Genomic DNA, 72,089 nt, shown 5'->3' with positions numbered 1-72,089 from the left:
ATTCCCATAAAAAATAAAAAAAAATAAAAAAGTATACATACACCATAGGAAGGAATGCCTGGCAAAGGCCAATGCAACAGCGTCCCAATATCAGACCAGCAATAATAAAGATCATCCCACCCCGAAGATGGCAGCAAAGGGCTTCCACGAGTTGTTGAAGACAGCTAGGCGGTGGTGCCGAACAGCTGTCAAATGGGCCAAGTGATAAAATGAAAAGAACTTAGCCTTAACCTCTGAAAGCGAGGGAATATTCCCTGATTTCCAATTAGTGGCTATCAGGCTACGAGAGGCAATAAACAATTGAACACAAACCCTGTGATATTTTTTGGGCACCTGGTCGGGGTAATCATGTAGCAACGCCATTCGAGCACTAGGGTCAATATGTAAATCCAGTATGTTGCTAAGCCAGTCAAATACCTCCTTCCACAAGGGGGCTATTATAGGGCATTCCCACCAGATATGGAAGTAGGTGCCCACTGCTCCACAGTTGCGCCAACATGTATCGTCGAGGTGGGGATAGAATCTGTGTAATTTATCAGGGGTGTGATACCACCGATACACCATTTTATAACAGTTTTCCTGGAGCTTAGCTGATATCGAGCATTGCCTAGCCAACTTCAAAATATTAGCCCATGCTTGTTGCCCCAGCTGAATTTCCAAATCGGCCTCCCTGCAATTATATTTTTATTAGCTTTTAAAACATTTTACAGTTTTAAAGCAAAAAAATGGTGAATCATACACATAATAATACAAACTCATTATTAACAATAACAATACAAAGAGAATCCCAAAATATCAAAGTATCTACAGCAAAAGTCCTCATATCAATGGATGGAAGCAGAAATTGCAAAAGAAAAACGGATAAATCATAATTACATTACAGTGGCACCAATTTACAATTAAATTCTAGTGAGGTTTGCTCAGTCCTGTCAGTCTTATCAATCAAGAAAGATTCCTAATGAGCAGGATGAACAAAGATGATCTTGTTCCTCTGATGAACAACAATACATTGGCATGGGAATTTTAAATGAAAAAAAAAAAAAGCACCTAAAGCAGTTACAGGTTGTTTAACTATAAAAACAGTTTCCTTCTCATCTGTGTCTCTTTTGCTATATCTGGGAATATTTGTACAAGTTGACCACAAAAAAAGGTCATTTTTAAATTTAAAATATTGCCTGAGTACCAGATCTCAATCAGAATCCAGGGAAAACGTTACTAGCAAAGTGGCTCTCATGGAAATAACATCTTGAGAATCCTGAAAAAGTAAAGAAAGATAGGTTGCAGCACATTTATCTTCTCTTAATCAACATTAGAGGAAATCTTTTTCTCAGGTAAATAACATTTTGAGATCATAAATTCTTTCTGAGGAGAAAATTGAAGTGTTTCAACAAATATTGCTTATGAAGTTCAATAGCAGAAATCCACCTTGCCTTTGGAAAATTTAATATATGTAGGTTGAAAGCAGGTAGCAGATTTTCCAGGGATTCATTCTTTCAGTATAGAAGCAGACTGTCCTTAATAGAGATGTGTATCGTACTGGTAATCATATTGGGCTTCGTTATCGTGGAACTGTGGGAAATTTTGTATGTCCCGTGGTTCATAAATTTTTTCGGTGATTTTTCCACGAAGTGCATTAGTGCGCACTATCGGGCCTTACTGCACACTTCCAACGAGTTAGTGTGCACTCCCTCGGTGGTACTGCGCACTACTGCGATTGCCAGTGCCTGGTAACAAAATAGGAAACAAACATGACTGACATTACTTTTTGTCAAGCTACCACCCATTCCCATTTCGCATCCCGCATATAAAAAAACACCATCTCAGTGGGCACCTTGGTAACATGAATAAATAACAAGAAGACAGCCAATAGGAATACATATTCATTCCTAAATTGACCAAATAGTGTCAAATTAGTATCATTTTCTCTTAGAGGCAGATTTTATAAATTAGCGCAAGCGCGTACGTTTGTTCGCGCACCAGGCGCGACAAAAGTACGCTGGATTTTATAAGATACGCGCATAGCCGCGCGTATCTTATAAAATCCAGGGTCGGTGCGCGCAAGGGGGTGCACATTTGTGCAACCTGCGCGTGCTGAACCCGGCGCGCGCTGCCTGTTCCCTCTGAGGCCGCTCCGAAATCAGAGCGGCCTCGGAGGGAACTTTCTTTCCACCCCCCGCACCTGCCCCTCCCTTCCCAAACCTAACCCACCCCCCCGGCCCTATATAAACCCCCCCTACCTTTTGTTGGCAGATTTACGCCTGCTGAAAGCAGATGTAAATCTGCGCGCGCCAGCATGCTGCTGGTGCGCCATCATCCAACCCGGGGGCTGGTCTGGAGGCCTCGACCATGCCCCCGGGCTGGTGCCATGCCCCCGGTCCCGCCCCAAACTGCCCCTGACCCCGGACACGCCCCGAACACGCCCCCTCCCCACCCCTTTTACGAAGCCCCGGGACTTACGCGCGTCCCGGGGCTGTGCGCGCGTAAATCCGGCCGGATTTACGTGTGCAGGGCATTTAAAATCCGGCCCTAACAGCGGTATAGTTCCCAAGCAGACTGCGCACTAATCACTGTTAGTGCGCAGTAAGGTTTGCGTCAGTACGCACTACGGGACATTACTGCGCACTGTGAAGGCACAAAACAGCGAGAACTAATCGGTGTTACTGTGCACTACGAGCTATATAGCATGCAGTAACTCCTGTTAGTGCGCACTAACATGAAAAATGATTTTTCCCGAAAATTCGGGGAGAATGCAATCATTTTTCGGTTCCCAAATTCATGAAAAATGATTGCACATCCCTAGTCCTTAATCCCAGCTGCAAAAGTTGACTGCAGTGAAGACAGAGCTGAAGACAGTCCGAACAATTGTTGTTCAGTCTCAACCAATCTAATCTCTAAATCTGTAAGTTTGACTGATACTCTGACTGAAAAGGCACACAATGACTCAACAGTACTAGCTAGTGAGGATTCCGCATGCATTACCATCTTCCAAATATCCTTTAAAGTTACCTCCAGAGGCTCTACACCTGCGGTACACGCTCCAAGGGCATCTAATGGAGGGCAGACAGGCTTCAGTATCCCAATTCCTGTTATACCAGGACAGATTCCACTAGCTGATACAGACTGAGTAAATTCTTGCTCTTTATTTCCCACAGTCACAGGGTATGGAATATTATTAACTAGGAAGTGATTTGTTGGCCCCTTAGCTGATATAGGAGCCCCAACTATACCTAAAACCCTTCCAGATATCTCCTCCCTGGCTGGGGATACAATCGGCAGAGGAGGTGGTAATCAAACACTGAGAGTCAACATTGTTCAAAGTCTTCCCTAGAAGGTTCGGACATAATAGATCTTATTAAATGAGTGTCCATGGGACCTCTTACTGGTGTTGAAGTGACGGGGAAGTTGCTGATGTTCCTTTTCTCTTTCTGCCCATATTTGAGAAAGGCACAGAGGGGCACCCCTTTGGAGCACAGATTTGTTGACACATACTGGTGGCTGCAAGCTTCTGGATGCAGATTTAAATAGCCCTGGTGCTTTGATGACATTAGCACTCTTCACCACAGGAAGCAAGTGATCCTGCTGGCATAGAACAGGGCTATCTCAGGAGGGTAGAATGGCAGCACCTTCCTCCAAAGCCTTCCCTCCCATACCACTTTTTAAAAAGTAAATAACAATTTGTTTCATTTGAAGGTAACATGTGCAGAGAACTCCACAAGGATATTAAGAACCAGGAAATTCCCTTCCTGCCAATCAGTATTATTTAGTCATTTATACAGAAAATACAATTGAAGTAGACTCATGTTTCTTCATTTAACTCATATGAGAGATAGCCTCAACTTTGGTTAAAATGATTCTTTTTCCAAAAAACCAAAACAAAAAACAAAAAAACAAAACAAAATAAATAAATAAATAAATAAAAAAGCAAAAACAATGGAAAAAACCCTCTGCTCGGAGTGCTGATAAAAATTACCCATTTAGAAAAATGTTGTTTGCTTTCATGATTTCCATTTTAGAAGCTAGGAAATTAAATGCCTCCAGATTTTTAGTTCTGGAATTGTATTTCCACTATCAGTTTTCAGAAGTCCTGGATACAGTATAGTAATTGCCATGGTAACAGTTTTGCAAGTTGCTTCCTTATTACAATTACTTAAAGAGAGCTTCACTCATGACTGTTCCTCTGGGATCACACTGACGATAATCAGTTCTTGTAAGATTAAATAACATTTAGGGAATAAAAAAAAACTCCTAAGAAATCATGTGAACAAGCAACATCATTTCCTCCTCCATTTATTACCTATAATGCTTTTTCTGCAACCTGAAAACACAAGCTCTGCTCTGTTAAGCAAGGGTTTGTATAGTTTGGGTAGGGCACATAAACTCCCAATAGAACAATAGCCAGAGGGCCAACAGAATCTCCTAACGCAATATAAAACATGTTCCCATTGTGTGTAGTAGTTCAGACCTGTGGGTATGTATTTGAGATCAATGGGGAAAGCATTTCCCTATAATGAATACCACAGTAGACTTGGATTATCCTGGTAGTTGTATGCTTTAGGTGAAGCAAAGTGCTTTTAACCCACCAGGATATAAACAATAGAAATAACAGAATTTAAGATATGCCATGCTGGGTCAGACCAAGGTCTACTGAACCTAGCTTCCTGTCTCCACCAATGGCTTTTCTGGGTCACAAGTACCTGGCAGATCTCAAAAGTAGGTCTATTGCTTGTTACTCATTCTCAGGGATAAATGATAGCTTTCTCTAGTCTACTTGGTTCATAATGTTTTATGGAATTTTCCTACTATATTAAATTAACCACTCAAGATAGAACCATTTAATCACCCATAGAAATTATCCACCTATGTTAAATGACCATTATATTAAAAATAAATAAATAAATAAAAAGATAACTTTGGGGGACATCATACATGGCTTCCATGCACACAGCATACAAACTGATATAAGGGCCTTCATATAATCATTGGTTACCCCAAGTCCATTTTTGTCCAATACTTATTATTTTTTATACATTTTTGTTTAAATGCAAATAAAATACCCTATGCTTATCATGCATGTCTTGACATAGATCCATGTTTCGAAAGAATCTGCCTCAGGGGTTTCATTCTGCCCCTAAAGAAGATTCTTTCGAAACGTGGATCCATGTCGAGACATGCATGGACTTTGTATGAATCATGAATTACACTTCTCAGAGTTATATCAAGCCATGATAAGTATTGAGTACTTTATCTGTATTTAAACAAAATTTATAAAAAAAATAAGTATTGGACAAAAATGGAGTTAGGATGACAAATGATGACAAATGATTAAATGAAGGCACATTTAAATGAAGGCACCATACAATCACATTGTATGGTATGTGGTAGCTATGTATAAAAATCCCCCAAATTATTATTTTTTGAACTACAAGGGTCACTTAACATAGATCATTTCTTTGATTTATGGGCTTTGCTTTCCTGAACTTGTTCAAACCTCTTTTAAACTACAGTATGCTAGTTGACTTGACCATGTCCTCTAGCAACAAATTCCTCAGCTTGATTATGAGTTGAGTGAAAAAGTACTTTCTATGATTTGTATTAAATTTGCTGATTGTTAGTTTTGTGGAGTATACCCTTGTTTTAGTATTGTTTAAAAGGGTAAAATAAATGTTCTTTACTATCCCGTTGCACGTCATTCATGATTTTATAAAGCTCTATTATGTCCCTCTGAGCTATTTCTTCTACAAGCAGAAGAGCCCTAACCTATGTGGCCACTCATCATAGTGGAGCTGTTCAATTTTCTTAATCATTTTTGCTGCCTTTCTCTGTTATCAGTCTTCCTCCTTGAATTACCTTTTATAGTAAAATAAAGCTAAACAATTTATTATTTGAATTGGAACATATGTTAAAATATTACTATGATATTAGTTGTATTTCTGAGAATCTTAACAATAAGATTATGATCACTGAAGTAAATTGCATGTCCAAATCAAACAGAAAATAGGAATCTCATCTGATCATTGCTTGGCATTTGTATTTCTAAGATCCAAGTGTAGAATTTAAACTATGATCTGAGGTGAATTTTCACAGGAGTTATGATTATAAATGTAGCATACTATTTTAGCAATTTTCAAAAGCCATTTACCCATGTTAAGTGCACAAAACACAGTTAAAACCTATTGCCAATTCAATGGCACATATTGTAACAATTTTCAAAAGCCCACTTAATGTAAAACCTAGTTTTAAGTGTGTAAATGCTTTTGAAAATCAGGACCTTTTGGCTGAGATTGAAAATCAGGACCTTTTGGCTGAGATTGAGAATATAGGGCTCAGGGCTGGGCTGAAGGTGGTGGTGGTGGTGGTGGTGGGTCTGAGGCATTAATTCCTTCCACCATTCCCCATGATAAAAGATACCACTATTGTCAAAGCAGGAGATTTAAACCTTCTAAAAAAATGAAACTTAAAATAATCATAATATTCTAAATCATTTCCATAGTCGTGGGCCTCCTAGGGTTTATTAGTTGTTATATCAAATATGTCCAAGAACAAGTATAGCAGTCTTATCACAATGCGGCCAAGGAAGATTATAATTCATGTGTTACAGAAAAAGCATATGGAGAAAAGCAATAACGGGATATCAGATGTGTAGTGGGCTTGCCCATAATGGGGCAGATTTTATAAATCTACGCGCGCGTGTACTTTTGTTCGCGCACCAGGTGCAAACAAAAGTACGCCGGATTTTATAAGATACGCGCGTAGCCGCACATATCTTATAAAATCCGGGGTCGGCGCGTGCAAGGGGGTGCACATTTGTGCAACTTGCACATGCCATCACCCGACCCGGGGGCTGGTCTGGAGGCCTCAACCATGCCCCTTGGTCGGCGCCACATCCCCCAACAAGCCCCCGGAATGCCCCGAAATTCACGCCGCCCACCCGACACGCCCCCGACACACCCCCTTGCGACGCCCTGGGACTTACGTGCGTCCCGGGGCTTGCGCGTGCCACCGAGCCTATGCAAAATAGGCTCGGCATGCTCAGGGGGGTTTTAAAAGGGTTATGCACGTACCTTATGCGCGTAACCCTTTTAAAATCCGGCCCAATGTGTTAGCATATCCTCTGTTGATCAATCATTTACCCTCGTTAATAGCTAGTGTTAAATCCATGTGCAGACAATCTTCTAAAGTCTTATAAGTGAATCAATCCCAGTGTTAGATGCATGTATAAAAAATAAACATACTAAATCCCAATCATCTACAAAGTCGCATATTCTACTGCCTAAGTCCCAGCATCGGCTGATGTTTCGGCAGAATGCCTGCATCAAGGGAATAAAGTAATGAAGTATACTTAGCTGGTTCTGGAAGTTACATGCTGTTCTGGCCATCCAGGTCATAAAGGTATAAAGCTTACAATCTGAAACATGGAAACTAGCATTTGTTCCTTGCAGCAATGCCAGTAACTTAAAGAATAAAGTATGAAATAGTTTAGCTGTAGGGGAAGAAAATAGATAAATCAACTAGAAGTGCTTTATGTTAAAAAAAAAAAAAAATCTTAACTAGCACAGCTGACCCAGTTACACATGCTGCTATGAGTAATTCTGGAAATGGTTGCAAAATGAATTATAGCTTCTAAATTCATACAGGATGCATAAAGGAGGTAATTTTGAAAGCCATTTATGTGGATAAAACATGGGTTTATAGTCATAAGTGGCCTAACATAGGTTTGTACACATATATGGCTTCTTAAAAATTGTGTGGGTGTCTATGTGCCTAAAAGTATGCACATAATGAGATTTTAGGGTTACTTTTAGATTCACAAAGAATAGGCATTTCAGGGGGTACAGTTGGGGTGAAGTTGGGATCTATATGAATAATATTGATTTTAAAAAGAATGTGCATAAATTAACTCAAACAAGTTATGTGCTGTATAAAGCAGTTGAAACTTTGGGTGGGTTAGTTTGTGAATGCTATTTTGGATAATTTTCAAAGCAAATTAAAGCATAACTTATGCTTTTTGGCAAAGCATAAGTTAAGTGTGCAAAATCATCCAGCCAGGTATTGGAAAACGGGAGCGTGAATGCGTTCAAAGACATTCAAAGATAAGTTGTGTAGAGATTATATGATTCAGATTCAAGTGCCAGGCCACATTTTTTTGCAGGGATGGGATATTATACACTAGATAAGACTGATCTGACTAATTAAATGGGTGATTCGGCCTTCTAAGAACATAAAGGGGTAGATTTTTAAAGTTATGCGCGGGCATAGATTTGCTCGCGCAACCCAGCGCGAGCAAATCTACACCCGATTTTATAACATGCGCACGCTGCCGTGCGCATGTTATAAAATCCAGGGTCGGCGTGCGCAGGGGAGTGCACAATTGTGCAACCTGCGTGCGCCGAGCCGAGCAGCCTGCCTCCGTTCCCTCCGAGGCCGCTCTGAAATCGGAGTGGCCTCGGAGGGAACTTTTTTTTCGCCCCCCCCCACCTTTCCTCCCTTCCCCTACCTAACCCACCCCAGCCCTAACTAAATCCCCCCCTACCTTTGTTAAGAAAGTTACACCTGCCCGAGGCAGGCGTAACTTGTGCGTGCCAGCGAGCTGCTGGCTCGCCATTCCCCAGCCCAGGGGCTGGTTCGGAGGCCTCGGCCACGCCCCCGGAATGCCCTCGGGCTGGCACCATGCCCTCGGCCCCGCCCCTGGAATGCCCCTGACACCCCCGCAAGCAAAGCCCTGGGACTTATGCGTGTCCCGGGGCTTTGTGCGCACCGGCGCACAAGTCCCCTGCGCGCGTAAATCCAGCTGGATTTATGTGCACAGGGCTTTTAAAATCTGCCCCAAAATGTGCCATTTTAGATGAGACCAAAGTTTCATTGGGTCCAGCATCCTATCACCGACAGTGGCCAATCTGGGCTACTAGCAAATATTTGGCATATCCCAAAGAGTAGATCTATTTTTTGTTGCTTTTCCTGGGGTAGACAGTGGCTTTCTCAAGTCTACCTTGCTAATTATTATTTTTAGAATTTTCCTCTAGAAACTTGTCCAAACCATTTTTATACCCAGTTATGCCAGATACTTTGATTACATTCTTTGAAGCAAATTCCATAACTTGATTGTGCATTCAATGAAAATTATACTTTCTCCATTTTTTTTAATGCTACTTATTAGTTTTATAGACTATTCCCTAATCTTAATACTATTTGAATAAAATAATAAGCATACTCTATTAAGAAAAAAAGTGTAGAAAAAAAAATCAATTCATTCTGTTAATTCATTTCATGGGCACCTAAATTTGCTTCATTAGTTTAAAAATGAAAAAAAAATATTGGTTTTATTCATTCATTTGTTTGCAATTAAAGTCAAAGGGGAGCCTATTTTTGGGTTCCAGAGTTAGCATTTTCTCATTATTTCTAATGAAACTTATAGGAAAACACCATCTGTTAGGGGAAAGAAAACCAAGGCACCTAGACTGTGGCAAAGTGGTACTAAAAGTGGCATGAATAGCCTAAGGCACCATAAAGGGGCAAAGGAGTACCAGCAGAGGCAAGCGTTCTCCAAGGCATCTTCAGAGCAGAAAAAAAACAGTAAGAGGAGGAAGAATACTTCAAGGCTTCAGATGAGGGCACCAACAGTGGCACGAACCCTCAAAGGCAGCATGAGAAAAAAAGTGGCACCAAGAGTGGCATCAACATCCTAAGGCACCATGAAAGGGGAACAATGCAGAAAAGGTGGCAGAAAAAACCCAAGGCACTGATAAAGGAACAAAACAGTGCAAAGAGGAGCATCAAAACGCCAAAGTACCATGAAAGGTGCAAAGCAATTCCCCGTAATCACAAGAACACCCCCAGGTGCAGAGTCTGGGCTATGACAGCAAGGCAGAGTGACAACAAGACCCTTAGGGGTAGATTTTCAGACGAGCGCGAATAGCCTACTTTTGTTTGCGCTCCAGGCGCAAACAAAAGTACGCTGGATTTTAGTAGATACGCGCGTAGTCGCGCGTATCGGCTAAAATCCTGGATCGGCGCGCGCAAGGCTATCGATTTCGTATAGCCTGCGCGCGCCGAGCAGCTTCTCTTAGCTTTTCCAGATATTACCTGAATTCTATTTTCTGTGATCTCTTTTAGTTAATGAATGCTAGAAGAAGTTAAAGAAGACTAGTAGACAAAACTAGAAGGAGATATTAGAATGGTAACTAACCTAACAAAAAGGTTAGTTACCATTCTAATATCTCCTTCTAGTTTTGTCTACTAGTCTTCTTCTTTCTCTTGATTTTCCCAACCAGCTAACGACTAAGGATGTGCATTCCTATTTCATTGCGTTTCGGGGGGGCCAATGAAACGATAGGAAAACCCATGAAATTTCGTGTGGTTTCCTTATCATTTTTTTTTGTGGGGGAGAAAGGGCACATTAAAAAAAACAAACAAACCCACTCCAACCCTTCAATTTTAATTAATTGCAACCCCCCCCTCCCGACCCCCTGCCCCCTCCCAAGACTTGCCGAAAGTCCCTGGTGGTCCAGCAGGGTCCCGGGAGCAATCTCACCCTCTCGGGCCATCGGCTGCTACTAATCAAAATGGTGCCGGTGGCTCTTTGCTCTTACCATGTGACAGGGGCCCACCAATGGCACCTGTAGTCATTGGTGGGCCCCTGTCACATGGTAGCAGCAATGGATGGCCCGCACCATTTTTTAAGAATTCCCCTCCTGTGCAGAATTTTAAAATCTTGTGAAGAATTTTCAGCAGCATTTGGCACTACAGGTGGGTAACAAAGGAAGAACAGTAGCTGAATGATAAGCTTGTTGGAGTCGAACAAAGTATCAGTATCACCTTATTGATCCCAATGACAAAAAGGAGGCAGTGAATGATTTGAGCTGAGCAGGCCGGAAGGAGTTGGCAGTGGCAGCCTTCTATAAGGAAGAGGAGGCAATTTTGACATTGGCCTATATGAACTGGGATATAGCCCATGGAAGCTTCTGCCCACTTTGGCAGTAAAGAGGTTGTTGAGGTGGAAGTGGGGAGAGAAAGGAGAGGTCTGAAATTGGGTAGAAAAGAAGGAGAGACAGTGGAGGACCTGGGGTGTAAGAAAGAGTGCAGGGGGTTGGGCCTGGCTGAGTTCAAGTCTAGAGGAGTGGCATAGGAGAGAGTAGAGGGGACCAGGCTTGGGGAGTGGGGAAGAGAGACAGAGCCAAGGGAGTCAGGCCTGGGTAGATGTGAAAAGTAAGAACAGAAGGGTCAGTGATTGGAGGAAGAGTAGAGGGCTTGGCGTGGGAGGAGAGGTTCAGGCCAGGGGAGTTGAGAGAGGGCATGGAAGGTCTGACCTTATGATGTATTGTTGCAGTATTGTATTCCTGGAGAAAATCTGCACAAATATATTACATATTCTGCATCTTTGAGTAATAACTTTCTTCTGTATAGAACTTTTAATTAACTGCTCAAAGACAGTGATTTATATGGTTATTTTGGTAAATTTAAAGTATGCATAATTTTGAAGAATTTAAAATGGGGTAAACAAATGTATTTTTTTTTTTAAATATAATTACCCCATAAGCATTCACCCTTGGAACTGCAAAGGTCACCCAAGTCACTGGGGTATGCAGTCTAGTGATGGGTACCATTTATAATTAAGGAATTTCTTGACACCAATCTAATTATGTTTTGGTCACATTAGTGATGAGTACTGGCAGAGACTGTAAGAAAAGGAAAAGGTAGAAAAGAGCAATCAGCAAGAAACAACCTCTGTATACTACCAAATGGAATTTTTTTTCTGGATCTGCAGCTGCCGTTGATGGAAAAGTTACGGAATCATTGTACAGATCAACAAAACCCTCCACGTGACAGCCCCCTATTTTAGCGAATAGGTTCTTGCGATGCTTGAAGCAGACATTTTTATTGTGCGCCAGCGAAGTTTCTGCGAGTATTTACATTGCACCCCTTTCTTAAAGAACATCACGCAACACAAGCTTTAGAAAACAGAGCCCTAGGTGCTTCTAAAATTACAACCGAAGGTGTGAGGATGAAATTATTGCCACAATGCTGATAATCAGGTTACATGAAAAAACTCTCTCGTTTCCTCAAGCATTTGCTGCCATAGATTTCATTGTCCTGAACACATCTGGTAGAAGGGAAGAGGGCTGTCAGAATAAGCAGAGCAACTTCAGCTGCAGCATAAGATTATCTTTTGCATGCCAGAATTCTCCATGTAAAACTCCCTTGAAAACCTTTGAGGAGAAAAGTTCAGCACAGATACCTTGGCTACAAGTAAAAGGAAGATGACATTCATTCAGTGCACAGATTTTGTGCGGCAGCTTAGGGTGTCAGCCATAATTCTAGGCTGTTAGTTTGTAAAGGGAAGATTCCATTTTGTACTGTTTATAAAATGTTACTCTGCAGTTTCCTGCTCCAAGACTAACAAAGTCCATCCAAGTATAGTTAAGCGTTTCAGTTTAACCTATTGCATTCATTAAACCAGGCTTAGATTGTCCTAATTATATGTTATCGACAATTAAGAAATGTATCACATGCCGCAGACTGGCTTAAACATTCTCATGTTCTTGGATGAACGCCAGCCGAGGTGTCAAGTTCCATACTCCCTTGTCATCAGCCGGAGCTCTCGAGCTCTCGTTTTGCAGTACAAGCTGCAGCTGTGCTAGACAAAATAATCTGAATTCTCACATGTATTTTTCCTTTAGGAAACAACTTACACTGAATTTAATTTATAGTGGTGAAGAGAGCTTCACCTGAATGGATTTTGTGCTGAAAATGTATTTTCTATAATTACAATATTCGCTCACATAAACTTGTGTGATATTTATCTTTTCACTTAGGGAAATTATAGCCCTGTTCCATGCTGAAATGAGCATTTTCTAAAGAGATTTGCAGGCGATAGAATACTATGGCCTTAATCAAGTAGCTCGCCATCTCTTGGTCCATATTTTATATTACATAGTTCTGGTAGAGGTTTGGTTTGTTTAAAGGAAAAATGTGTTGCTGATTGAACAAGATGTGTAATCTGAGTTGAGTAGAGACATCTGTTTTTTCTCCTGTATCCAGTAAAATCTGTTACAGTATGTTGCATTCATAGTTATGAGCAAACATTTTTCAACCAAAGTGAAACACAGTACACTGGTGACTGTTTTGTATGCACGTGGGGCCAAAATTATGTGGCACTTACTGTGAGGTATAGTATGTAATTGCTAGACAGGAACCCAGTTTGTTAGCACTCTACTGCACTAATAACATCGAGCGGAGGTCACTTACGTGGGAAGATTGTTAGTATCGTTGAAAAATAAAAGTGGGTGCTGTAGTCCTTCTTTATAGCAAGCACTTTTTTTTTTTTATAAGACACTAGTTATAAAATCTGGAAGTGATTCTTGCACAATACTGGTTACAACATTCAAGTACTGCGATAAAAATTCCCCAAACTAGCTCACTTCTATTCCATTTCTTCCCTTATTATAACAGGGGAATCATTGTAATTTTAAATAAAAGTATGTTCAAGTCTGTTTTCCTATTGTGCTCTTGGAAAAGAAAATGGTTGAAGACATTCTTGGAGAGCCTGCATGAAGACAGAGCGAATGCTCTGTAATATGAGTGAAAAAGACATTTTGAAAGGAGAATTTCTAACACTACAGAAACCTGTGTACTCAGATTAAGACCTGGGCAAAAAACATTGGGGTCTATTCATCTCTGGTGTTTTGTGGTTTCCCAGAGGTAAACAACAGCTGAATATCAGATTTTCCTGAATATCTAGAATCATAAAAAGGGATTTTTAGCCACAGTTTGGTATGTTTTCAAATTCCCTAAAACTTATTCTCAAATGTGCAAATGAATATATTTGGAATGAGCTGGAGGCAGAGCACACATATACTTTCTAGCATCAGGCTGCTGTCCATTTCCATCCCACCCCAAAAGACTTTTTCAATCACCTGGCTAAGTGGCTTTTATTTGTTTTCCACTCAGAATGGGAATAAGTCCAGGTAACCTTCCTTTTTACACAAATAGCTCCCATTATTTCCTGCGGGAGGAAAAATTCATATTTTATTTTTTTTCCAAGCCATACTTTTACCTTTTACTCTATCCAAGTCCATTGGAATATAAACAGGAAAAACTTTCAGGAAAGAGTTGCTTCTCATTGCTTTCAAAGATACATTACTTTAGCAACCATCCATTCAACTACATAATGAATTCAGATTCTGTTGCACTGATATTGCAACTTTATTGAGATAATTACAGCATAACACACAAAGCTATTCTACGATGAAAGTGCCACATTTTGAACTGGGCAAGCACAAACCTCAGCACCCCCAGCTGCCTGGCGACTTTTTCAGGAGCCCCAAAAAGTTTGTTCTACTCATATATGCACTTACTGGCGAGCTCTCTCTAGTCCATCACCAGTGTCTAACAATGCCTGGAGTTTCATAGAAACATGGAACATAAAAACATAATGGCAGAAAAAGAGCATATGTCCTATTTAGTCTGCCCATTCACAGCAATAAATTAGCTTTACAATCCCTACTCACAGATTTGCCTCATGACCTCTACTACCCAGAGACTGGTGTGAACCCTCACCATTATCTAGAAGTCCTTAGCCCCAGGTTCCACTATGTGGCTGTCACTTTCCAGAGCCAACTGCTTGTGTGGTCCTTATCACCTGTGCACTACTCTCTAGCCTGGTTTGAACCCTTGGGCAAGATGAATAAGCTACATTTGTTGCAACCGTCGCTGCCCGATGGCTTCACTCCACCTACCTTTCCTTTTCTGCGACTCCTCCTGCTCCTTGTGGACGTCTGGCTGCCACGGCGTCTGCCTGCTGTACTCTCCGGCGTCCCTGGACCGGCTTGGGCGCTGCCTCCCGCCATGCTCCTCAGGTACCTTAGGGTGCGCGCGCCGCATGGCCCTCATTCTTATTTCCTATTTGGCTCGAACCTCAGGGGCGTCCCTCTGTGATGACGTCATGCTGCCCGGATATTTAAGCCTATTGTTTATTGCTAGCCGTTGAGTTAGCAAGGGATTTCCTACGGATGGGATTCGCTTCCCGTATCCAGCTACTCTGCCTCCAACTTCTATTGGACTCTTTTCTTCTAACGGGGTACCTGCTCCTCGGGGGCCTCTCTGCTTCTTTCAAGTCGCTATCAGGAACCGGTACTCGCTCCTCGAGGGCCCATGTTCCCTGACTCGCTGCCTGTGTCAATCTCCTCTTCTACTTGGAAGAATTCGCTACAGACACCATCTATGAGTACTACTACCATCTACTCCTCACAGCCGTTTCCCTGGAACCAGGTACTCGTTTCTCGATGGCCTGCCTCCGTTCCAGCACCAGTGCCATCTCCTACGTGGAACTACTGCGAGAGTACTTGCCAATGATGTTCTGCTCCCAGGGATCTGGTACTTGCTCCTTGAGGGCCAGCTCTCCCTATTTCGGGGCTTCTCCATACTGGGGACTCTGTGAATGTCTTATTGTACTCATTCTCTCAGTTCTTTTCACTACAGTACTGCTACCGGAGGAACCACTGTTCCAGCGCCCTGAGGAATACTAGCCCAGCCGGGCTCCATCTTCTAACTACCGCCATCTCTGGTGGCTTCGCAAACTGTCTAAATAAAGATATAATCTGTGTTTGTGTGTCCAGAGCTGAGCCTGACCTGTAACCCCTCGCGGGACTTCCCCCCATGGGCGTGGTCAGCTGCCACAGTGTCCAAGAGTCCACCCAAATCTTACAAAACATAACAACATTTTATTATTCAACTAGATTGGATAATCTACTCAACATCAGTGGCAAGGAGTAGTGACTTCCACTTGTCTCTTGCTCCCAATTTGCCTACCTGCTTCTAAAGCCACTTTGAAAGTCCCTTGCAATGTATTATTAAATATGTCATTTGCAATATTGGACTAATGGAACCTGTCCACTCTGTAAGGCCTGAACAACTGTGACAAATTGCTATGCCTATGACGTGCCTCATAAAGTTACTTATCTCTTTGTTAATAAGCCTTCTACTTCTATTCAGGAGTCTGGCTAGAATCTGGAATATAATGTTAGGCCTCAGTATTGCATGCTAGGGTTAGACATAGACAGGAAGATGAGGTCTGTTTTGACACTCCTAATCAGATGAATTCTTGTGATCTTGTCCAGGTCATTGCCCCAAGGGGTATCAGCACCAACATGTTGGAAGGATTTTGTGATTAAAGTTGCTGGAGAAAGATTTTGTGACTAATCAGATGGTCCCACCACATCTCATGCCTTCTGTTTTACATCATCAGATGGAAAATCAAGATATTATAGTGATACCAACTCATGGGACAGGCCCGTAAGTGGCTCACTCACCTCCTGGTGCAGCCTTCTACCACCACTTTCTGCAGGAGAGGTGCCACCATGCCCTGCAGCAGGATAGATGCTGCCGATGCTGCTGTGATTTTCGTGACCTGTGGAATGCCAATGTCTGTATCTGCTTCTACATGCCGGTCTCTCCTTAGGTGCTTCTGTGCACCATAGCCCTGGATATAAAAGGCCCATGGTGAAAAATTCCACGGCATTTCCACTGATGTCATCTCCTGGCTGCCCTATAAAAGGGCTTGTCAGTCTTTGCTCCTGGCCTTCACAAGGTTTTAAGATCCTGTGGTCTCCTGCTTCCTGCAAGGTCCTTCATGGCCTCTCGTCTTGTTCCTGTTCTCCTGTTCTCCTGTCTCATGTGATCATTGATGGTCTTCCTATTCCTGGTCCTCATCTGATTCCTGTATATTTCTGGTTTCCTGAGTCCAAGTCTTCAATTCTGCTTCCAAGCCTGTTTCCAAGTCTTCAGTTCCTGCTCCTAGTCTGTGTCCTCCCTGAGTCTTCTGCTAGTGTTGCGACCGTCGCTGTCCGACGTCTCCACTCCACCCTCCTTACCTCTTTGGTGACTCCCTCCCGGGTTGATGGAAGTTTGGCTGCCGCGGCGTCATCTTTCCAACCTCCTCCGGCGTTTCTGGACCGGCTAGACGTTGCCTTCCGCCATGTTCTCCTGAGGCCTAAGGGCATGCACGCGGCGCGGCCCCGACTCAAGTACCAGCAGTGGCGCGAACCTCAGGGGTGTCCCCCTGAGATGACATCATCATCTTCGTATATTTAAAGGTCTTTCATTTCACTAACTAATCGAGTTAGCAAAGGGTTTCCTACCTAGCTGCCTCCAGGTATCACTGCGGATGAGATTCGCTCTCTGCATACCTTGCTACTCTGCCTCCTTGGACTTTACCAGGGGTACCAACTCCTCGGGGGCCTCGCTCTCTCTTTTACTTTTCAGGTCGCAGTCTGGAACCGGTACTCGCTCCTCGAGGGCCCATGTTCCCGGACCTGCTACTGAATATAACTTCTGCCAGGAAGTCAACACTGCCTACAACACCAGTGAGTTACCATCTCTCTCTCAGAGCTTTCCCTGGAACCAGGTACTCGCTCCTCAAGGGCCTACTTCATTCCAGCTCCTGGGCTATTCTAAGAGACTACAGTGTGAGTGTTACCATCAAGGTTCTGTTCCTGAACTCTGCATAATCTGCCTACCTACTATCTCAGTTTCTCTACAGCTCAGCCTTCCTGGGATCGCTGTTCCAGTGCCTGAGGGACTACAGCCCAGCCGAGCTCTTCCAGCTCACTACTGCCACCTCTGGTGGTTCTCAAAAACTATTTAATAAATGAACTTGTGTGTGTCTGTCTCCCAACTCTGAGCCTGACCGGTGGTCCCTCTCGGGATCATCCCCCGAGGGTGTGGTCAGCTGCCAGTGGCCCAAGGATCCACCCACAACTATCACAAATAATAACAGCTGGTTCTAGCCTTCTGAGTCCGAGTTCCTGAATCCTGTCCCTGGTCTTTGGAGTTCTTGTTCCAGCTTCCATTTTGTTCCAAGTCTTTGAGTCCAGTGCCTGTGCTGCTATTGCCAAGGTCCATGGTTGTGTAGGGTGCACAGCTGCGCCGACTCTCTCAGAGCCTTTATCATGTCCAAGTCTTCAGCATCTTTTCCACATCTCCAGAATCATCTTCAGAGTCCTCAGCCTTTAATTGTCCTCACGCACAAATTGCTTTGCAGCAGCAGTCAAAAAGGGCTTTTGAATGGGTGGAGGGGTATCCCAGAGACCAGCATTGCATTGCTGGGTCTCACTTCCTAGTGCATGTTGGACATCCACATGTTCCTTTGCCAAGCCAAGTGTGTTCTTGTTTTCAAGCCAAGAGAGTTCCTGTTTTAGCCAGCCCGGGGCCCAGATGTGTTTGCCAGCCTTGCGGTTGTGCAGGTTGCATCGTGGCACAGAGGCTTACACTTTTGAGCTCGCATCTGTGCTCACAACAGATGTTGTCTGTAGGGCCTGTTTATTGTTCTTTTCCAGGTCTAAAAAAAATGAAGGCATGTTCAATAATTGAAACTTCTCATACCTGAGCTGCTCCTGTTAATGAATATATACATTTTTACAGGAAGTCTGGCCTGACATATGAGTGAAAGTGAGATCACCACTATCTCCTGAGCCATCTAATTGTGTCATCAAGAAGATCAATCATTGTGGCGCTGGTTACCACATATATGTGAAAAGAATGAGAACGAATCCTCAAGGGAAACACAACCAACTCTACCTCAGCAGCAATGTGGTCAATTGAACTGGTGAGAGTTGAAGCATCAGCATGAATAAGAAGATAAGAACATAAAATATGCCATGCTAGGTCAGACCAAGGTACATTGAGCCCAGCATTCTGTATCCAGGTTAAAAGTACCTGGCAGATCCTAAATAGCAGATCTATTTCTTGTTACTTACTCCCAGGGATAGCGACGTCTTTGTCTAGTCTATCTAGCTAATAATGTTTTATGGTCTTTTCCTCCAGGAACTTGTCTAAACCCCCTTTAAACTCCACTATACTGGATGTCCTGACCATGTGCTCTGGCAACAGATTCCACAGCATTGCATGAAAAAGCACTTTCAATGATTTTTTAATAAAATCTAGTTGCTAGTTTATAAATAAATTTCTATCATGTCCCATCTCAGCTATCTCTTTTGCAAGATGAAGAGCCTTAACCAGTGCAACTTCTTTACATAGAGGGGCTGTTCCATCCCCTTTAATATTTTTGTTGACCAACTCTGCACCTTTTCGAGTTCCACAATGTCTTTGTTGAAATTGGGCAACCAGAATTGCACATAATACTCAAGGTGCGGTTGCACCATGGAAAAATAAAGAGGCACTATGATGTTTTATTCTCCATTCTTTTTTTTTTTGGACCACCCTAACAAGTTATTTGCTACTTTTACCACTGCCACACACTGAGCTGAAGATTTCAATGTATTGTTCACATCCTTTTCTTGGGTGGTGACTCCCAATACAGAGCCCAGCATCTCTGCATTTTTCCACATTAAATTTCTGCATTCAGATGCTCTGTTTCCTAATATACAAGGTCCTTCTGCAGTTCCTCACAATCCACTACTATTTTAGACAACTCTGAATACATTTTTTCCATCTGAAAATTCGATCTCCTCACTTAAAGGTGAATTTTAAAAGCCTTGACGTGTGCATCAATAGGGGGATGCGCGAATAAGTTGGGGCAGAGCATGTGCATTTTGGGATGTGAACTTGAGATGTGTGCATAAATACTTATGCGACCTGGCACGCACTGAGGCCTCCTGCAGCTTAACATTACTTCTACTATGGATTCTGTTAAGTTAAAATTTAATGAAAACTAGGCAGATCGGGGTTTTAAAGAATGGGTCTAACTGGGGGGGGGGGAGTGGGGGCTATTAAACTAGGGGTTTTGGAGATTTCTCTCTTAACTGAATGAACTGTGGATGAATTGGCAAAACTGGGAATAGCATCAGTGTGCACCCCTTTTAAAATCCCACGATTTATGCAGTAGAAGCGGGATTAGTGTGCTCGCTTAAAATTTGGCACATGGGCGCACAGCCAGGCTATTTTATAACATGTGCACATATATGTGCGCAAGTTATAAAATAGCCGTGTCCCTGAGCACATGTGCGCCCACATGCCGGTTTGAAAGTTGCTGTCTAATTGTTCCCTTTTTCAGCTCAGTTATGAATATGTTAAACAGCCCAAGTCCCAGTACTGATCCCTGTGGTACTCCATTAATAACCTTTCTCCATTTGGAAAACTGACCATTTAGTCCTACTCTAGATTTCCGGGCTTTTAACCAGCTGCAAATCCATAGTAGCACACTGCTTCCTATCCCATGACTTTTTAATTTCCTGAGGCATCTATCATGGGGATTTTATTTATTTATTTTATCTATTTAACACTTTTATATACCGAAGTTCATATGGACATCACATCGATTTACATAAAATGGATAGAGAGGAGGAAATGGAAGAAATCAGGGAAGAAAGTTACATCATAACAAAATAACTGTTTAAACTAGTAAGGCAAAGAGAAGCGGTTAAGGATAGAGGAGAACGGAAAGGCAAAGAGAGGGTGAGGCTATAGAAACAAGGTAACTGAATTAAGAATAAATAGTGTTAACTCAGAAGGGGAATATCTACAGGGGAGATGGGTCGTATGTTGGCAACAGGGAGTGGCGGGGAGTTACATGAAGGCCTGCTTAAAGAGCCACGTCTTTAATTTCTTTTTGAAGGTCTGGGTGCAGGGCTCAAGTCGTATATCCGGGGGCATTGAGGGCCAGTGATAGGGGCCAGCAATAGAGATAATGCTCGGTCTTTGGTGGAGCTGAGGTGTGTGAGTTTGGCAGGGGGGATGAATAGTGTGCCGATGTAAGTTGATCTGGTGAGTCTGGTGGGGGTATGGAAGTACAAGGAGTTGTTTAGCCATTGCATGTTTGGGTTGTGGAGGGGTTTATGAATATCTTATGAAAATCCAAATAGACTATATCAATAGCTTCACTTTTCTCTGAACGTTTATTTATATCTTCAACACAATGAAATACATTTATATGGTAAAACTTCCCTTTGCTAAAACAATGTTGTCTACTCCATTAAACCATGTCTATTTATGTTACCAGTAATTTTGTTTTTAGGAATGACTTTTACCATTTTGCTGGCACTGACATTATGCTCACCAGTCTATAATTTCCCACATTATTCCTAGTTCTCTTTTTAAAAATTAGTGATACATTGGCTACCCTCCATTCTTCAGGTATTGTGGCTGTTTTGACTGATAGGTTACAGATGAATTCTAACAGGTTTGCAGTTTCATGTTTGAGTTCTTTCAGGATTCTTGGGATACAAATCTGGTTCTGGTGATTTGTTACCCTTTAGTTTATCAGTTTGATATATTACATCTTTTGTTATTATGGAGATTCCCATATTTCCCATATTAGTTAAATTCTTGTATTTTATTTGAATTATTTTATTATGTAGCAAATAATTTGTGTTTTAATGTGATTAACTTTTAGAAATTTGCTTTATTGTATTATTATATAGGTTTTCTATATAATTGAGTGTACACCGTTGAGATTGTTTCAGATTGAAGGTATATAAAATAAATAAATAAATAAATAGATTTATTTTTGTTGCTTAGTCATTAAGAATGTTTCTAACCTTCCATTTGGAGATCCAAGACAGTGACCTGAGGGGAGGATGTGCCATTAGCCTTTCTGTACTATCAGCTATCTTTTCTTTTTTCATTTTTCCCTAGAATTCTATGCCAGTAGATAAAAGAAAAAGGAAGATCCAGGGAAGTCCTCCAGTCTTTCCAAGAGCGAATCTTACCTGACAGCTGAGGATTGAAGGCTTTTTGGAACAAGCGGTAGTTTCAGCATCTGATGGAGGCTCCTTGACTGCGAAGTGCGAACTATGCCTTATTTGGAATTGGAGAAATCTTTAGGCAATGCAGGGAGTAATTTCTAAAGAGAGCTTCTTGTCTCTAGTGCAGGAACTCAAAGTGAAGAACATTCAAGTGGAAAAAGCAAAATGGAGGAGCAGTGGCAGGAGAGTCTGATGAACCAAGCAGAGTTGGAGAGCAAGGCAGGTTTGAGTGCTCTTTAGGGAGAAGTTTTGTTGGTTGTGCTTTTGGGCTTTACAAGTAACCCTCCCCTGGTTAAACCTACTACTATCGCAATGGAGCCCATGTGAAATATGATGCATTCAATAGAACATGTTATGTTGGGGCGGATTTTCAAAGGGTTACGCGCATATACTCATAACCACCTCCAACTCCTGTAAGAATGTTACTGTAAATATTCATTAAGTTATTTATCTTATCCCCATACAACCCTTTTACTCCCCACTGTTCCTCTTCTTTCTCTCTCCCAGTTATTCTACCCCTGGTTTTTTGTAACTGCTTCCCCTTTGCACCAGTTTAGTTCTACTGTTCTTTGCACCCCTTGTTTTTATGTAAACCAGCATGATGTGACTTGTTCATGAATGCCGGTATATAAAAAACATAAATAAATAAATAAATAAATATATTATGCACGTAACCTCGAAAACCCACACTGCATGTGCCGAGCCTATTCTGCATAGGCTCGGCGACGCGCACAAGCCCCGGGACGCTCGTATCCCGGGTCTTTGAAAAAGGGGTGGGAAGGGGGCGGGTCGGAATCTCCAGGCACAGTGGCCATTTGCCTCTGTGCCCAGGATCGCACGCCAGCCGTTGGCCAGCATGCGCTATCTATGCCTGCCCGGAGGCAGGCGCAACTTATAGGACAAAGGTAAGGGGGGGGGGGCTAGGTAGGGCTGGGGGGCGGGTTAGGTAGGGGAAGGAAGGGGAAGGTGGGGGTGCCTTGGAGGGAACGGAGGAAGGCTGCGTGGCTCGGCACACACAAGTTGCACAATTGTGCACTCCCTTGTGCGCCGACCCTGGATTTTATAACATGCGCACGGCTGCGCTTGCATGTTATAAAATTGGGCATAGATTTATGCACGCCGGGTTGCGCGCACAAATCTACACCCACGCGTAGTTTTTAAAATCTGGCAATTTCAGACCAGTGAGCAATCTCTAAATTCTCAAATGAATAGATTTGTGCAGCTTCAGTAATGAGTGGCGCAGGTCCTCAATGTCCAGGCTGTGATGGTGCAAGCCAATTCAGTGATCACCCAGAAGGCTGAGAATCTGGAAAGCTTCTTTAGATATTTAAATATACAAGCCTTAAATTTTCCTAAACTGGTTCTTAACACCACCATTAGTATCTTTAAGTAAATAACTGATGGAAATTTGACATATTCCTCCTGAGGCAGTACCACCAATAAGTAGGACTATTTTTAACATTTGGTGGGAAATCTGATGGTCAGGCTCAAGGTAATTCCAGAGATGAATGCCATCTCACTGCTGATAGTTTGAACATCATGGACATTTTGAAAGATCTAATAATGAAGAGAGACACACAGAGGGACATTTCTAATTACATTTGTTTTTTCTCATGACAAAGATTCTATAATGTAACTTTGCTTCCACAATAGGTCTGCACTATTTCAAGACCAAAAATTCTGGTTATTTCCAGTCATTTCCAAATTTACTGTTTTGTAGAAAGAAATTTCTAGCAATGAGTCAGGAAGCTAAGGCTTTAGGTGAATTATCTATGGTTAGATTTCCTTTCAAATGTATATTACAGTTGAATAATATGAAGCATATTATTTTAGACTTCTCAACTTCACTTTTTTTAGATTCTAAAAAAGCACAGGGATCTTAAAGTGATAATTAAGTGGCTCCGTTGTAAATTGATTATGACACTGCTACCTATCCTCATGTTAGACTTGCCTTTATTATTTCTTACTGGTTTAAACGTAGAACTTGTTTGGATTTCTTTTGTATTTGTGGACTTTTGGGGCAAGTTAAATATTAGGGATGTGAATCGTTTTTCAACGATTAAAATTATCGTCCGATAATGTTTATATCGTCTTAAATCGTTATAGAACACGATACAATAGAAATTCTAACGATTTATCGTTAAAAATCGTTAAATCGTGTTAGTGCGCACTAACTCGAGTTAGTGCGCACTAACTCCCCGTTAGTGCGCACTAACTCGATTTAGTGCGCACTAACTGAAAATGATACAAATAAACACTTTCCAGGTCACTGAAGGTCAGTTAGGAATGAATATGTGTTCCTATTGGCTGGCTGCCCTCTTATCTATTGATGTTACCAAGGTTACCACTGAGGTGATGGTTGGGGGGATGGGAAATGGAACTGGAAACTAACGAACACCAACAGAAAATGAAACAAAGTGTTCACACTTCCCAGGTCAGTAAAGGTCACTTAGGAATGAATATGTATGTATGTATTCCTATTGGCTGGCTGTGCTCTTATCTATTGATGTTACCAAGGCTAATACTGAGGTAATGGTTGGGGGGATGTGAAATGGAAACAGTTGGAAGCTTGAGAAAAAAAGTAATGTAATGATCAGCACTCACGTGACTAGAACTTGTTTGTTTATTATTTTTGTTAGCAGGCACCTGAAATGCTAGTGCATGTTGAATTTGCCAATCACTGTGCATTTTAGAAAGGTGGTCCTGGCTGGAACTGTACACAGTTCAAATATATGTAATTGATTGTTGGTAAGTGTTTTTTTTAAGTAGCCACACTGGCACAAGTATGTTTACTTTTCCTCCTACTTAACTCACTAGCTCAGCTTTGTAAGAAGGGCTTCTCTGCTTGTGTGTTGTTTTTGTTTGGTGTGAGGAGAGCAGAAACATCAGATCTTTATTCAATCTACTACAGTCATCTCTTACAGTGCCCTATCCCTATTAATACCAGGAGTGTTGTGATCTTCCTGCACACAGTGCCCTAACCCTGATACCAGTCTGAGACAGCTCCCTCCCTGCATTACTAGTGAGAGGCTGGCTTCACAGACAGGGGTGAGCTGCCTGACCCTCACTCCTGACTTCCCCCATGTCCCAGCTAGTGAATGGTGTGTGGGTGAGGGGGGGGGGGGGGAGGAGGGTGAAGTCTGAGACAGCTCCCTCCCTGCATTACTAGTGAGAGGCTGGCTTCACAGACAGGGGGGAGCTGCCTGACCCTCACTCCTGACTTCCCCCATGTCCCAGCTAGTGAATGGTGTGTGGGTGGGGGGGGGGGGAGGATGGTGAAGTCTGAGACAGCTCCCTCCCTGCATTACTAGTGAGAGGCTGGCTTCACAGACAGGGGGGAGCTGCCTGACCCTCACTCCTGACTTCCCCCATGTCCCAGCAAGTGAATGGTGTGTGGGTGAGGGGGGGGGGAGGATGGTGAAGTCTGAGACAGCTCCCTCCCTGCATTACTAGTGAGAGGCTGGCTTCACAGACAGGGGGGAGCTGCCTGACCCTCACTCCTGACTTCCCCCATGTCCCAGCTAGTGAATGGTGTGTGGGTGAGGGGGGGGGGGGAGGATGGTGAAGTCTGAGACAGCTCCCTCCCTGCATTACTAGTGAGAGGCTGGCTTCACAGACAGGGGGGAGCTGCCTGACCCTCACTCCTGACTTCCCCCATGTCCCAGCTAGTGAATGGTGTGTGGGTGAGGGGGGGGGGGAGGATGGTGAAGTCTGAGACAGCCCCCTCCCTGCATTACTAGTGAGAGGCTGGCTTCACAGACAGGGGGGAGCTGCCTGACCCTCACTCCTGACTTCCCCCATGTCCCAGCTAGTGAATGGTGTGTGGGTGAGGGGGGGGGGGGGAGGATGGTGAAGTCTGGGACAGCTCCCTCCCTGCATTACTAGTGAGAGGCTGGCTTCACAGACAGGGGGGAGCTGCCTGACCCTCACTCCTCCGGGGTATTGTGATCTTCCTGCACACAGTGCCCTATCCCTGATACCAGGGGTGTTGTGATCTTCCTGCATGCAGTGCCCTATCCCTATTAATACCAGGAGTGTTGTGATCTTCCGGCATGCAGTGCCCTATCCCTATTAATACCAGGAGTGTTGTGATCTTCCTGCATGCAGTGCCCTATCCCTGATACCGGGATGTGTGCAAGAAGATCACAACACCCCCGGTATCAGGAATAGGGCACTGTGTGCAGGAAGATCACAACACCCCCAGCATCAGGAATAGGGCACTGTGTGCAGGAAGATCACAACACCCCTGGTATTAGGGATAGGGCACTGTGTGCAGGAAGATCACAACACTCCTGGTATTAATAGGGATAGGGCACTGTGTGCAGGAAGATCACAATACCCCTGGTATCAGGGTTAGGGCACAAGTTCTAGTCACATTGACTGATCACATTACTTGTTTTGTCAAGCTACCAACTGTTTCCATTTCCCATCCCCCATATACTGTCAGTAGGAAGCTTGGTAACATGAATAAATAAGAGGGCAGCCAATAGGAATACATATTCATTCCTAAACTGACCTTAACTGACCTGAAAAGTGTCAAATTGTATCATTTTCAGTTAGTGCGCACTAATCGGAAAAAACGATTTTTAACGATTTTTTAACTAAAAAATCGTGCCTAAGACGATTTTCTTGCCCTGCCACACGATTTCTATCGTTAAGACGATATGGAAAACGATTCACATCCCTATTAAATATTCTTTTCTTTTTTCTTCTTTCTTTGAATTGTGATACAATCACAATGTCCATTTTCTAAACAAATTTGTATTTGTGCTAAAATTTAAATTAAAAGAAGGGGAAGGATGAATTAGTTGTGGGTTGAGATCAAATATGTACTGCTATAGTTTTTAAAATTGTTCTTTTAATTTAATTTTATAATGATTATGTTATTTAAATATTTGGATCTTGTATTTTGTTTTGTTTGCTGATTTTGTTCTTTGCTTTGGTCAATTGTTTCAATCTGTAAAATGACTCACAATTCTGTCAAATAAATAAATAAATACATAGATAACTTTATTGGGGTAAAAAAAAGAAGTGTTTCCAGTGTGTGAGTATGTTCTCAATATCCTTCTCAATAAAGACTGAGGCAAGGAATGCATTCAGTTTTTCTTGTATTTCTATGTCCTCCCTAAACACTCCTTTTACCCCCTCAGTCATCTAGTAGCCCAACTGACTCCCTCGCAGGCTATTTGGTTGAAATGTACTCAATAAATTTTGTATTATTAGTTTTTGCCTTTCTAGTAAGCTTCTTCTCAAATTCTGTTTTGGCCAATCTTACTTTAATTTTACATCTGACTTAAAGTACTTATGCTCTTGCTTAGTTTCTTCATTTGGTTCTGCATTCCATTTTATGAAAGATGCCCTTTTGGCTTTAACTGCTTCTTTCATCTCACCATTAAATCATGCTGTCAGTCGTTTGGACTTCTGTCAAATTTTTTCAGTCCATGGAATTCATTTTATCTTGGTTTCCAACAATGTCCAAGTTGGAAACTTCTCCTGTAATTTTCTTTCCAACTAATTTCTTCATTCTATTATTGTCTCCCTTTTTAAAGCTATATTCTATTGCAGTAGTTTACTTAATGTTCTCCTTCCAGTGATTATGTCAAATTTGATTACATTCTGATTTCTATTGCTAAGTGGCTCCATCACAGTAACCCCTTGTCCTACATTCCATTGAGAACTTGATCTGAAGAAGAACCCTTTCATCTGTTCTAAGACCAGCTGTGCCATGTAGCAGTTATTTATGGCATCTAGAAACTTTACTTCTCTAGTACCTCCCAAGTCATTGACCCAATCAGTACTAGGGCAATTTAAATCTTCTGTTTTATAGAGTTGCCAGATTTATTTGCCTTTCTCATTTATGCTAGCATTTCACAGTCTTTTGCTTTATTTATACCTATTTCTATACTTTTATGCATCACACATGGAATTTCTACCCATAAAGATTACATTTCTACCCATAAAGATTGTTGTCTCTCTCTCATAAGTCCTACTTATGAGAGAGAGAGAGAGAGAGTAGTGTACAATAAGAAGTTGGATGTTCCTTCCAAAGTTTGTTTCCTGCAGGATTTTACTCTGCTTGACCCATATATTACCACCCATCTATCAATTTTATCTGCCCTATCACTTGATATAATTATGCCCTGGTAACACAGTGTCCCATTCTTTCCATCATATCTCTGAAATACCTATTATGTCTAAATCCTTGTATAATGCAATACATTTTAACTTTCCAGTCTTACATTTCATACTTCTTCCATTCATATATAGAATTTGTTTAAATTTGCATTTGAAATTTAAATAAAGAACAACTTGAAAGAAAAAATGAAGCTTACATATCTAAGACAACAAACATAATTAACAAGAAGAAAAAATTATAGAGAGCTTCACACAGAGATCCACAAAGCAGGCAGGGAAGCACAAGGGAAAACTATGGAACAAGTAATAAGGAAAAACAAAATAAGTAAACTAACAATAGAGAACAGTGCCAAAATTATAATGGTCTGCCAGACTCAGGACTCTTTAGGTGAAACTTCTAAAATTTGGAAGGAACATCCAACTTCTTATTGTCCAAGAAAAAAGTCAATTGTGAGGGCTCAAAAAATAAATCTAACCTCAGAATATAAAATCATATATTTGCAGGGAAATGTAATAATACACAGTGGGATAGATATTCAAACACTACTTAGCCAGATAAGTGGCAGCTGCTGATTATCCAGCTATGTTCATCGGCCACCGCTTAAGCAGATAAGTGTATTTATCCAGTTAAGTAGATAGCTGGATATCTTAGTGGTGGGCAATGAGTGGATCAAGGCGGTGCAACTGATCTGGTTATTATAACTGGATAAGTACCTATATTCAACCATTTCTACTTAAGTTATCTGAATAAGTTAGTCCAGTTCAATAGCAGGTCTAACTTTATCTGGAAATAACATATCTGGTTAACTAGCACTTATCTGGTTATATTCAGCAGCATAGCTCTATTGTTGAATATCCATTCTAAGTTAACTGGATAATTAATATCCTGACAACTTAGATAACAGGAGGATATCGTTGAATACTGGGCCCTTAGAGACTATGCCTCTTAGTGCATATTCATAAATTGTTTCCTTTGCTCCTCAGCTTTAGGACACATGTCCAGAAAAAGCCAAATTTTTGAAATTATAAATGGTGTTTGATGATTCCAAAACTACAGTCTTGATATCAATTCACAATCCTGGGAAAAAATAAATGCCAATAAAAGCATAACTCTGATAGTTTCTTCCTCTTTAGATTTCTTAAGAAATGATGACAAATCTAATCTATCAAGGGAAAGATATGCAAGATCATTCTCAAAACCATCTAATGTTCCTTCAACACCAGATTTCTTCTGTGATGGTAAACAAATTATTTCCTTGGAGACAACAAGGTGACTCTGGAAAATTCTAAACTTTCAGATTTCAAAACTTAGCAGAATTTTCTATATTTTACAATTTCCAATGCATTAAATTCTTATCCTAAATCAAACTGGTTTGAACTGATGTTACATGCTCAACAGTCTGTTCACACTTCTTCAGCCCTCCCATTCAGTATTTTTTCCTAATATTGAAATCTACAGTGAATGTCTAAAGTAACAACAGTAAGTGAAGCGATATATTGCTGTATAGAAATCAGCACGGTTCATATAGTGTGAAAAAAAAATGTGGAAGGTATTACTAAAGAAGACCTCACTGATAACCTGGATATAGCTGCAGATACCTCCAAGGGGGAAGAACTCTTCACCCTAATTGCTTGATCTGTGGTCTCCAAACACGAAGCAACTGCAGCACTGGGTGAGGAAGCAGCCCCTAGTTCTCCTGCATCACCAAGAATCTTCTGCAATGGCTAATTAAAGCCGGTATCTCATGATGCTTAGAACCTGGCAATCCTCACTCACTGAATCTGATTTCTTCATTGGTAGGCTCACCAGCAGCTCACACATTAGTAGCCCAATATCATAGAAAGGAGGAAATGGTGCAGATCACTCACCAGAACTCAAGGAAATCTCAATGTCTAGCCAGTCTGCTGTTCCATCACCTGCCCTGGTAACAGAAGTATCCTGTGAATTCAGGGCCATAGCTGACAAAAGCTCCAGAATGAAGTTTGTTGAGGCTGCACAATATAATAAATCTTGGACGTTCCTCCTGGTTGTACCCTTTCTCTCTTCCCCATAAAGCAGGTAAATGCAAAGAAGAAGAAATAATCTTATAGGCAAAGACGGAGCTCAGTTATCATTGTCTTTCCTCAAGCTGCCATTTTGTCTTCCCCAACCAGTTTCACTGCCCCATATACAGACATTTTAAAGTATGTTTTCATTTGTATTTCTAATTGTATTTGCATTCACAATCTGCTTATTAACAGATGAAACAGCTAGTTTAAATTCATTCACATTTGTGTGCTCTTTATTTAAATCTATCTGAGCTTCCCTAGCTTTAACCACATCCTCTCCATCAAGATATTTTAACTTCCCTATTTTGCCAGTATCCTTGGAAAATGCCTCTCTCCAAATCATGTGCTTCTGTGTGACTATTACATTTCCTCCATAGTCTAGTTTAAAAGCTTCTTTATTTCCTTTTTAAATATTAGTACCAACAGCCAAGTTCTACCCTGGTTAAGGTGGAGCCCATCCCATTGGAATAGGATGCCCTTTCCTTAAACGTTTCCCAGTTCCAAATGCATCTAAAGTCCTCTATCCTGTACCATTGTCTCATTGACACTGTCAGACTTGGAAACTCAGCATGTCTCTGAAATCTTCCACGTGGCACAGGGAGAATATCTGAAATTGCAATCCAGAACTTCATTACAATTTCCTACTTAAAAGCATAAATGTAGTGTCCAAAACCTCCCTCTTTCACCTTTCTATGTTGTTGGTACCCACATGTGTCGTAACAGCTGGCTCCTCCCCATCACTGTCTAAAATCCTATCTAGGTGACACATAAGGTCTGCTACCTTTCAACTAAGCAATCCTCATGCCATTCAACCACCCAGGTATCTAAATTCATACTAATTGATTTGTCAAGTACAATGGCAGTCATAATCCTTCCCTCCTGATCATATGCCCCTGGACACAAATCCTCAGTGCAAGAGGATAAGGTATCAGCTGGAGGGCAGGTCCTAGCTAAAGCATTACTTCCTGCCACACCAATATGATGATCTCCTTCTAGGTGATCTTGCTTCTCCAAAGCAACATAGGGGCTGTTAAACTGCAGTTGGGTCTACTCTACTATGTCTTTGAAGGCAGGGCCAGTGCAAAGACATTAGGACCCTAGGCGAACCGTGTGCCTGACCCACCCCGGTCTAGGCCAGCCCCGATCTCATTCACTCAGATAGATCCCTTCTCTTACACACAGTTAGGTTCCTTGTCTCATTCACACATACACACCCTTACATAGGCTCCCTTCCTCTCTTTCACAAACACTATTGCTCTCTTTTGTACACACACAATCCCTCTCACTCACACACAAACACAAACAAAGGTGCTGCTTGCATCCCGCTGAGTTTCTGCTTTTCTTGGCCATGAGCAGAATGGGTGCTGTGCGGGGCCTGTTGAGTCTCTGCCGCTTGCAGCCCACCAAGTCTCTACTCCTCTTGGCCATGAGCGGGATCAGCTTTACTTGCAGCCCCGTATGAATGCTCTTTACTGACCCCTAATGGCTGGCACCCTAGGTGACTGCCTAGTTCACCTATTGGGATGCGCCAGCCCTCCTTGGAGGTCTTCTCCATATAACTCTCTGCCTGCCTGAGCTCCTCCAGTTCTGCCATTCTGGCCTCTAGAGACAAGAACATACTAACATATTAAATGACTGCAGATAAAGACCAAAATGTTTCATCTAATCTACCCAGCAAGCTTTTTAAGACAGTAGTAACTGCTGCTTCATGCGGGTTTCAACCAAGCATTGTTAATGGTAATAGTAACTATCATTCTATGCAGGTTACCCACAAGCCTAGTAGCTGCCACTCTGTGCAGGTTACTGCCAAGCAGAAATGTAAACTTTAGATGCTATAGAAAATTTACCCATTTCCTCATTTCCATTCTCTAACCATCAGGTATCCTCTGTGTCCCATGCCCTTTTGCATTCCTTTACCATTTTTGTAATTACCACTTCTTCTATAGACCGGTGAGCCCGACTTATGTGCCAGGAAAAATTGTGGAAACTATTATAAAGAATAAAAATCACAGAGCATATCGATAGACATGGGACAAGCCAGCATGGATTAACCCAAGGGAAATCTTGCCTCACAAATCTGTATCTTTTTTTTGAAGGGGTTAATAAAAACGTAGATAAAGATGAACCAGTAGAAGTAGTGTATTTGGATTTTCAGAAGGCATTTGACAAAGTCCCTCATGTCAGACTTCTAAGAAAACTAAAAAGTCATGGGATAGGAGGAGATGTCCTTTTGTGGATTGCAAACTGGTTGAAAGAAAGGAAACAGAGTCTAGGATTAAATGGTCTGTTCTCACAGTGGAAAAAGTTAAATAGTGGAGTGCCTCAGGCATCTGTATTGGACTGGTACTTTTTAATATATTTATAAATGATCTGGAAAGAGGTACGAGTGAGGTAGTCAAATTTGTATTAACACAAAATTATTTATAGTAGTTAAATCACAAGCGGATTGTGATAAATTGTGGGAGGATCTTGCGAGACTGGAAGATTGGGCGTCCATATGGCAGATGAAATATAATGTGGACAAGTGCAAGGTGATGCATATAGATAAAAATAAACCATGCTGTAGCTATACAATGTTAGGTTCCATTTTAGGAGTTGCCACCCAGGAAAAAGATCTAGGCATCATAGTTGATATTACGTTGAAATTGTCAGCTCAGTGTGCTGTGTCAGTAAAAAAACAAACAGAATATTAGGAATTATTAGGAAGGAATTGACAAATAAAATGGTGAATGTCATAATGCCTCTGTATCACTCCATGGTGAGATCCCACTTTAAATACTGTGTGTAATTCTGATTGCCACATCTCAAAAAAGATATGGTTGTACTGGAGAAAGTACAGAGAAGGGCGACCAAAATGATAAAGGGCATGGAATGGATCCCCTAAGGGGAAATGTTAAGAGGTTAGGGCTGTTCAGCCTGGAGAAGAGAAAACTAAAGCAGGATATGATAGTGGACTTGAACGGGTAAATATGTAATTACTCTTGGGCACCAAACTATCTTGACCACTCTCACAAGTGTAGCTGGATAGTAAGGCTATTGGGGTTTCTGCTGTTAAAGATACTATGGAGATAGTTTGCACACCCAGAATGCCTTCACCAGAAAATAAATCAAAATAGAAAAATGATTTCAGAAGCACTTTTATAATTAAAGGATTTTATTTTGCTGGCAAATGGATCATTTTCTAGGTTCTTCACTTCTAGAAACAAGTGTAATTATTGAACAAACCAACCTTTCAATAATGCCAATAATTTCAATGATAAATAAATTTCTTCTGGTGCACAAAATCAATTTTCCATATTTATTTACTTATTTATTTATTTTTCTATACTGATATTCGATTTGACATATCACACCGGTTTACATACAACAGGATGTCTAAGGCAGGCCTTATAATGATATGATACAGTATAACAGATTAACTGATTAACTGAGTACATATAACTTGCTTTACATAATAACTTTTCTAATAGTAATATGTTCTAATTTAACTTACTATGTACAGTGGCTGAGAGGGGGATTGGCAGAGCCAGGGGAGGGGGTGGCAGAAATTAGCTATCTGGAGGGAATGCTTTCCGAAAGAGCCAGGTTTTGAGATTCTTTCGGAAGGAAGACGTCGAGGGGTCATTTCTGAGAGAGGCCGGGAGGTTGTTCCAGAGGTGAGGGCCTGCTATAGATGTAGCGCGTTCTCTTGTGGAGACTCGATGAACTTCCTTAATGGAGGGAGTAGTGAGTAAACCTGTGTTGGTTGAGCGGAGATTCCTGGTAGGGTTGCAGGGGGACAGTGGTCCCTGTAACCAACTAGCTTTATCATTATGGATTGCTTTGTGGATGAGCATGAGGGTTTTGTATTGAGATCTGAAAGGGATGGGTAGCCAGTGGAGTTGTTTGAGTGTGGGCATGATGTGATCCTTTTTTTGCTATTTGTTAGTGATCATGCAGCTGTATTCTGAAGGAGCTGGAGGGGCTTGAGGGTGGCTGCGGGAAGGCCTGTTAGGAGGGCATTGCAATAATCTAACTTGGCAAAGAGGAGGGATGGTAGTACAATCCGGTAGTCCGGGGGGGGGGGGGGGTGCAGTAGGGGTTGGAGTTTAAGGATTTGTAGTTTATAGAATCCTTCTTTTATCAGTATCTTGATATGATATTTAAAGTTTAGTTCCTTGTCCAAGGTAACTCCGAGGTCTCTAACCGTTGTGAGCGTATTGTATTTGGACAGCTTTGTGGGGTCAGTATTGGGTGTCTGGAGAGGTGAAGGATTTTCGTTTTACTCTGGTTGAGCGTTAGTGCCATTTGGGTGAGGATGGATGTTATATCCATCAGGTAAGATTCCCATTGGTTTAGAGTATTATTGATGTTATCTATGATGGGAAGCAAGATCTGTATGTCATTGGCATATAGGAAGTAGGTGAGCCCTGTTTTGTCTAAGCAGTTGCATAATGGCAGCATATAGACGTTGAAGAGGGTAGGGGATAGGTATGAGCCTTGTGGGACTCCCTGTGAGAGGGGAATTCATTCTGATGTTGTACTTTTGTGGGTTACCTTAAAAGATCTGTTGGTGAGGAAAGATTGAAACCATTGGAGAATGGTGCCATTGATACCAATTTCTCTTAATCTGTGAATTAAGATCTTATGATTGACCATGTCAAATACAGCGGAGATGTCAAGTAGTATTAGGAGGAAGGATGTACCTTTGTCAAACCCTCATAGTATTGTATCTGTGAGGGTGAGTAGTAGTGATTCAGTGCCGTGAAATTTCTTGAAGCCGTGTTGAGCGGGAACCAGTATATTTTGGTTTTCTAGAAATTCTGAAAGTTGGTGGTTGACTGTTTTCTCAATGATCAACAGGAAACCGGGAGGCTAACCCGTTGCAAGGCAAAGACTGGATGGCTGCAGCCGGCTTATCAAGGCCGCGGTGTCTGATGTCAGGAGAAGAAAGAAGAATCTCTGTCTTGGAGTCAAACACTAGTGAAAAGCATAGAAGCAATGTAGCATCTTCAGATTAGAGCAGGATAAAATCCTTGTGTTCTGAAATTTTGTGAAGCCTAAAGAATTCGACTATGACTTAGGAGGGGCCATCAGAAAAAGGACTCAGTTGTCCCAAAGTTGAAATATCATCTTTATATTTATCTTTATTATTTATGTATCACCTAATGCCAAAGCTCTAGATGAAACACAAAGAAACATTCATAATAAAACATAGTATAAACAAGAAGTTTAATATAAGAGACAGGTAACTAAGAATGCAGGATATATTAATACACTATAGTCTATATAGCCTTTGAGAAGAAATATGCAATTGAAAAGTTAAAAAAGTGTAAATAAAATAATACTAAGACTTTTAAATGAAGAGTTAATAAGAAAAACTTAGGTATGATATAGGGCCTCATTTTCCAATATCGCACGGTATTGCATGCGATACCAAAAGGGGTGTTACCTTATGCTAATAAGCATGTGTATCACAATAACAGCTATTAGTGCAAGTTGTGAGTATATATTGCAGTTCATGATGTTTCTGGACAGCCTGTTTCAGCGTGCTGCAGGAGAGAGAGACTTGCTATAGTGTTGCTTCCCTAGACAGGTATTTGTATCCCTATGGGAGGCCCACCTAGTAACTTGAGGTGGGGTTTAGGTTAGGGGGTTAGGGGCCACTTTGACATTCAACATGAGACGTACGAACAGAACAGTGGTCTCTTGTGAAGATTTGCTGGCCTTCGGAGTGAGAAAACTCACTCCAAGATGAGATTTGGACAATGTTCTCTCCACCTAGCTTGTTGTTGCCCAGGTAGAGTGGTCCATCAAGCTAGGTGGAGAGAACATTGCCCAAATCTTCATCTTGGAGTGAGTTTCCTCACTCCAAAGGTCATCAAATCTTCACAAGAGACCACTGTTCTGTTCGTACGTCTCATGTTGAATGTCAAAGTGGCCCCTAACCCCCTACACTCTTACCTAAACCCCACCTCGAGTTACTAGGTGGGCCTCCCATAGGGATACAAATACCTGTGTAGGGAAGAGACACTATAGCAAGTCTCTCTCTCTCTCCTCTCTCTCTCTCTCTCTCTCTCTCTCTCTCTCTCTCTCTCTCTCTCTCTCTCTCTCTCTCTCTCTCTTGTGCACAAATGAAAGAGGTGTAGCTATTGGCTGTGCTAACTTCATGGCACATGATAACTCTTTCCTACTTAACATATGCTCCACCCCCTGAATACAAAATTAAACCTGTGTTAGTGTGATTTGCGGAATTATCTCCTGTGGTAACTCCTTGGAAAATGACCCCCCCCATAGTGAGATAATAATCATTAAGAAGAGAGGTAAAAGCAAGAATATAATATATAGTTTTTCAGCCTCTAATCTAATCATCTATTGTGAGTTTAGATAGTGAGCAATCTTCTGGGATGATACAATTATGAGATAGACCAGTAATATCTGTTAGGAATATGAAAGAAGTGATACAAGAAAATAAGATTTTGGAAATTGTCAGCATACAGATGGTAAAAAATAAAACCCCAGGAGAGGAGAAAGATAATCCCCTAAAAAAGGCTTTGACAAAACAAACAGTCCAAATTTGGGACATCATGTTTCAGAAGAGTTTGGCCTGCTCCCTTGATTTACTATCAGCTTTAGCAGCAGAAGTTCCAAGGTTGGTTGGGACATCTCATAAAGATAATTTCTATTTTACTATCCTTGTGATTTCTGCTGCTATCTTTTGAGCAGAATTAGCTGTGAGCAACTTTCTTCATGACTATGAAGCTTCTCAGATCTGTTAGCCAAAATGGGATTTTGAGAGAAGCACACTATTGTCTCCCATGCCTGGAGCTTAAGTTTAGTGCTTCACCAAAGTACTGATCCCAACCCAGGCCAGATTTAAAAGTGGTAGACCTGATATAGTCTCATACGTGGTGTAGTATATTTGGTCATCTTGGGTATAGTATCTGTAGTGTTGGCAATGACTTAAGTTTACTACAGTTATGTCTGCATCAGTCTCAAGTTCTGATTGTAAATATGGATGCATGTAATGTGGTTGTTGCATGAATCTACCTAGATGCTGTAAATAGAAATAAAGGTTGGCAAAAGTATAATGTTCAGTTTGTTTTATTTTTCTGTAAATATGGATTAGAAAGGGATGGAGACCGTTACAAAGTTTTAGAGACTTCAATTTACAATCTATCATATTGGAATGTAAACTTTCAAAGACATTTTTTCATGGTCTTAAGTTGAAGAATTATTTCTCTTTTAACTGCTTTTGCATGTAGCCAACTGACATGTAAATGGAGGTGCAGTACTAAGAATGAGTATTCTACCTCTCTCTCACTACATACATCAACTAGCAATGTCTGCTCTCAGCAGTGGAAACCTCATTATCACATCTAATTCTGGTTCTGTGTAGCACATTGAACTTCCCAGCAGTTAATGACTCTTGGGCTTTTTTTTTTTTTTTTTTTTACTGTTCAGTTTTACCTTTCATGAAGGTCTATGAAAATGGAAAGAAATAAGAATAAGATTGAATTATGAACTTCCAAAATTTTAATTCAAACAATTGCTTGTGCTGCCAAAAAAGAAACTCACCGATTTTGGTGAGCCAGCAGCACCAACAATCAGCAGCGATCACTGGTGAAGCACAGTGATGAATTTTGTAGCACACGTTGTGTAAATCATTCAGGCTTTTGCAAGGGAGAAAAAGTGACTTTATTCTTTCCTTTTGTTTTGCTCTGCCTGCTTTCTTGTTTTTCTCTGAATCAATACTAAATTAGCACCTATCAAAAAATAAAAAAAAAATGAAATGCAACAACCGTGCAGCTTTTCTTCCTTTCCTCATTTTGAACCTTTGCAGTGTAGAGAAACTTTTCTATTACATAAAGGGGAGTAATTCTGACAGCCATTTTTTTTAAGTGTGTAAATGGAGCTGTTCTAAAATTGACTTGGGCTCAGTGTGCATGAAAGTACTCACATGAGCGGGTTTGCACGCACTTTTATGCCCACTGAGGGAGGTGTTCCTGGGGGAGGAGCTGGGGATAGAGTCAGTACGTATGCACACGCTTTATTATCTTAAAAAGTAGGCGTTGAAGTGTGTACAGGTAATTTAGCCCTCCGAAGAAGTAACATTTTGTTTGAGCATGCGCTCTGGGCCAATTTCCTATTCCCAAATATTTTCAACACAAACATTTACCCATAAGTTCACTTTGAAAATATTTTACCATTATGTAGGCTGTTTGCAAATTAACCTCAAAATGTGTAAGGCATAATCCAGAAATCCTACTAATACCTAAATTTATATTTTAAGAGAATCTTCATCAACTCAAAAAGTAAGTAAGCTTGAAATGCTCCCTAAGCAGAGCCCTGGGAATAAACAATTGCAAACAAAAGGGATGTGTACTCTCAGAGACAATAACCTTTGAATGCAATATGCTCAGTTGCCATATTCAGAATCATGAGGTTCCCAGATTTGCTCTGCAAATACCTGAACTCCCATTTGGAGGGTAATAATAGTCCATCTTTTGGCACAAGCTATGAAACACTATAAGTTAGCCCTATGTGCAGGATGCCCCCAGCTTTCTGAAAGTCGGTGGCTGCAGTAAGGGCTTCACAATCTGACCCTTGTCAATCAATTCTTCATTCCCCACAGAATTGCTGCAAGAGCCCAGGGGCAGGGCTGAAGTGGTGGCAACAGAAACGGTACATTTCTCCTCTTCTCACTGTACTTCCCCCGCACCACCTCTGATTCTCAGGCTGTATCCTCTGCCCTCACTGCTGGGGATGAGAGTCACGCGTTGGACCAAGTATGACACTATAGTACTGTGCAGTTTAATGTGTGACACTTGTCCTGGGTAGTGGAGGAAGAGGACACTGCCTAAGGCATCGTGCTGCCCATGTCCTCTTCTTAGCCCCAAGCCAGGATGAGTGACAAGGTACAGGAGGGAGTAAAAGAATCAGGAAATGTGAGAGAATGAGGTAATTAGAGGTGGTGTGGGGACAGTGAGTGAGGGGATAGGATGGAAAGCAGAAAGATAGTGACAGACAGAATTGGGAGGGTGAAGGGACTGGGGGTGGAGTTGGGGGAGAATTAGAGGATCAGAGGGAGAGATTGATTGTAGAGAGGAAATTGGAATGGATATGGGGTGAGTGAGGGGATCAGATTGGGTGCAGAAGCTGAGTAAGGGAATTGGAGGGGGTATGGGTGAGAGGGATGGGATTGGGTAGCAAGTAAATAGGGAGGCTTGAGGAGATGTGAGTGAGGAAATTGGAGAGGTTGCAGGGGTATGAGCATTCAAGGGGTGTGAGTGAGGGATTGGGGTGCAGGGTGTGTATGAGGAGACTGAAGGGGAGAGAAAGGATTGGTATCATTAGGAGATGAGTAGGAGTGCATCCTCCCTCCCTTTCCTAATCCCATGTTTCCTCCACCCCCTCTTTTCCCTTTTCCAATCCCATTTTCTATCCTTTCATGATCTATCCTCCCTCTGCTCCCTGATTCCTCCTCTCATATCCTCATCTTATGCCTCCATATATCTTCCTCTCCCCAAGCCCCACTCTATCCCCAAGATATTCCTTCATCTCCTATACTTCTTCCCTTTCTCCCTGAGATCCCTTTTCCACCTCCTTCCTCTGATATCACCTTTCCCTCCCAATCCCCCATAGCTCTCCCCTACTCCCATTCTCTATATACCTTCTCTCTTTTCTGCACTTATCACTAAAAACCTTATCACAAAATAACTAAATAGATTAACCAGCCACAGAAATGTCAGAATGCAACCATTTTAATAATGTAAAATACAAATTAACATAATTTAATATGCAAATCAAATGTTTGAAAATATGCCACATAATTTCCGCATAATTTTCAAACCCTTTTTGCAGAATGTATTCTTGATCTGCCACAGGAAATTGGGTCGGCCCCTATGACATAGTGAGGGCAAAGGTAGCGCCGGCGCCATTTTGACTACTGGCAATACGGCCCGAGTGCAGGAGGTCGCTCCCGGACCCCCGTTGGACCCCCAGGGATTTTTGGCCAGCTTGGGGGGGCCTTCTGACCCCCACAAGACTTGCCAAAAGTCCAGCGGGGGTCCGGGAGCGACCTCCTGCACTCGGGCCGTATTGCCAGTAGTCAAAATGGCACCGGCGCTACCTTTGCCCTCACTATGTCATAGGGGCCGACCCAATTTCCTGTGGCAGATCAAGAATACATTCTGCAACAAGAGTTTGAAAATTATGCGGAAATTATGTGGCATATTTTCATACATTTGATTTGCATATTAAATTATGTTAATTTGTATTTTACATTATTAAAATGGTTGCATTCTGACATTTCTGTGGCTGGTTAATCTATTTAGTTATTTTGTGATAAGGTTTTTAGTGATAAGTGCAGAAAAGAGAGAAGGTATATAGAGAATGGGAGTAGGGGAGAGCTATGGGGGATTGGGAGGGAAAGGTGATATCAGAGGAAGGAGGTGGAAAAGGGATCTCTGGGAGAAAGGGAAGAAGTATAGGAGATGAAGGAATATCTTGGGAATAGAGTGGAGCTTGGGGAGAGGAAGATATATGGAGGCATAAGATGAGGATATGAGAGGAGGAATCAGGGAGCAGAGGGAGGATAGATCATGAAAGGATAGAAAACGGGATTGGAAAAGGGAAAAGAGGGGGTGGAGGAAACATGTGACAGGGGCCGGCCTGTGGCACAGATACCCTGTGACAGGGGCCGGCCAATGGCACAGATACCCTGTCACATGGTAAGGGCAAAGGGCCATCGGTGCCATCTTTATGAGTGGCAGCTGATGGCCCGAGAGCGGGAGATCGCTCCCCGCGCCCCCCCTGGACCACCAGGTAATTTTAAAAGGTTTTGGGGGGGGGGGGGGTCAGGAGGGTGGGAGAGGCTAATGGGGTCGGTTTAAAGCAGGGGTCAGGAACCTTTTTGGCTGAGAGAGCCATAAACGCCACATATTTTAAAATGTAATTCCATGAGAGCCATACAATATGTTTAAAACTAAATACAAGTAAATGTGTGCATTTTATGTAAGATCACACTTTTAAAGTACAATAAGTCTCTGAAAATATTACACCAGGACTTAAGACACCAATACATCTCCTATTAGGAAAACGGACCAAGTCAGGCTGCTATAGAGTCCTACACAGAAACTACACGCCAGCAGAAAACCTCACCTGAATCACGTGCTGTCCCTCACCTAACATAGAATAAAGAGACCAAAACGCATAACAAGAAGCATGCAGACAAAAACTGAATTGGAAACTGCAACAAGCCAGAGTCTCTGTATGCAGTGTAACAAAGGAAAAAAGAAACATCACACATCCTTATAAAACAAATCAAGAAATATAAAATCATCAGCAGTAAAACTGTACTAACAAAAAGAACATATTTCGAAACAGCTGATGAGTGGAATATCCAATAATTAAAAACTCATATAAAACATTTCCAGATACCAACAAAATATTTCAAAATAGCAGACACAAAGATCCAGTAATGAAAAATAATAAGGATACAAAAATTTTTTTGCTCTGCATACCTGGGAACGTTTGATATCCAGGTGTCCTGAGATTGTTCTGAATTAGCAGGAGGTGGGGTGGTTTGCTTGGAACTTTCTCCTCTCTCAGTCACATACCAGCGCTCTCTCTCACACTGGCTCTCAATGACACACCTATACACACATGCTCTCAGTCACTCACATATACAAATGTTTTTTCTCTCTCACTTATATAGGCTCTTAATTACACATTTACACACATGCTGTCTATCTTTTCACGCTTACACACACACAGGCTTTCAATCACATAAATACATGCTGTCTTTTTCTCTCACACACAGACTCTCATTCACATGCTTACAAACATGTCCTCTCTTTCTCTCATTTACACACAGGCTCTCAATCACATACTCACATGCTCCCTCACCTAAATCAGCTCTCAATCACACAGACACACATGGTCTCTCTCTCTCATTTAAACACAGGCTCTCAATCACATACTCACATGCTCCATCACCTAAACCAGCTGTCAATCAGACACAGACACACATGATCTCTCTCTTACTTATACACACAGGCTCTTAATCATACATACACATGATCTCTCTCACACACAAAGGATCTCAATCATACACACATACTCTTTCAAACAAACAGGTTTTCAATTACAAACTTACACATACAGGTTCCCAATGGTAAACTTACATTCATGCTCTCTCTCTCACAGGCAGGATCTCAATCACAGACATACTCTCTTTCACATATACAGGCTCTCAATCATTCACATACATGCAATCTCTCACTCACACACACAGGATCTCAAACACACATCTCGCTCATTCACTCTCTCTCTCTCTCCCCCTTCCCCCCCCCGCCCCCCGGGAACTCGCGGCAGCAGCAGCCACCTCCCAACGCTAACCTCCTTCATTTTCAGCCCTCGCGGAGGCGAAGGCGGAGTCCCATCGGCCGCGGTTGAAGATTTTCATTTTCCTCCGAGCCGCGCTGCAATCTTCTTCCCGTCGGACACTAGCGTGCCTGCGCGGGTCTTCCCGCGCAGGCACCCGATGCTCTCCACTTCCTCTTCCGGGCCGCGGGAAGAAGAGAGCACGCCGTGCTCTCTTCCCGCGGCCCGGAAGAAGAAGTGGAGAGCATCGGGTGCCTGCGCGGGAAGACCCGCGCAGGCACCCGATGACTCCAGCGCTGGCACCCGGCTGACACCCGATGACTCCCGCGCAGGCACCCGGATGACTCTAGTCGGCATGCTCTCTTCTCCTCCCCCCCGCGGCCCGGAAGAGGAAGTGGTGAGCATCGGGTGCCTGCGCGGAAGAAGAGACCACGCTAGTGTGGTCTCTTCTTCCCGCGCAGGCACCCGATGCTCTCCACTTCCTCTTCCGGGCCGCGGGGGGGGGGGGGAGAAGAGAGCACGCCGGTGCCGCTGACTCCAGCTGTCCTGCCGCGTTCCGCCCGGGCTGACAGCATTTTAAGCCCGGGCGGCGGAGGACCGGGGAGCAGCTGGGTCAGCGGGGAACCGCGAAGTATGGCGACACTTGTCTGCGAGCCAGATGCAGCCCTCAAAAGAGCCATATCTGGCTCGCGAGCCATGGGTTCCCGACCCCTGGTTTAAAGGGTCGGGTGGTTTTTTTTTTATCGGGTCATCGGTGCCATTTATATTAGTGGCAGCCAAAATGGCGCCGATGGCCCGAGAGTGGGAGATCGCGCCGGGACCCCCCCCCCCACTGGACCACCAGGTATTTTAACATTTTGGGGGGGTTCGGGAGGGTGGGGGAGGGTAAGGGATTGGTTTTAAAGGGTCAGGGTGGGTTTAGGGGTTGTTTTGGTGTGCCGGTTTTCCCACCCTCCCCCCCAAATAATTCACGTGCCCGATTTAACGATTTTTGACGATAAATCGGGGGAATTTGTATTGTATCGTGACTCTAACAATTTTTGACGATTTAAAAAATATCTGATGATTTTTTTTAAATCGTCAAAAAACGATTCACATCCCTACTTCTTCATACCCTCTCAGCATGTTGATACAAATGTAGACCCCCACACAGTTATCCACTAATCAGTGCTGGGCAATTTCTCCTGCACATGTTTCAAAGCATGTGAGAGAGAGGCAAGGAGGAAAAGAGATTTTCTCTTGCACCTTTCCCCCCCTCCCAGATGTACCCTCCCCTCAGCAAGCGCAGCAGAGGCCAGGCCTGGTGCCATGTTAATCAGGGCAGCTATGAATCAGACTTGGCTACATCCCACACGTTTTTTTACAAGGGGTATTCTATTTATACCATAGATCTGGGGTGGCCAACTCTGGTCCTCGACAGCCACAAGCAGGCCAGGTTTCAGGATATCCACTACAAATATGCATGAAATATATTTGCATACAGTGCCTCCATTGTATACAAGTCTATCCCATGCAAATTCATTGTGGATATCCTGAAAGCCTGGCCTCTTTTGGGCTCTCAAGGAACAGAGATGGTCACTCCTGTCATAGATGGTATATCAAGTAAGAGAAGCACATCACAGAAAAAGTTATTTTAAGGCTGTGTCCTAAAATATGTAGAAAGTTAAAATACAATGGTGATCCAAGATAAATGCTTACCAGAAGCAGACCAAAATGGAAAAATGTAATATCCTGATGAAGGTCTGGTAGGAAGAATAAGCCATCAGTTTATTAAGAGTAAGTATATGCTAAAGATTTTAGGGCAGATTTTAAAAGCCCTACACGTGTAAATCCAGCTGGATTTACATGTGTAGGGGGGTTATGCGCACCGAGCCTATTTTGCATAGGCCCAGCGATGCCCGCAAAGCCCCGGGATGCACGTATGTCCCGGGGCTTGAAAAAAGAGGCAGGGCATGGGCGGTCCAGGGTGGGGCGGGGGCATGGCCAGAGGCCTCCGTAGGGCCGCTAGGCCGGGGGATCGCGTGCCAGCAATTGGCCGGCGCGTGCAACCTACGCCTGCCCAGAGGCAGGCGCAACTTCTAAAACAAAAGTATGGTGGGGTTTAGGTAGGGCTGAGGGGCGAGTTAGGTAGGGAAAGGGAGGGGAAGGTGGGAGGGGCCAGAAGGAAAGTTCCCTCTGAGGCCGCTCCGATTTCGGAGCAGCCTCGGAGGGAACAGGGAAAGCCATCGGGGCTCCCCTAGGGCTCAGCGCGTGCAAGGTGCACAAGTGTGCACCCCCTTGCGCGCGCTGTCCCCGAATTTTATAACATGCGCGCGGCTGCACACGCATTTTATAAAATCGGGTGGACATTTGTGCACTGGGTTGCGCGCACAAATGTACGCCCATGCGTACATCTTAAAATCCGGCCCATTTTGTTTTAGAAAAAGATATGGTTTGGTATTACATTTTCCATTTTCAAACGTAAATACCAAGTTATAATTTGAGAATGACAGCGAAAGTGTAAAAAATTATTTTGCAACAACACAGTATCATGTATGTTAGTTATACATCTTACTCTGAATTATGAGTCAGGAAAGCTCCTAAAACTCAAGAATTTAAATACTAGTCACCTTTCGACTCCCTGTGTGAAACTGGGCAAGCCTCCTTATCTCCTTCTGCCTTGGGTTACCCAATTGTAATAACTCGGTGCCTCTTCCCTATCCCTATTTGAAATGTATCTAAAATTGGTACCAGAAAGGTTCTATCATAACTCCAAGTTATTGCCATTATTATAGTGTTCCTTTTTTTTCTCTGCATGTCTGACAGTTGCAACACCCCAACCTGAGAAAATTATTTGCTTACTCTAGTATCACTTTGTGAGACAAGGGACTAGTGGTTCTGAAAATTAAGTCTCAGTATGCTGGTATAACAGCAACAGAGAAATCTATCAACCTCAAGTCTTTTATCCTGAATGAGTTAACTGAATCAAATTATGCTTCTTGGCCAGTAAAGAAATCAACAGTTGAATTGCAGAAAAAAAGGGTGTTATTTGATCTATCAGATGAGACAGCAGGACACAACACTTGCTTCCTTATCTTGACCCTTAAGTACTCTTTTGATGAAATAAAGCTATGTCATTAGAGGGTTCAGTAATCACAGACAGCTGTCACTGTAAGTAACAGTTAGCTACCATTTGATAGGTGGGACCAGACCACACAGGAGTCAGTGTCTTCACTGAAGAGTTAGTCAGGGAAACTGATGCATCTGACAATCCTTTTGTGTGACACAAGGATATATCAAGCGCCTACTGAGACTGTGTGAATGGTAAAATTGCCAAATTATGTACATAGTTCATGGCCATACTGAAGGCAAATATATGTAACAATTAATTTTCAAGAAACAAAGGATTTTGCTTTCTATCATCTTTCTGGTGTAACTAGATAGACATTGGATGTGGCAGTATTCTCATTTATTGTGATCTACATTCAACTGGGATTTTGCATTTTGGCTTCTCATTTTTGCTGATAAGACTGATTGTACCATAGGTCCAAAGATGGTAGTGACCCTCTTTTATGAGAGTAAGACTTAAGGTAAACAAAAATATCAGGAAATGAACGTGTAAAATGACTCACTTATTTAGTCTGAGGGTAAGAAAAACTAAAATAAGAAAATAAGCAACTCCTTCCCAAACTGGCTTGTCTTCAAAACGTACCCCACTTTTTTTATGTTTATCTTTCACTTGGTTTTTATATTTGTTTTTTATAGTACGTGGCATGAATTGCTAATTTAAATCATATAGCATAGGATGTTCATACTGTGGGCTCACTGCATTACAAATAGCTCATAAAGCAATGAACTGTAGCAATGCCCAATTATGGGATAGATTTTAAAAATTTGCGCGATCGCGTACTTTTGTTTGCGCACCAGGCGCGAACAAAAGTACGCTGGATTTTATAAGATACGCACGTAGCCGCGCGTATCTTATAAAATCCGGGGTTGGCGCGCGCAAGGGGGTGCACATTTGTGCAACCTGCGCGCGCCGAGCCCAGCGCGCGCTGCCTGTTCCCTCCAAGGCCGCTCCGATTTCGGAGCGGCCTTGGAGGGAACTTTCCTTTGCCCTCTCCCCACCTTCCCTTCCCTTCCCCTACCTAACCCACCCCCCCGGCCGTATCTAAACCCTCCCCCCTACCTTTGCGCGCACTGGCCGGCAGCCCCGCTCCGTGTTACGGTCCCGGGGGCTGGTCCGGAGGCCACGGCCACGCCCCTGGAACACCCCCAGGCCGAAACCACGCCCGCGTCGCCACCCCCGAAACGCTGCGTCACGCACGACACGCCCCCAAAACACTGCGTTGCTCTGGGCACGCCCCGACACGCCCCTTTTAGAAAGCCCCAGGACTTATGCGCGTCCTGGGACTCTGCGTGTGCCGGTGGCCTATGCAAAATAGGCCACCGGCACACAGGGCATTTAAAATCCGCCCCTTGGTGTAACCACTTGTCCTGCTTTACATATCATACAAAACATTTTTTTAAATGATTTTAAATTTGCAAATAAAAATACACATTTCAGCTGTGTTATATATCTATCTATTTATTTATGTATTTATTTATGTATTTTATATGCCATCATTCCATTTGAAAATCACTAGTTCATAATGGTGTTCAGGTTAGATATTAATAAATAATGAGAACAGAGGTAGGCATACGTACAGGTAGTAAACTAGGGAAATATTTAGAAAAGAGGGAACATGTCAAAGACCGATACAATTAAGACATAATCAGGCAATAGAAGGGCCAAGTGTAGGGGGAATTGGTCAGGACAGTTCAGATATCAGATTCATGACGAACTGGAGTTTTCAGTCAGATCGTAGGCATTTGTGAATAGCCATGTTTTTAGCTCACTCTGAGTGTGCTTTTCGTGACCTGTAAACTGTCATACAAAAATCCCTTAAAATGTTATCCAGAAACCCAACATGGTCCATGTTTCAGAAGATGATACTTCCTGCTTCAGGGGAACTGATGTCAACCAATATTAATGGCTCCCCGACAGCATATTCAAAATAATTCCATAACTTCTTGAAATGCGAAATGAGACATCTTTCAATGTGGCGACTGTTGTTACAATGGCACTGATGTCAATGTGTCTTCATACATCACTTATTAAAGCAAATCTAAAACCGATCACAATAGCACACATCATATGTGGAGATCAATACAGCGTTGTTAGCATCAGCAAATAGTTTCAAAGAACCATAAGAAATATAGATCAGAATATCAAAGAGTACCGATCTACTTCTAGATTGAGACCAATGGGTTGCACTATGCCCAAGTTATATTGTATATCCAGAATTGTTCTCAGTTTAACAAAACTCCTCTATTGCACCCACAAATCAAAGGAGCCATGTGATCACTGACCAATCACCGATAAATATAAAAAGAGCAGGATACGTTTTGAAGACACATCAGTTTGTGCAGGAATTGCTTGTTTTGTTATTCTCTAGCAAAATGAAGAATTTGCCCAGCAGTGCAGATAGGGTGAAAACATGAAATAAATCTGCAATAGTTTGCACCTTTGTCTCCAGCGGCCCTACTTTCCCACATTCTCATGCTTCTTTTACACATATATATATATATATATATATATATATATATATGGGTATATTAACATATTTCTTGAATACATATATACCTTATAAAGTCCCATTATTCCTTCATACCATTTTTTAAACTGGAATACAACTCTCTCTTTTGGAAAATTATTGGCCTTCCTGGGTGGTAGAATTCTTTTGGAATTTTTCTTCCTTCTTTACAGCTTTTCTGGGGTGGCCAATAGGTTTCCAAAAATGCATACTCCTGCCAGGATTTACCGGATAGCTATAAGATAAATAAATTGTTCAGTTCATTTACAAACAATCTGATTGGCATGAGAACAGATAGTTTATTTCACAGAAAATGTGCTGAGACCTAAATGAAACCAAATCTTGCCAGTTTGAAAAGTTAGAAAGAAATAACAAACACTGTTTAGATTAGAATAGCAGTGCCATTTGACTATATGGCCAGATAATGATGTGAATTCACAGGAGAACAGTCAGGTCATTCAATATGAATGAATGTGGATTTATGATCATTGTACAGATCACAGGTGGCTTTTGATGTACCAAGCACCTAAATGTCATCTCAAATTAGACTTCACATCTTCCAAATACTACTCCCACCTCCAAAAAAAATCTTGTTTTAGCCTTTTCTTTTCATTTTCTTAAACAACTAATTACATGTAGAAATTAACCAGATCTATGTTTTCCCCAGAAATGTATAATGAAAAATATAAACTCAGACAATATACATTTTCATACTAAACTTTTCAGAGTGAAAAGGGTAAAATAAAGGGGGTTTTAATACTACATATAACACAAAAATATAATATTTTTAAAACTATTTGCAAAAGATCAGCAAAAAATTATTCTAATATTTTAAACAAATCACATTATTAATAAAAAAAAAACCTGTTTCAAAATCTTTTTCTTGCTGAAAATTCTTTTTTAAATGAACAGAGTGCACTTGAACATCAATGCAAAACAAAGTCAAACAAAAATATAAACAAAAATTCCTCTCTGATGAGTTGGTAAAATACCCATGAAAAAGTTAATTTGCTTTTAGAATGAAAAAGTTCTATTAAAAAAAAAACCCAACAATAACTTTTGCTACTGTGCTCCCAAAACTTGCAAGACAAAGAGAGAAATGGAAAGCTGGAGACACAAATGGAGACACGAGGCTGTTGCGTGCAGTATAACCCTAGAGAAATAAGAGAGGGCCTGTGTTTCCTCTCTAGTACTGTGTGAAACACAGAGCTGTAGAAGATGCACATTTTACAAACCAGACTAAAAGGTGAATTTTAAAAGCATTCATTAGGGGCTGGACGTGCGCTGAGTGGATTTTACGAGCTGCCGAGATATGCGTGTATCTCCCGCAGCGCGCACGTCTAAGACGTTTTCGAAAAGGGGCGGGGCATGAGTGTGTGGTCTGGGCAGGGCACAGGCATGGTCTGGGCATGAATCTGAGATGTGCTTGTAGAATACTTACGTGATAAAGTGCACCCTGAGGCTCCCTGCCACATAACTTTACTTCTGCTATGGATGACATGTAAGTTAAAAAATAAAGAAAGATAGGCAGATCTGCGGGGATTTAAGGATTGGGGGCTAACTTGGGGGGTTTGGAGGGCCTATCTCGTAATAGGACACACTTGGTATGAACTGGTAAAACTGGGAATAGTCTGGTGGTCGCCCCTTTTTAAAATCCCCCAATTTATGAGGCAGAAAAATGGCATTGGTGTATACTTGGTGTGCCCACATAACATTTGGCATGAATGTGCATGTGGCTAGGCTATTTTATAATATTCATTCATAAACATGCACAAGTTATAAAATAGGAGTGCCCTTGGGCATGGGCCGACAAATGTGTCACATGTGCCTGTGCGCTGGTTTGAAAGTGACTGCATAGAAAGTAAAAGGCTTTTCTCAAAGGAAACTGTTGCAGGGAGTGCTAGGGAGCAGTCCCCATTCCGGAGAGGTAGTGTGCCCTTGGGACCACGGTGTGACCGCAGAGGGGTTCTGAGGAAGCGTCGAGGCAGGTGAGACGTGTCCAGGCACGGGCAGACAGGTTGAAGAACAGGAACCCTAACCTCTGCCGAACCTGAGCGCATCGAGAGAGACCCAACAACACAATCCTGGTCTCTGGAGTAGCACTTCGGCCACTCGATAGCCCTTTCAGACCTGTCGCTTGGTACAGCAGATGCGACAGGATGGATAGAGGCTGAGGGCTGGAACAAGAAGACTCAGACAAAGACACAGGATATTCAGACGAGTTGGAAGTAGACTCAGGTTACTCAAGGTCTCAGACAAGGATTCAGGTTGCTTGGAGGTTTCAGGCAAGGTTCAGGATTATGGAGAAAGTACTGAGTGAGTGCTGCATTGTCACGCACCATACACAGCCACTCGTGGCTGGTTGCAGATCACGCCGAGGGCAATGCAGTCTCTGGCAAAGTCTTAGGCATGGATGGAAGCAGAGACCAGGAACTCCAAAGACTGGGACAGGATTCAGGATACAGGATTCAAGACTCAGGATTCAAGACTCAGGATACTCAGAAATAGGCATTAAAAACAAGGGCCTTCTGAAGGCTGGCGCCGGTGACTGACGAAAGCAATGCACCACTTCTGGACATGGAATATCAGGACATCTGGTGAACTGGACATCTGGAACATCAGGACATCTAGACCTCAGACCCCCAGGACACTCAATCAAGAGCAGCAAGGAGGCACCGAGAGACGGAACATCTGGGCATGAGAACATCTGGAGAACAGGACATCTGGAACATCAGGAGAACTGGACATCTGGAACATCAGGAACATCAAGACAATGACATCAGGAACTGACAAGATGGAGACACAGGATCTGATGAGAGACCAGGAACAGAGAAGAAGATGAAGAGGGAATTCCCAATAAAGAACGGAATGCCTTGAAGAAGCTGGCAATGTAGAGAAGTCTAGGAGCGGACTGACTCCTTGCAAAGGCAACCAAGAACTGATGAAAGGCCCTTCTTTAGGGCTGTAGAGGAACACTCAAGATGACATCATCAGGAGGGGACGAGGGACTATTCCCATTGCGGGCCCTTTAAGAAAGCAGGAGAGGCACGGCCTCACACCTTGGGGCAGGACCCTGGAGAGCGGCATCCATGCCGCGAAGAAGAGCAGGAACAGCACCAGGCCGCAAAACCAGGACCAGGTGTCAGCGGTGGCCTCTAGGCCGCAGAAAGGAGGTTGGGGCAGCTCCATGCCGTGAAGGAGGGACCATCGATGGAGGTTCCCCATGCAGGGGAGAAGACGTCGGCGGCCTCCAGGCCACATAGGTGGAATGGCGGCAGCTCTGACCGCCACGAGAGGAGCGACAGCGTTGACGACCTCCAGCTGCGCAGGCCAAACAATGGTGGTTCCGACTGCCGCGGAGCGCAGGAAAGCAGGCAGCGGAGAGGTGAGAGGCTGCTTGCGGCTCTAGCCGCGAGCAGAATCATAACAGAAACAACTCTGTATAACCCTCAGGGAGAAAGGAGAAATGTATTTTTATTTATTTTTTTTATTTAAAATATTTATTACCCACCCTTCCTACATTCAGGGAGGAGTACAAGAAAACACACATAATAAAATTAAGTAAACTTAAATAAGAATCCATCAACAATGACAAAAAACAAACAAAATCACAGACATTGACAGCACTGATAGCAGTTATAAGAGCAAAAGACGTCATAGACTGCTATCAGGCTAGAAATGGAATGGGGGCAATTTTCAACAGCCCTTCTAGAAGCAAAGTATGTGTGTTCATTTTAGCTTATTTTTCAAAGAGAAATGACCAATAGAGCATAAGCTGCACATGCTAACAACACCCATGCACTTTGCACCTGCTTTTTCTGTGGGTGGACAATCAGGGGTGAAATAGGAGTGCACAGATATTTGGGGAGTAATTTTTTTAACTGCCTGCATCATTCTAAAATCTGTGGGTACTTTTGACTTGCAGACTTTATTCTAATTTTCAAAGGGAACATTCATGCATAGTTTTAATTTGATACACTGTAAAAATACCCAATATATAGCATGTACTAAAAACCACAATATAAATCAAACTTGCTATGTAATGAAACTTATCTAGTTTCAAGTGACCTTCATTAATTTGAAACATGACTCCACCGATACCACCTGCATGCATTTGCACCTGCTAATGTATGCATTTAGTTTTCTCAGAGGAGGGAGCTGGATTATGCACTACTTGTGAAAACGCAAAAGTATATGCATAAGTACCAACCCTTTCCAAATCCCACTCCTAGGGATGCTTCTGGCTCTGCTCTCTGTGAGGAAAAGTAGATGCATATAGGCCCTACACGTGTCCTTTGACCAGCATACTGGGCAGGCAATTTTATACAAGCTTTTTCTGTGGGTTAAACACTATTTTACCTCAGGAAATGACTCTGAAAATGAACCTCTTTAATACAGGTATGTTAAGTTTCAAACCAGCAATGTGCGCACAGTTGCAAGCATATGTCAACCCGTGCCTAGGTACCTAGATAAATTATAACATATGTACATGCATACTGTAAAACAGCTGTGCATACATGTATGACAAATTTTCAATGGGTGTCTGCACACACGCGTGGATATCCCACTTCAACATGTAAATTGGGAGATTTTAAAAGGGGCACGTGCCAGTGCCATTTCCAGTTTTGCCACTTCATCCCCAGTCCGCCCAGTCAAGAGATAGGTCCTCCAACCCCCCAGGTTTGATAGCTCCGGCCCTTAAAACCCCACAGATCTGCCTAGTTTTCTTTAAATGTTAACTTACACAGCTTCCATAGCAGAAGTAAAGTTACGTGGTAGGGGGCTTTGGCACGTGGCGGGTCACATCAGTATTTACACGCACATTTCAGGTTCACGCCCTGAAATGCCCATGCCACACTTAGACCACGCCTACACCCCACTTTGAAAATTTCGAGATGTGCACGCTACGGGAGAGACATTCATATCTCGGCGGCTTTTAAAATCCACTCGGCACACGCGAACCCAATTTATTCGCGCATCCCAGAATTGATGCACATGTCTGGCTTTTAAAATTCACCTTTAAATGTTTCCTCTCTCAAACTCCCCCCCCCCCACCAAACAGGAATCATTTTTTGTAATCTGCCTAGAATGACAAACGATGAGGGGTAATTTTAAGCCTGGTCCCATAAGTGCAAAGTCTGTGGCTTATTTTCAAAGGGAAAGTATGCATTTAAGTGCCAACTCATCCTCAACTCCATCACTAGGAATGCCCTGAAAATAACCCTCAGTGTGGAAGCTCATACAAATATCTAGTCAGCCAGACAAAGGAAGACAACTTGCAGCCTGGGCAACTTACCCAGTTAAATGGCTTTGACAACTATTCTGAAAATGGCCAGAAACCGAGCATCGTCAGAACCTGGGAATTGTTTTATTTTTTTCTCTTCTGTACTTTGCAATGCTTTCTTTTACCACTGTTATTTTGGCAATGCATATATAAACTGTCATGATAATGAAGTCTCTTGACCCAGAGAGAGAAGTAAAGAGAGAGGGACAGAGATGCAATTTCTCAGAAATAGCCTCAGTCCTGTGCACATTGCTCTGATTCACTATATACATTTTTAAAAATCAGGAGTGCCTAACCTGATTCCTGGGGTTTGGAGTCAGGAACTAACTGTACTTAAAGGTCGATGTACAAAAGTGAAACAAGTTTGTTCAGAGAGTACATCTATTTGTCAAAAGCATTGTACCTTAAATCTGGGACATTTTATCCTATTTATTAAAAGAAATAGCTATGCAAAATGATCATACTCATTTGCATAGTGAATTCATTCCTAAAAGCAAAGAAAATATGATAAAATGCACTGTGTTTGCTTGTTCCCCATAGCTATGAAATAACAGTGGAGAAAAAGTAGGTGAAGGTGAGAAGATGCAACAGGAGGAATACAAGAACTGCTTTTGTTTCCTCTCCTCAACCTCAAATATGTGGAACCTCCTGCCAGCAGACCAGCTGGGGGAAGTGTTACCCTCAGTCCGCCTACTAACAGTGCACAGGGAGGCCAATCATGGACCCATCACTACCCCCCATTCTCCTTCCACTTAGGGTTTTCGGGGACCAAGAGACCACTATTTCTCCTGCTGGTGGAGAAGGAGAGGGAATGGGGCCTGTTAGGCCATTTGGTTCCTACCTTTCTCTCCCTCCAGGAGGAAGACAGTCTACAAGGGCCTGTCAGGACTGCCCCTCCTCCCCTTCTTCCCTGCTAGTTGGAGAGGGTGGGATAAACTAGCAAGAATACCGGGGTATATGGCCTCTTACCCATTCCTATTTTTTGGAATTTTTATCACCAGCCTTGAACTGATGATAAAAAGCAGTAAAAAAAAAAAAAAAGCACTAAGTTTTCATATCCAACTAAATTACAATCGCTGGAGACTATTTTATTTCATGAAGATTTATTGGATAAATATATTTCTGTTTATTTGAATGCATATCACATTCATTATAGTGAAAATTTCATAATGACACAAAAAGTACATGTCCATATGCTAAAAGATACTGGCTTTACCTTTAGCAAAAGATTTTGGGGTAGATTTTAAAAGGTGCAGGTGTGCGTCCATGTGCGCGCACTTCCCGACGTGTTAAGGGAGGTGAGGTGGTTATCATGAGCACAACATCGTATCTGAAAGAAATACAACGACAACTTTCTAATACATCGTTCCATGAGGAACTCAGCATGGATCCAGCAGACTGCATTTTAGCTGAGGTAACACGAATTGAGGAACGTGGACATGAGTTGGGGTTTCTCACTAAAAGTGAATGTGAATTTCTCATCAACAAACATCCTAGAATTCCGGTGATGTATATTGTACCCAAAATCCACAAAAACCTGGAGAGCCCCCCAGGAAGACCAGTAGTTTCGGCCAAGGAATCGGTGCTTGAACCAATTTCAATTTTTTTAGATAAAATTTTGCAGCCTTATGTATCACAAGCACCATCATATATTAAGGATACATCCTATATGCTTCAATTCTTGTCCACTGTTACCTTGACCAATGATAGTCTATTAGCTACCATGGACATCAAGTCGCTGTAAACAGTTATTCCGCAGGAAGAATTATTGACAGTTATTGCCACTGTACTAAAACATCGCCCTTTTCCACAACACATACCCACTTCCTTCATCATTGAATTGTTACATTTAGCATTGAGTCATAATTACTTCAGTTTTCAAGACAAATTTTTCTTACAGGTATGTGGAACAGCAATGTGAGCCACTATGGCCATGGATGTGGCCAATTTATTTGTTACAGCCTTTGAGAAACAATATATCCAACAAAATAAGTGGTCATCACACATAAAACATTGGAAAAGGTACATAGATGACATTTTCATAGTGTGGGAAGGGTCTCAGTCATCACTGTTAGAATTTCATACCTGGTTGAATAACCTCAATTCATGTCTCAAGTTCACCATGAATTTTCATCATCAGCAAGTAGCCTACTTGGACATTCTCATCACCAGATATCAAGACTCTGTAACAATAACACTATATCGTAAACCTAATGATCACAATAATCGTTTGCACTTTGACAGCTTCCATCCTAGGACTTTTAAATTCAATCTCCCTGTAGGTCAATTTATGCGTATTCGGCGCCTGTGCACTGACCATTCTGAGTTCAAACAGCAGGCTCAACAACTAGCAGAAAGTTTTTTACAGCGAGGATATCCAGTGTCATGTGTTAAAAAAGCGTACCGATGAGCTCTTTACTCCAATAGGGATTTTTTATTTTTACAAAAAAATCCTGAGGACTCTAACCCACAGACGCTGGTTATGAAGCACACACTGGCATCTCCAATCATCAGTAAAGCCATCAGACGCCACTGGTCAAGCCTCCAGGATATTCATCCCTTGTTCAAGGAACCTGTTTGTATAGCCTATTCGAGAGGTAAGAACATTAAGGACCAAGTTGTTCATTCCAGTTCATATAACTTACCTGCAATGACAGTAGATGCCACCAACTGCATTAATTGTTCTTTCTGTGTTCTAAAATCTCCTCAGACCACAATACAGACATCATCGGGCCGCATCATAACATTACCTTATGCCACCTGTAAAACTTCTTTTGTTGTTTATGCAATTTTTTGCCCTTGCCCACTCATCTTTGTGGGCATGACTAAGCGTCCCATATGTACTAGATTAACTGAACACAAATGTTGTTTAAAAACAGGAAGAATTGAGGAACCGCTCGTGGCTCATTTTACAGAGTGTCAACATACTTTTTCTGAGATCAAATGGACTATTTTAGAAATAGCAGCGGCACATTGGAGACGTGGTGACAGGATCAAATGCCTCCGTCAATGTGAACAGCATTGGATTTATCAGTTGAAAACAGTGACTCCTGATGGACTTAATAAGGAAATAGCGTGGATTCACTTCATGTGAATACCGCTCATCGGTCAAATCAAACACACAGGTGTTATATGGTAGATCACATATAATCAGTAGCACTCTCGCGGTAACCTTGCTTAGACGCCGACAAGAGGAAAAGGCAGCAAGGTTTGGTGAGCTCGGAGTGTCTTTTTTAAACTATACCCATGGATGTGCACTTTATATTTAAGTAAAGGTTTTGTGCGATAAAAAATGTAAAGTTTCTCACAAGTTGGTATTTGTCCTTTATAGAATAAAACTGTATCATGTGGAAATGATGAATTAAACTTCTCAGTGGCTAGTATAAGAGAATGATGCGTTGCAGTCCCTGAAACAGCTTTTGTGAAACATACGTTGGACTGGACCCTTTGAACAACTGGACTTTGGACTGGACCCTTTGAACAACTGGACTTTCAAAGCACACTGGACTCGCTGGAGAGATTCAAACCTGGAAGCGCGGCAACGCCACCAAAAGAACTGAATCTCAGAAGTGCGATAGCACTGTCTACCATTAAGGGAAGTACTGTTCCACATTTATTATTAAAAAAATACAAAAAGTTTAAAAAAAGTTACAAAAGAATAAGTACTTTTATCAAAAACAGGACCGATGATTAAATATAACCCGTAGCGGTTAATACATAAAGCTAACTTGCTTGTATACCGTGGGTGTTTTGATGGTCCTATCTATAAATTAATCTATAAAATGCAGCACATAGAAGAAAAAAGTTTTGATTACACAACGTATTGATGTGAGATATTGTGGCTCGTTGTGCTTTTGGATTAGCTGTTAGTATTTTTTGTGGTAATTGAAATCTCCCATTATTAATGCACTATCAATTTGGGGGGTCATTTACCAGACAGATCGCATGCAATAAGGGATGTTTCGCATGCGAAAAGTCCCTTATCGCATGCGATACCAAGATGGGGGTGGAGTCAGCCCCAGAAGAGGAGGAGTCGGGGTGTCACTGGGGCCGACTCCGCGAAGATGCCGTGGACGCCGAAAAGGTAAGGGCCTTTCGCGGTATGATCCCTGCCGGCTAGCGCCGGCTAGCGCAGGACCGCCCCCCCCCCCGTTTCAGCCCCCACCCCTCATTACCAGTCCAACATGATAAAGATCATATAAGAGACTAAATGCTCAGTAGAATCTATATGGGTAGAAATCCCATGTGTGTTGGGTAAGAGTATAGTGATAGGAATATACTACAGTCCACCTGGCCAAAATGATCAGACAGATAAAGAAATGGTAAGAGAAATTAAGGAAGCTACCCAATTTGGTAGTGCAGTATTAACATGAGATTTCAATTACCCCAATATTGACTGGGTAAATGTCAATAAAAGTTCCTAGATGGAATAAATGACAGCTTCATGGTGCAAATGATTGAGGAACCAATGAGAAAGAGAGCTATTTCAGATATAATTCTTAGTGGAACATAGTAGGGATGTGCAATTGTTTTTCCAGAATTAGGCATTTTCAATGAAATTACCTAATTTGGAATGGTTCAGGAGACCTGAAAAACGATTTAATTTTTTCCGAAATTTCGGAAAAAATTCATTTTCGCTTTAGTGCGCACTAACAGGAGTTAGTGCATGCTTACTCCCGATAGTGCATACTAATGTGGCAGAATTAGTGCGCACTACTTCTGCCACATTAGTGCGCACTATTGGAAGATAGCACGCACTAACTCCTGTTAGTACCCCCTAAAGTGAAAATCGGGGCCCCCGAAAATAAACCTGAACCGTAGGAAAAACAAAATTCCCATGGGAGGGGGGACCCTAAATAAAGACCAACATGAAATCTGATCCCGAAGCACATCTCTAGAACTTAGGATTTAGTGAGAAAGGTAAAGGTAGTGGAGCTACTTGGCAATAGTGTTCATAACATGATCAAATTTGAACTAATGACTGGAAGGTGGACAATATCTAAATCTACAGCTCTAACACTAAATTTTCAAAAGGGGAAACTTTGATAAAATGAGTAAAATTTTTAGAAAAAACTGAAAGCTGCAGCTGCAAAGGTTAAAAGTATACAACAGGCATAGTCATTGTTTAAAAATACAATCTTAGAAGTGGAGTCCAGATGTAGTCCATGCATTAAGAAAGGTGGAAGGAAGGCAAAACAATTACTGGCAAGGTTAAAAGGTGTTGTGAAAAAAGCTATTTTAGCCAAAAATCATCATTCAAAAATAGAAAGAAGGATCCATCTGAAGAAAATAGGGAAAAGCATAAGCATTGTCAAGTTAAGTGGAAAACAATGATAAGGCGGGCTAAGAGAGAATTTGAAATTAAGTTGGCCATAGAGGCAAAAACTCTTAATAAAAACTTGAAAAAATGTATCTGAAGCAAGAAACCTGTGAGGGAGTCCATTGGACCGTTAGATGACCAAGGGGTTAAAGGGGCTCTTAGGGATAAGACCATTGCAGAAAGACTAAATGAATTCTTTGGTTCTGTGTATACTAATGAGGATGTCATGGAGATACTGGTTCCGGAGATGATTTTCAAGGGTGATGAGCAGATGAACTGAACCAAATTACTGTGAACCTGGAAGATGTAGAAGGCCAGATTGACAAACTAAAGAGGTACAAATCATCAGGAGCAGATGGTATGCAACCCAGGGTTCTGAAGGAACTAAAAAATGAAATTTCAGATCTATTAGTTAAAATTTGTAACCTATCACTAAAATCATCCATTCTACCTGAAAACTGGAGGGTGACCAAACTAACCTCAATATTTAAAAAGAGCTCCAGGGGTGATCAGGGAAACTATAGACCAGTGAGGCTGACTTCAGTGGCAGGAGAAATAGTAGAAACTATTCTAAAGATCAAAATCACAGAGTATATAGAAAGACATGGTTTAATGGAACATAGTCAGCATGGATTTACCCATGGGAAATCTTGCTTCACAAATCTGCTTCTTTTTTTTTTTGAAGAATATAATAAACATGGATAAAGGTGAACCAGTAGTAGTGTATTCGGATTTTCAGAAGACTTTTGACAAGTCCCTCATGAGAGGCTTCTAAAAAAAACTAAAAAGTCATGGGATAGGGGGTGATGTCCTTTTGTGGATTAGAAACCAGTTAAAAGACTGGAAACAGAGAGTATGATTAAATGGTCAATTTTGTCAGTGGAAAAGGGTATACAGTGGAGTTCCTCAGGGATCTGTACTTGGACCAGTGCTTTTCATCCTTTTGTAATTTTTTGTAATTTTGGTTAAAATTAATAAAGAGAAAATGATTAAAAAAAAAAAAAAAAAGGTTTGGATAAGTTCTTAGAGAAGTCCATTACCTGCTATTAATCAAGTTGATTTAGAAAATAGCCACTGCTATTACTAGCATCAGTAGCATGGGATATACTTAGTTTTTGGGTACTTGCCAGGTACTTGTAGCCTGGATTGACCACTGTTGGAAACAGGATGCTGGGCTTGATGGACCCTTAGTCTGACCTAGTATGGCAATTTCTTATGTTCTTATGGTTAATACATTGAAATCGTTGGTTCAGTGTGCTGCAGCAGTCAGCCTGAGTCGGGCATATTGTGCATTGGACCTGTAAGTCTCCTTAATAAAGCTTTTCAACGGACATTTTTAGGCATCTATTGTGTGTATTTTCCTCGCTCCATGGCCAGACCACACCTTGAGCACTGGGTACAATTGTGGTCGCCGCATATCAAAAATGATATAGTTGTGATGGAGAAGGTACAGAGAAGAGCAGCCAAAATGATAAAGGGGATAGAATATCTCCCCTATGAGGAAAGGTTAAAGAGGTTAGGGCTCTTCAAATTGGACAATATGACAACAAAAAAGACTTTTCTGCAAGTCTAGTAGCACAACGTCGTGCATTTTCCCCATTCTGCACCAAACTACATGGTATGAGAGTGCGTGCGGTCCTTGTTCACCCCGCCAAGCTCTATGTGACGACACCCGGGGGCATGCATTGGGTTCGACAGTTGATGAACTTCAGCAATTTATGAGTACAATGGATACACCATCGGCAGACACTCCAGCATTATATGAAGAGGGGGTCAAGTGAGATATGGCAGGAGCTGTGGAAACAACGCAACTTTTTTTTTTTTTATCCAGAGGCTAACTAATGCCCTGTCACCTTCATCATTGAAGTGAAGCTGTATGCCACTCACTCACTTTCTCCTTTATTCATTGTTTTGTTTTTTTTTTCCACTATTGGACCACAGTTCACCTGGGATACATAGTTTAGAAATGTTTTATGCATAGTTCTTTTTTTTTGAGCCACTAAGCTCTAGTGCAACTTGGTTATTTCTTTTTCATCAATTTGCACTTTCACTGGTTTCAATTCTGCAAGGAGTCGTTATATGGGTTGAGATCCATTTCATATCACCTTACTTGTGAATGTTTCTATGGTTGGGGTTGGATTGGGAGTGTGAGACCTATTTGTATGGTGGTGATCTCACTTTAAATTAGGGTATGATTACGATCAAGGGGTCATGGGGAATTGGGTCAGGGGGATGGGAGAGGGGTTTTGGGAAGGGGAATCATGGGTTGAAGTACATTTTTTGTTTATGTACTGTGTTACTGTCTTTTTTATGTGTCTGAAGCCATGCTATCATATGCTCTGGGTAGTTAGGATGAGAGGGGGCCTATGCTGGGAGGGTCCCCTTCCAGTAAGGTATCAGCGAATCCCTTAATTTTATCTATTCATGTAGATATGGATGGCTAACTGAGGGACCCGCATATACTCCTGGAAAGTTTGTGGCATTAATTCTGCTGTTAAGAGGTCCAAGATTCTCACTACCTTAAAACAGAAGTTGGCAGTCTTGGTATTTCTACAGGAAACATACCTCAGTGATTTAGAACACACAAAACTGTGCCAAAATTGGGTTGGCGTGGTACACTTTGCACCCACATCCACCAAGTCAGTGGGAGTAGCTATTCTGATACACAAACACCTGCCTATAACTATTCAGGCTGAAATTAAAGATCCCCAGGGATGATACATCATTCTCATTGCGGATCTTAATCACATTCCTATTGTTCTATGTAATCTTTATGCTTCTAATAATTACAGCCCAGTTTTTTTTCAGGGAAATTTACTAGCTTCTCCTTCCTTATATGGAGTAAGTTATTGTTAAAAGGGGGTTAATTTAATGCTGTACAAGACCCTCAGCTAGATAAGTCTCATAGTAACCAGAAAGATAACAGATCTAGTCAAGGGATCTCATTTTTGGAGTGATTCTTGTTCTTGGTGGATGCTTGGCGAATATTTCATCCCTCTGACAAGGATTACACCCATTTATCCCAGGCCCATGCTTCTTATTCTAGACTGGATTATATTTTGGTAAGCAGCCACATTTTCTTCAAAATTACAGATACAGGGATTGATGATATTATTTCTGATCATGCCCCTATCTGCCTTGAATTATCATGGTCTACAATAGTTCAGTAATCTTTTTTTTTGGTGTTTCCCTTATTACTTAGCCGATGATACTCATTTTCAAAATTATCTGTGTGGGAAATGGAATGATTACTCAAATTTGAAATGTAAACATATGAATGATCCTTTCTTGTTTTGGTACATTACGAAGTCTGTACTATGATGGGATATCCCTTTCCAAAAGTATAACTCCTCCAGACCAACCAGAGACGCACTCAGAGGATCCCTCCAAGTACCCCCAGCCAAAACTACTAAACACATCACTCTAAGAGATCGGGCCTTCTCAACAGCCGGCCCCCTTTTATGGAACTCCATCCTACCAGACCTCAGACAAGAACCCAGCCTCCCAATCTTCAGGAAAAGACTTAAGACCTGGCTGTTCAAAAAAGCATTCCCGGACACTGATTAACCCTTGCAGCCTGTTGAACTACCTCCCATTGTAAAAATGTTAATTTAATGTAAATATCTTTATCTAATGTTATCCTCTCCCTTTCTTCTCTACTCCCAGTTCTAGTACCTTGTTATTTGTAACTGCTTCCTCCTCACTAATAGGTTACTCATTTGTTCTTTGTACACCCCTGTTCTATGTAAACCGGCATGATGTGATTGTATCATGAATGCCGGTATATAAAAATTTTAAATAAATAAATAAAATAATATCATTTCATTTCTGGCCCATAGGAGGAAGATGCTGGACAAATGATTGTTAACCCTGAGTGATCAACTTCAATGTGGTAACGTGCTCTACTGCAATTTAATACCTGATCTAACAAAGAGTGTTTTTGATCAATACAAACAGCAATTCATTTTCTTATTCATCAGTGGACAAAAAAAAGCTTACTGAATTATCAGTTTAAGCTATTTCAGTTCAGTAATAAATCAGAGAAACTGAGGCAAATTTGATAAAAACTGCTCGTTGTCCCTGATACATTCTGGCATTGTGTTCTCCCTCAAGACAATTTGTTACTGATATTCCCACCATTTTAAAATGTTTCCAGAAATATTACTTGGACCTTTATACTTCTGAAGGTTGGGACCAAGAGAAATGTGACAGGTTCTGTGCTCAAATCTAACTCCCATCTAACTTCAGATCAGTGCACTTGGTTGAACTGACCAATCACTGAAGAAGAGGTTAAATTAGCTATTCATCAGGCAAAATGATTTAAGGCTCCAGGCCCGAACAGATACAATGCCAAATTTTATAAATGTTTTGTTAACTCCCTTGGAACCCCTTTATCACTAATTTTTAATCCTTTGGTATAATTCGGAGCTTACCCCGAGCATGTTAATACTGCTCACATAATTCTCATTCCCAAGCTAGGTAAAGATCCCCTTTCTCCTGCATCTTACCGACCCATTTCCTTATTGAATTATGATAAAAAATTATTGGCAAACATTTTGGTGGAGCGTTTAGCTGATATTTTACCATCTCTCATCAGACGGCCAAGTAGGCTTTGTTAGGAAGCGATATGCCCTTACCAACATTAGGCTTGTATTGACAGCTATGGCGCTCTGTAGTTCAAAAGAAGAATCCTAATAGTGAGTTTTGATGCTGAAAAAGCATTTGACAAGGTAGAATGAGGATATTTGTTTCATCTTCTGCACTCTATGGGAATGGAGGGGTTCTTCATTAATGTGATTTAGCTGCTTTATCATTCTCTGACTGCATCCATACTCGCTAATAGATCACAATCAGAAACCTTTCCTGTCTCAGGGTACTCAAAAAGACTGCCCGCTTTCCCCTCTTCTTTTTCTTTTAAATCTCAAACCTCTGTTATTATTCATACAATCCACTGCGGAGGTGAAAGGGATATGACTGCAATCTGAATTATTTAAATGCCCAGCTTTTGCTGATGATATATTAGTATTTTTTACGGACCCTAAACGATCATTTTTTCAGGCCTTCGATTAAATCAGGATAAATCGGAGGCCTTGGCCTTTCCGTAGGCCCTTAAAGAGAAATGGGGGGAACCCTTTTCATTACAATGGGCTGGTGACTCTATTAGATACTTTGGTGTCTGCCTCTCCACAAATTTCTTTACTATATATGGCCTTAATATCTCTAGTCTATTAAAATCTTCCCAAGATAAATTGTGGGCATGGAGGGATTTGCCACTTTCTCTGGGAGGCTGTATCATCCTATTTAAAATGATCATTCTTCCCAAATGGCTCTATGTCCTTCATAATCTGCCACTAAATGTTAAATATAATGATCTTTTAAGCCTAGATAGAGCTCTATGCTCCTTTATTTGGTGAGATAAAAAGTTGAGAATCCCTCTGGGGTGGTTGAAAGATCGATGGGGATTTGGAGGTATGGGGGTCCCTGATTTAGTAATTTATAATCTGGCAAGTAATCTATGCATTGTATGGGAAAGGCTCTTGGGTAGCTCTCTTTATGTCAATATTTCAGCTGAGAGGACATTGGTTGCCCCTTTAGACTTGCAGTATGTCTTGTAGGCCTCTTCGGCTAGACATCTGGCCTCTCTATAACACAATTTTGTAATTTCACCTATTAGACAGGCATGGACACAATTTACCAAGAAACTGGGGATATCACAGGTCTGTTCTTATTTACTTCCAATTCAAGGAAACCTCGAGTTTACCCCTGGTTCTCAATCTGCTGGCTTTCATTCCTGGGTATCTAAGGGAATCACTTAGGACATATCCTAGATGATGAAGGTAAAATCTTCACTTTTCAAGGATTGAAGGGCATATATGAGCTGTGGGACTCCCACTTGTTCACATATATACAACTCCAACACTATGTTCATTCTCTACCTGCAGAATCAAGCCAACTGGCTGTCTTTCACTCTTTGGACACTCTTTTTCTGTTTGAAAAATTGCAATCCCTATCTTTGTCTACGTATTACAAGGGTTTATAAAAGTTCACGAGAGTAGAGACCTGTCCTATTTTAGCAGAGAGATGGAACAGGGATGGAGTGTTTGTGATCACTTTAGCTGTTCTTTAATCCTGTTTCAAACATGTATCGGTAATATCCACTAATCTGTACTATCAGGAAATGCAGTACAAATTCTTTTGGAAAGCCTTTGTATCTCATCAAATATTGTATCAATCTAAATTAACCACCTCAGCCACTTGTGAGAAATGCCATGGAGCAGTAGGTACATTATATCATTCATTCTAGGCATGCCCTCTTCTGGGGATGTATTACAAATTATGTTGGGGACCTTTTAGGAACCCAAGTCCCTTTATCCCTGAAGTTCTTGTTATTTGACTGCATTCCCTGGGGTCCAGTGGGGGGGTCCCGGCGCGATCTCCCGCTCTCGGGCCACGGCTGCGTTAAAAGAAATGGCGCCGGTGGCCCTTTGCCCTTACCATATGACAGGGCAAAGGTAGCACGGCGCCATTTTGGTTCCCGTCACCCGACATCACGAGTGCAGGAGATCACTCCCGGACCCCCACTGGACCCCCAGGGACTTTTGGCCAGCTTGGGGGGGCCTCCTGACCCCCACAAGACTTGCCAAAAGTCCAGCGGGTGTCCAGGAGCGACCTCCTGCACGTGGGCCATATTGCCAATATTCAAAATGGCGCCGGCGCTACTTTTGCCCTCACTATGTCGACATAGTGAGGGCAAAAGTAGCACCGATCGTATTGCCAATATTTAAAATGGCGCCAGTGCTACTTTTGCCCTCACTATGTCGACATTGTGAGGGCAAAAGTAGCGCCGGCACCATTTTGAATATTGGCAATACGGCCCGCGTGCAGGAGTTCGCTCCAGGACCCCCACTGGACTTTTTGCAAGTCTTGTGGGGTTCAGGAGGCCCCCCCAAGCTGGCCAAAGTCCCTGGGGGTCCAGCGGGGGTCCGGGACAGATCTCCTGCACTCGTGACGTTGGGTGACAGGAACCAAAATGGCGCTGGCACTACCTTTGCCCTGTCATATGGTAAGGGCAAAGGGCCACTGGCACCATTTCTTTTAACGCAGCCGTGGCCCGAGAGCAGGAGATCGTGCCAGGACGCCCCCCACTGGACCTCAGGTAAGTTAAAACATTTTGGGGGGCTTCGGGAGGGTATGGGATTTATTTTAAAGGGTCGGGGTGGGTTTTAGGGTGCCGGTTTTCCCGCCCTCCCCCTCCCCCGATTTATGAATTTTTGACGATAAATCGGGGGAATTGTTATTGTATCGCGGCTCTAACGATTTTTGACGATTTAAAATATATCTGAAGATTGTTTTAAATCGTCAAAAAACGATTCACATCCCTACAAATTTCTCCAAAACTGTTCCAATAAAGTTCTCTAATGAGTGGAGTGATATTTTCTTTCTTGAAAAGGCAAAGGTAGACAAGATGTAGCATTCTGGCCAGATTAAATGGTGGCCTTTTGGGATTTAGTGAGACCATAGGTAGAAATTAAAGTACTAGTAATCAATATATGAAAAAATAAATGCAAGGCTGAAGCTATCAGCAGAAACAGAAGCAGAAAAGTATTGAACATAACAAATGTGGAATAGATATAAACTGGCTCATTTAGAGACCGACCCATCCATCCCACTGGTTGTTTTGTTTTTTCATATAGATTTTCAGAGGTTGGAATAATTTGATATAGTAATTCCTGTCCAGTCATCTGGGAGATTGCTAGGAAGATAACAGTACCATAGATCAACATCATTCTTCTTTTTCTTTTTGTTTTGTTTTCATTCCACTACATTTCCTCTCTACAGTACTAGACCTCCCCTATGTGTTTTCTCCACATTAAGTTCACTGTTTCCATTTTCCACATTCTCCACCTCTTATTTGCCTTGGCTATGTACCTTGACAACAATGTAAGCTCCATGTTCAAGCTTTTCCCTAAAATCATCAAAATGCTATAATTTTGCATGGATAATGCCAGCGGTAAGAAAAAGGGATGTGTTTATGATAATTTTAGAATTACAGCACCATGCACTAACATAGCACCTTGCATAGGTAATGTATCGCGGAGCACATTAAAGTTTTCACACGTGTCCAGACAGGCTATTATTATATGAGAGAGAGAGAGAGTGCAAGAGAGAGCTTCTTTATAAGGCCTTCATAGTAGTTAATTATTTATATCACTATAGGAGAGACTCTATAACAGGGTACTCTCAAGCAAAGGTGAGAGAACCTTGTAGAAATCACATCTTTGTGAGACTTTCCTCACTCCAAATGATGTCAAATGTTTACCGAGGTGTACTGTTTTGTTCGTATATCTCACTCTGCATGTCAAACTGGCCCCAAAACCCTAAACCACCACCAAAACCTCCCTTCGAGTTATTAGATGGCCTTCTTATAGTGATATAAATAGTTGAATATTTTGAAGGCATCCTCAGATGCTCTCTCCACTCCACCCCACTCCACTCCTCTCCTCTCCTCCCCTCCCTTCCCCCTCTCCCTCTCCCCTCCCCAAGCCCAGAAATGGCCATTTGCAATTTGCAATCTTTATCGCAAATTGCGTTACGGCCGTTTCAGGCATATCGCACATCTTAATGCCAGGAAAAAAGGTGTAGTTATTTCTGGAATTAAAACATGTGATTATATGCTTTATGCTATCGCACAGTGCAATAATGTCCCTCATTTTCATTAACCATGCTGAAATCCCTCCCTGATCCCATCCTTTTCAAAAATTGGCATTTGTGCTGAGCAGTACCGGGACTATTGCAAGCGTTATGGCGTTAACACTTGTGTTAAGTTGATATCGCGGGCATTAATGCCAAAACACATTTTGATGATTGACCCTGTCTGTCTCTTTTTTTTTTTTTTTTTTTTAGATATTTATAGCTCATATTGTACAATAAATCTTGTCCTAAGCAGATTACATAATATAGAACATCACATATCATATATTCAAATTGAATAGACTTTTTGTTGATTAAAGAGCACAACAGGACCAAACATCATATTACACAACCACAAATAAATAAAAAAAATAGGCATAAAAATACATACACAGTGTCTCATTTAAAATAAACAAGGTAAGAAATTAGGAAGCAGGATGAAAACTTAAAATGCCTGAGAAAAATAAATAGCCTTCAGCTGCTTTCTAATAGACAAGGTCAGTAACTTGAAGAAAAGGTAAAGGCAATGAATTCTACAATTGTGTTCCAGTTGCAAAACAATTCCACTTTCGAGTTCCTTGAAGTCAAATCCGTTTTACAGATAGAAAGTAGCAATAAAGACTATTCAATGGAAATTATGCATGCCAGTACAGCGCCACATACATTTTGTAGTATTAAATAAATATTTAATAGTAGTTGTAGTAATTTAAATTCAAGACATAGTCCATTATAATAAAAATTTTATAACATCATCATCACCATCATCATCATTTATTTATAATCACACTTTTCAACCATAAGAGTTCAAAGTGTGTGGCAGGTAACAGTTCAATAAAAGGAACAATACAACAAAAGCACCTTACATAGGGAGATACAGTAAATGAGAAATATTTACAGGGACAGTGCTTCATTAGGCAAACTGGTGGCTGCCTAGAGTGTCAAAATTTTGGGGACAGAAAAATCCAAGCAGCAAGAGTGCCAGAAGAAGAAAGTGAATACTGTCATAAGAACATAAGAAATTGTCATGCTTGGTCAGACCAAGGGTCCATCAAGCCCAGCATACTGTTTCCAATAGAGGCCAAACCAGGCCAGAAGAACCTGGCAATTCATCCAAACACCAAGAAGATCCCATGCTACCGATGCAATTAATAGCAGTGGCTATTCCCTAAGTAAACATGATTAATAGCATTTAATGGACTTCTCCTCCAAGAACTTATCCAAACCTTTTTTGAACCCAGCTACACTATCTACATTAACCACATCTCTGGCAACAAATTCCAGAGCTTAATTGTGCGTTGAGTGAAAAAGAAATTTCTCCGATTAGTCTTAAATCTGCTACTTGCTAACTTCATGGAATGCCCCCAAGTCCTCCTATTAAAGTGTAAATAACCAATTCACATCTACTCATCCAAGACCTCTCGTGATCTTAAAGATGTCTATCATATCCCCCCTCAGCTGTCTCTTCTCTAAGCTGAACAGCCCTAACCTCTTCAGCCTTTCCTCATAGGGGAGCTGTTCCATCCCCTTTATCATTTTGGTTGCCCTTTTCTGTACCTTCTCCATCGCAACTATATCTTTTTTGAGATGTGGTGACCAGAATTGTATAGAGTATTCAAGGTACGGTCTCACCATGGAGCGATATAGAGGCATTATGACATTTTCTGTTTTATTAACTATTCCCTTCCTAATAATTCCTAACATTCTGTTTGCTTTTTTGACTGCTGCAGCACACTGAACCGACAATTTTAAAGTATTATCCACTATCATGCCTAGATCTTTTTCCTGGTTAGTAGCTCCTAATATGGAACCTAACATTGTGTTACTATAGCAAGGGTTATTTTTTCCTAAATGCAACACCTTGCATTTGCCCACATTAAATTTCATCTGCCATTTGAATGCCCAATCTTCCAGTCTTGCAAGGTCCTCCTGTAATGTATCACAATCCACTTGTGATTTAACTGAATTATTTTGTATCATCCACAAATTTGATAATCTCACTCATCATATTCCTTTCCAGATCATTTATATATATATTGAAAAGCACCGGTCCAAGTACAGATCCCTGAGGCACTCCACTGTTTACCCTTTTCCACTGAGAAAATTGACTATTTAATCTTACTCTCTGTTTCCTGTCTTTTAATCAGTTTGTAATCCACAAAAGGAAATCACCTCCTATCCCATGACATTTTAGTTTTCTTAGAAGCCTCTCATGAGGGACTTTGTCAGATGCCTTATGAAAATCCAAATACACTACATCTGCCAGTTCACCTTTATCCAGATGTTTATTAACCCCTTCAAAAAAATGAAGAAGATGTGTTAGGCAAGACTTCCCTTGGGTAAATCCATGTTGACTGAGTTCCATTAAATCATATCTTTCTATATGCTCTACGATTTTGATCTTTTGAATAGTTTCCACGATTTTTCCCGGCACTGAAGTTAGGCTCACTGGTCTATAGTTACCTGGATCAACCCTGGAGCCCTTTTTAAATATTGGGGTTACACTGGCCACCCTCCAGTCTTCAGGTACAATAGATGATTTTAATGATAGGTTACAAATTTTAACTAATAGATCAGAAATTTCATTTTTTAGTTCCTTCAGTACCCTAGGATACATACTATCTGGTCCATGTGATTTGCTACTCTTTAGTTTCTCAATCTGGCTTACTACATCTTCCAGGTTCACAGTGATTTGGTTCAGTTCATCTGACTTATCACCCTTGAAAACCATCTCCGGAACTGGTATCTCCCCAACATCCTCTTTAGTAAAGAAAGGAGCATTGTGCTGGAGCTGCCACCAATAGATAAGTTGGGTGTGGGGAATGAATGACCAAAGCTTCATCAAGAGTGCCAATACACTTGAGCCGGCCCTAAACAGAGTTAACTCAAAACACAATTTCATGACCAAGAAGTGGGTAAAGGAGAATCAACTCTTTGGCTGATTTTTGAAAAATAAAACTAAACTAGGAGGGGTTTGGGTACAGGTATGGAAAGAAAGCTTGAGTAGGAAAATCAAGGTTCAACAATAGCATGGCAAATTAAGGGGATGTGCGAGAGCAGTTCCCAAGGGCTCAAGTGAGGGAGTGGAGGTATCAGGGGTCTATTCTGAGGATTAGGAGGGGAGAGCGGTGGCTGTGGGCCCTAGGCTAAATCTGTGGCTGTGGGCCATAAGCTGTTGTGAACCACCAGATTTTCAGCAATTTTCTGAAAGTGGTTAGGTCTGGTGCTTGTTTGATGTGGGATGGGAGTGAGTTCCATAGGGTAGGGGCTGAATTTGTGAAAGTTCTTTTCTGGTGGTGTATACTTTAATTTTGTTTAGGGCTGGAACAACCAAACAAGCCTGGGGGAGTGAACGCAGTAGACGGGCAGATTTGTATAGGGTGAGATGGTTGGTCAGAAAGGAAGGGGCTAGGCTTTTGAGGGCTTTGAATGTTAGGCAAGGCTTTTGAAAATGGACTGAAAGTAGGTTAGGAGCCAATGGAAGGCTATGAAGAGGGGTGTGATGTGATCAAGGTTTCTAGCTTTGAGAATACCATGAGCAGTTGAGTTTTGGACAATCTATAGACAGCGGTGTAACGACATAGAGGGCACTGCAGTAGTCCAGACTGAAGATGACATAGGCTTCCTATGCAAAAGCTGGGCTGTTCAAGAAAGAGTAGAGGTAGCATAACTGGTGTAAGTGGAAGAAGGCTAATTTAGTAACTGAGAGAACCTGGGCCTCAGTGGAAAGTTTGGAGTTCAAGAGGAAGCCTAAGCTTCTACCTTGGTAAGCGAATGGGAGGGTGGTGCCTTCAAGAGTTACTCCTGTGTGGAGATGGGTAAGGTCCTGTTTGCCTATCCAGATGATGTTTGTTGAAAGTGAATGCCAGCCTAAGCATACTTAGAATAAATGACTGTGCTTTAAAGAGTTTATTATTCCTGTTCATTCCTGTGAGAAAGGCCTTGTAATTTATGTCTCACAGAAATCCTTCCCATCATAGACCTCCCCTGAGACCATATAGCTAAATGTTAGCTAGGCAAAATGCTTTAAATAAAAAGTAAATTGCAAATACTTCTATTCTTTATATTGCTTGCTCCTTTTGAAACAATAGTTGGCATGTTTTATCTCAGTCAGGGCATTTGTCCATCTAATGATGTAGACATTTTCAGATCAATATTAGGTAAGGGAGAAGTGATCAGGATGCAATTACCAGGTTAACTTTAGCTAAATATTCAGCTATACTTGTCCAGGAAAAGGTGCCACTGAATATACTCTGCTAAAGTTACATGGATAATGACCCAAGGCAGAGGGCTGAAATCAGGGACCATCCCCCTTAGAAGCAGTGCAGGACTGCAGGGCTTGACTAGAGCTTGTTGTCTGTCTAACCAACCCTCTCCCCTTCAGGTTGAGCCCTTGGGATCTATTAGGACTTGTTTCCAGCAGAACATCATGGTGCAGACACAGACTGGGAACTTCTGTGCAGGCTAGGAGTTGGGGTCAGACACAGGTTGAAAGCTGAGGGCAGACATAGGCTGGACATAGGTACTGGCTGAGTTTGGATACAGGTACTGGCTGGGAGTTGGATACAGGTACTGGCTGGGAGCTGGATACAGAAACTGGCTGGGAGCTGGATACAGCTGCTGGCTGGGAGCTGGATACAGGAACTGGCTGGAAGATGGATACAGAGCATAGACTGGGGCTGAACACAGATTGCTGACTGCAGCTGAATACAGAGCACAAACTGGGGGCTGGATACCGTGCATAGACTGAGGCTGGATACAGAATAAGACTGAGAACTAGAACCAGGTACTGAGGGCAGGCAGAGCTGGATTCAGGCAATGGATGGCTGGTGCCATCTTGTGCTCCTACCATGTGACAGGGGCTGACCAATGGCACCGGTAGCCCCTGTGACATAGAAAGGGCATAGGCTATCAGTGCCATTTTGATTACTGGCAGC

This window comes from Rhinatrema bivittatum, chromosome 1 (genome assembly GCF_901001135.1).
Source record: "Rhinatrema bivittatum chromosome 1, aRhiBiv1.1, whole genome shotgun sequence".
NCBI lineage: Eukaryota > Metazoa > Chordata > Amphibia > Gymnophiona > Rhinatrematidae > Rhinatrema > Rhinatrema bivittatum.
This window is presented reverse-complemented; position numbering follows the sequence as displayed.